Below are 72089 nucleotides of genomic sequence, written 5' to 3' on the forward strand. Positions count from 1 at the left end.
TGGAGAGAAGTTAGTGACAATAAAAACAGGGAATCCTGGTTTTCAGTACTAAAAGTTCCCAATGATCTTTCCTTTATCGTAACTGAAATCATAGCTTTTCACAAAATACACAGCTGAAGTTCATTTGGGAATGCTAGCCACACATACGTTTGTGAACTGAAAGAATACCCATGTTTTACTGCAGAGCATACTAAAAAGTGCCTCAATTTATAGTGCTCAATCAGCACAAGCTGAAGAAAGGAGGGTACTGTTTCAGTACAAAGACATGTTGCAGAGGTGATGCAGCTGTCTTGACCACAAAATATGCAATAGGAAGGAGAAGTACGACAACTTAAATGAAAGCATGCAGGTCAATTTAATTGACAACATTATGCATGCCTCGTCTTGTAGGGTACTCTGTCCAGTCGCGTAAATCTTCCATGCTTTTTATCCCACTAAAACCCACAAAGATACAAGTTAAAACACCACAAGAAATCCATGTCATTTATTTGAAGACTGTACAAAATACTTTATAAAACCGGTCATAAGATACATAGCACTGATAACGCGGTGTCCATCCCCTTTCACCTTACCCAACAGCAAAGAGCATTCAAACTCCATTTTACTCCTCTCAAGCTCCTGAGCTATACCTGAAGCAAAAGGTCAGTTCACATATACAAGTGACAGTTATATAGGCTTATTTACACTGTGCACTGCTCCCGCCCATTTGTAGTGCAAGCAGTTCTAACCTTTACATATATTATATATTTATTATCTCACATATTAACACTTTTACAAGGTAGAAAATTCAGATTTGCTGAAAAATAGCAAACACTGAGCACCATGTCCATGGAGGATTTGACCTTCACACCAACTGGGCTAAAAAAAAACTCTAGCAGTAGCAGTTGGAAGGGTTACACCATGACTCGAATGGCTCCTTTCATGGTAACTGATTGATGATGGTCCACATGCCCCCACTTGATTCCGGTCACTGGTAGTGTCATCGGCTGATATCCCGGTTGGAATCCCAGAGTTTTGTGGTTGGTTCAGTCTTTAAGGGGTCAAAGAAAGGGTGTTTCAGGCATTCTCCAAGCGTTGTGCGCTTGCCTGGCTCATACTCGAGCATGCTCTCAATCAGGTCAAAGAGTTGGTGATGTTCTTCAGCCTCAGACATCAGATACCGCTGTTAGGAGATAAACAGTATTAGAAAAGACAAAGCAGAAAGTCATGCTCGCTGGCTGATTCACTGGTGAACTGTGACAAATGACGACTGGCCGCAGTAAGTGGACAGTTTCAATTATTTTCCACAAGATAACTAATTAAAAGTTGTAAATCAATTATTCCTGCATATCCAGTTTTTATTTCTCCCTTCTGCTTTGTGTCCAGCCCAACCTGCATAGGGCATTGGATTTGGAAAACCTCTGTTTTGCCAGTCACTCCGGCATTCCAAACACTTAGTGGCAGTGGGAAAAACAGATGTTGTGTCCTCTCCTTTCTCCGCTGTCAGACGTCCCACCCTGGGACTTCCAGGGAAAAGGGGTGTGAGGCAGTGGTGAAGGGAATGGTAAATAATTGCCTAGAACCGCCCTGGCAGCACTGCACATGTGATGAAACATTTCAAGTATTGCACAGGACCTCTTATTTGTACCTCTAACTCTCTGCCAGCTGTGCGGTTACCAAATCTTAAGTTAAAAAAAAAAAATATTCCAAGGACTAAGACTTAACTTTTCAAAGTCCCAGCTCACACCTCAAAATAAGTTACTTTGTTCATAACATTGTTGATAAAACAGGTGTACACCAAATATGTCCTTAAGTTTAAAGGAACTTTCACCATTCCACTTGTGGTTTAGCAGCTATGGGAGATTTAACTTCACTGAGGTTAGTTAATACAAGCACAGCAGTCTAGAAACATTTTCATTGGCTTTGCTAGGTTGCAAAACATTCAAGCAGAGGCTTATCCCACTCCTCTAGCTTAAGTAATTCCGTGCACAATTAAACCGCTATGAAAGCGCTATTTTGTGTATTGCACAAATAAAAATTACTCTAGAAGGAAATAAAGCCCCACTTTTGCAACCGAAGAATAAAGACAGAATTTTAAAAGGTAATGTTAATTTGACATCGTTTAGACTAAGGTAGCTGGAAATTAACCCCTTGCATGCTCATGACAGAGCCGCTCCGTCATGAGCTGCGGTTGCGCTGTGCTCATGGCGAAGCGGTTCCGTCATGGCCCTGCCGCCGCGCCTGCGCGTTCTATTGAGCGGGCGGGGCCATAAAGGAACAGTTCCGTCATGAGCACAGCGCAACAGCGGCTTGTGACGGAGCGGCTCCATCACGAGCATGCGAGCGCCGCTCTGCCCCCCCCCAGCGCTGCGGTGGAATTGCCGCCGCAGCGAAGGGGTTAAGGGCTACTGGTGCATTTTACAAGTGTACAAACAGGATTAGCTAAATGCCTTCCTAAATGAATGAACCAAAAGGAATGTTTAAATTGCAGGGCAGTACCAATGACTAATTCAACACACACCTTCTCACGAACCAAACTAGGTGATTAACAATGCAACTACTTTTTATTCACATAGGTACAGACAAAAACAAATTCATGGCGCTCTTAAAGGGCAGTTAAACTCATTTGCAAGCTATTTATGCATTCCCTGGCCAAATGAAACTCGATTCAACCCCAACACAACAAGTAATGCTTAGAGCTTAATCTTACCCCAGTAACCTACTTGTGGTGGAGAATATGAGCAGATCTCTTCGAATAACGGCCTGACAGTGGGTAAAAAGTGTCAATGCTCAAATTTGGAAGCCATACAGTAACAACATTCTGAAATTATACATTCTAAAGACAGGAGTGTGCTCACAGGCAAAGGACTCGAGCCACACACATCAGGATGGGCCGAGCTCTGAGGCATGCACTGTTCAGTCCACAAATGTACATCAAGAGGGCAGACGGTTCACTATTGTTCCTTACCCGCAGTGGTTTACAGTTCTCCCTCACATATCGGCCGGCAGAGGAATTCTCTTCCCAGTCCAAACGGCCATGATAGAAATATTTCTGTTTTCTGTCATAAAAAAAGACAAACACATTAGAGAACTTAAATCAACTGGATAATCTAGCAAATTACTGCAGTAAATTTCAGTACAAGGCGAAAATCACCCACCTAAGACTCACAAAAAGGTTACATTTTCCATTCATGGGAAGTGTAGCTGCAGATACACATGCTGTGCATAGATTGCAAAGCAGTCCTCTAGAGCGGTGGCCAATATTAGCTTGTTGGCGAGCGAAGTTATTCACACAGGAATGTTTGATAAGAGCGAGTGGAGTAGACCACATAGCTTCTTTGCAGGTGTCCGCTATTAAAATGTTACCTAAGAAAGCCATTGAAGCCCCCTTTTTGAGTGTCGATTGGAACATGGGAGGGATAGGCAAAGGTCTTTTAGATTTGAGAAAAACTGGTCTGAATGCGTTTGACCAACCAGCATGCTATACCAGACCAGATTTACATGGGGAACACCCCTTGTGTGGTTTGGAATAAGATTACGAGCTGCTGTGTCAATGTAATACATGAGCGCATTTAACATCCAATGTGTGAAGAGCTTGTTCCGCCGATTGTGGACGTGCAAAGAAAACTGGGAGCTCTATGGTTTGATTAAGGAGAAAACTAGAGACCATCTTAGCCCAATCATTGTGAACTTGGTAAAAAGAAAAGAAAAAAAAGTATATCTGGGATAAGAGCCTGAAGCTCATTTAAAACACCAGAGGGAAGTTATTTTTCAGGAAAGAAACTATAAATGATAGGAGTGGAGCTGTACGAAAGTAGGCCCATAAGCCTTTTTAGAACACTGCCACGGTTCCACACGGTTGGGTGGGGCAGGTGGTGTTACTCGTGGTGATCTAAACCTTTTGAGCCCCTTCTTGAAGGCCCTGATAACAGGAACCCTGAAATGTGGAATGTGTTCTCCCTTTCGAAGGTAAGCAGCAACAATAGCTAATTAAAGTCTGACAGAAATCTAAGCAAGGCTGGACTTATGCAAGTGAAGCAGATAATGTTTTGAGAACTGCTGCTTTGAGATGGGCAATCTGTTTAGGAAGACAGCAGTGCACAAACAGTTCCCATTTGTCTACATAGCAGGCTTGCGTGCCTCCTTAAGGATGGCCATACAGATCCCAGTATGTACGGTATCAGAAATTAACTGATATCGTCCAATGCCAAATGTCCTGGGCTACTGCGGACAACTGCTGTGTGGGTGCCACCCGGTTTCTGTAGGTAGAACATGGCAGTTGATGGTCTGTGCAAACAAGGAGTAGTTTCTGTCCTGTAACTCCAGTTCTGTAGTAGGGGTATCTCTGTTATAGTCATAATCTAGTGAATAGTCCCGCCCATGTGCGTGGACCCCAGAGTAATCAAAAATAATCGCTTAAAGTGTCGAAAAAAATGCAGAACTGCACAGACACTTAAGAGAGAATTTAAAGACAGATAATGCAGCCTATAAACAGGCTACACTGTCCAGTACTTCAACTAGAAATTCCACCAAAAATCCACAAACAGCAAAGTCTGTCCAGATTTCCTTTGCCTTAGCAGCAAAAACCCTCTAGAATGATAGAGAGGAAGACATGGACAGACAAGCCCCATAGGCTGCCATTATGTGGCTCAAAACAGGATACTGTGCCTTTAAGAGAACTTTCCAGAACGTCACAGTATCCTAGAATGCACTGCAGGTCCCTTTTACTTTCAGTTCTTTTTGAGGGCGTAACACGCCAGACCTGTAGCATTCCTTACATGAATATCTATCCACCCGGGAGGAGGGCGGGCGCTTATGACTATAACAGAGATACCCCTACTACAGAACTGGAGTTACAGGACAGAAACTACTCCTTCTGTAGTAGGGGATCTCTGTGTATAGTCATAATCTAGTGAATAGAATGGCAAGCCCATCCCCACACCAAAGCGGCGGTGGAGAAAAGAAATCAACACCACTATTGTGCGAACAAATTCCTCAGCGAAGCCTGTCCAACCTGAGCATCTGCCCTGGCATCAGTGTCCAGACAGTAATGCTTAGCAAAGGTATGAACCGACTTCCAAGTGGCGGCCTTGCACATTTCTGCAATAGGAACATTACGGAGCAAAGCCGTCGTGGCAGCTTTGCCCCTGGTGGAATGAGCCTTAGGTTTACCTCCTAAGGTCTTATTAGCTTTCTGGTAACACAATTGTATGTAGGATACAATCCACCTAGAGATGGACTGCTTAGAGGTCGCAAGACCCGTCCTGACTGATCCATAATTGATGAACAATTGGTCTGACCTACGAATATCTTTGGTCTTATCCAGATAAAATTTCAATACCCTCCTAACATCCAGAAAAAACGTAGGCAAAGTTATAGTCTGGTTGACATGAAAATCAGAAATAACAGTGGGAAGAAATTTAGGGTGAGTACGCATAACAGCCTTAGCAGCATGAAATACAGTATAAGGTTCTTGGCAACACAACGCCTGAATTTCACTCACCCTGCCGGCTGATGTAATGCCGTCGGATCAAAGTTCTTGGACGCACACCAGATACAAAACCTCTTCCACTTGTAAGCATAGGATGTCCGAGTGGAAGGTCGCTTAGACTCCTCAAGTATGTCCATGCAATCTTCGGGCAGATTCAAGTGGCCAGATTGCACTCTCTCAGGAGCCATGCCGCCAAACTCAAAGACGAGAGGTTGGGGTGCAACATCTGCCCCCCGAACTTCATGAGAAGGTCTGGCCTGCACAGCAGCCGTATGTGCGGAAGGAGAGACCGGTGAAGCAGGTCCGTGAACCACCACTGCCTGGGCCATTCCGGGGCAATTAGGATCATCCGTGCCCTGGACTGGGACAGCTAGATTAGCACCGCTGGAATCAGGGGAATGGGTGGAAAAGCGTACACAAAGCTGTTCGACCAGTTGATCCATAGCGCATTCCCCAGCGTCCCTTGCTGGTAGTACCTGGAGGCGAAGTTTCAGCATTTGCTGTGTTCGGCGGTGGCGAACAGATCTACGTCTGGAGTCCCCCACCTTTCGAAGACTTCTCTTAGTACTTCGTCGTTTATGACCCATTCGTGGTTTTCCTGAATCAGCATGCTCAGTGCGTCTGCCTGAACATTCTGCACACCTGGTAGATGGGTAGCCATTATCGTCAATCCTCTGGCCAGAAGCCAGTGCCAGATCGTCTGCGCCTCCCGAGACAGGGTGCGCGATCTCGAGCCCCCCTGCTTGTTGAGGTAATACATTGTGGTCGTATTGTCAGTCTGTACAAGCAGAGATTTGGTCTGGAAGGACGGATGAAAGGCCTTCAGTGCCAAGTGAACAGCTCTGAGTTCCAGGAAATTGATGTGATACGTGGACTCCATTGGAGACCACTTCCCTTGAATCTGTAAGTCTCCCGAATGCGCTCCCCAGCCTTGGAGAGAGGCATCCTCACGATAGTCTGAGTAGGAATGTCCTTGTGGAAGGGAACACCACCACTTTAGAGACTGAAGAGCATGCAGAGACAGTCGTATCCGGTCGTCCCAAGATCCTTTCCTCTGGTCCCATTGGTCCTCCAAGCACTCCTGCAGAGGTCTCATGTGTAGTCGTGCATGAGGAGTGAGGAAGATACAAGAGGCCATCGATCCCAGTAGAGAAGACACCGTCCTCACTGTTGTAGATGGAGCGATCATAAGAGCCTGAGCCTTCCGAAGGATCGATCGCCGTCGCTCCTCCGAAGGAGACACGCTTGCTGACAGCGTATTGATGGTGGCTCCCAAGTACTGAATGCACTGGACCGGGACAGGGACAGACTTGGACATATTGATGTGCAACCCCAACTTGTTCAAGAGAACGCATGTCTTCTGGAAGTGCGCTTGAGCTTCAGAGAAGGAGGAGGCCTTGATCAACCAATCGTCCAGGTACGGGTAGACAAACACCTTGTTCTTCCTGAGGTGTGCTGCTACCACTGCCATGCACTTCGAGAATGTTCTGGGCGCAGACTTCAGCCCGAATGGCAGCACTGTGTACTGATAATGATTGGTGCCAACTTGAAATCGCGGAAACTTCCTGTGTTTGCACGCGATGGGCACATGGAAGTACGCATCCTGTAGGTCTATTGCACAAAGCCAGTCTCCCTGTTGCTACTGAGGATAAATCTGATGCAACGACAGCATGCGAAACTTCTCTGCGAATCCACTTGTTTGCTTGCTGCAAGTCCAGAATGAGCCTGAACTCGTTCTTGTCCTTCTTGCGATCCAGGTAGAACCAGGAGTACAGACCTCTTCCTCTTTGAGACAGAGCTACGTCTTCTATCGCCCTTTTCCTTAACAGGATATCGGCCTCCGCCTGGAGCTCGCGCAGTTGATACTGCGAGCTGACTGGAGGGAATCGCTGGAGGAGGGCTGATGAACCGAAGACTATCAATTGCAAACAATATTCAGCACCCACTTGTCCAGAGTAATTTTTCTCCACTCTGCCAGAAAAAATTGAACGCTTCCCCCCACCGGAGCTGGTAACGGATGAAGGGGAAGTAACCGCTCAGGGTCGAGACCCGGCCAGGCCCTTGTTCGGGGTAGAGGACTGCTGTACCCCTCTACTCTGTCGTTTCTGGAAGGGTCTCCAGAACTGCTGCTGTTGTTGCTGCTGCTGTCCCGAAGACTGCCCCCATCCTCTTCCTTGCGCGCCGTAGCGTCTTTGGAACGGCCGGTAAGACTTCTTCTCTTTGGGCTTCTCCAAGCCCACAGCCGTAAGGGTCTCCGCCTGCACCTTCATGCGGGCCATTTCATCATCTGCGTGCTTTCCGAATAAGGTATTCCCAGAAAAGGGCAGGTTGGCCACTCGCTGCTGGGCCTCCGGCTTGAGTGACGTGAGCCGGAGCCAGGCATGTCGCCGTTGATTGATTCCATGGCAGTAACCATGGGCAGCCAACAAGGAGGCATCCGCAGCCGCGCTGATGACCCGATTGGACACCAGCATCCCTTCCTTGAGGATCTCTTGGAAGTCCTCCCTCTTGTCTCTCGGTAGCAGTTCCACGAACTGTTGCAGGGAGTCCCACAGAGCCCGGTCATAACGTCCCAGCAGAGCTGTATCGCTGGACGCCTTCATGGCTGTGGAAGCGGTCCCACACGCCTTCCTTCCAGCCGAGTCAATCCATCGACTTTCTTTATCTGGCGGCACGGTGGATGACGGGGAGGTAGAGTAATTTCCTGGCCGCCGTCACTATCACAGAATCTGGTACCGGATCTACCCTCAGAAAGGCAGGGTCCGAATCCGGGGCCCTGTACTTCTTTGGAAGTCGGGAGGGAGCGGCCTTCACCACCGCTGGTGTGAGGAACAGCTCCTCTGCAGGTTCCTTCAATCCAGGTACTAGTGGTAGAAGAGGGCGAGACAAATGCTTCTTGTGAAGCGTCTCGAATATCACTGAAGTCGAAGGTGTAGGAGCAGTCACAGGGATACCCAACTTCGCAGCCCCCCTCAGGAGAACCTCCTGGAAAGTGGCAATGTCATCCACTGGGGAAACCCTGGTCCCAGGGGAGACCGATAAGGTCGGCGAGTAGGAACGGGTCCTGGAAGAGTCTGTGCGGGACCTAGACCCCCGCCTCGATCTGGTGGAGGATCTATGACGACTCTTCGATCTTCCTCTCCCTCCGGAGCGTGATCGGGACTTTCTCGGCCTTGGTCGATCCACCGGTTCCACAGGAGCGGACGACTTAGGTTTGGCCAGAGCCTTAGGAGTCCCCTTGGGCGGAGTCGGAAACCTAGGCAGTGACGTAGACCTCGGAGGAGGCTTGTCTGACAACTGAGGTACTGGCTGAGGTACTGGCTGAGGTGGTGGTAACGGAGGAGGAGTAGGGTTCCTCGGCGGGAGACCCCTCGGTAATGGAGGAGGTGGCGTAACCTGCTTCTGCGACGGGGTATAGACTTCGGAGTACACCGAGCCCGGTGAACTACCATCTCCACCAGCCTGGGATGATGGGGAGCCTCCCCTGGTGTCTGGCCTTCCTCCACCTTTCTTCGACGACGAAGAACGGCGACCTGACTGCCCCCTGACGTCGAGCGTCTTCTCCTCGGCGTCGAACGCCTCCGCCTCGACGGCAACCCCGACGGCGACCTTTTCCGCCTCGACCGCGACCTTCTCCGCCTCGACGGCAACCTGCTTGCAGGAGCCGGAAATAGGACCGAAAGTAAAAGGGACCTGCAGTGCATTCTGGGATACTGTGAAGTTCTGGAAAGTTCTCTTAAAGGCACAGTATCCTGTTTTGAGCCACATAATGGCAGCCTATGGGGCTTGTCTGTCCATGTCTTCCTCTCTATCATTTCAGAGGGTTTTTGCTGCTAAGGCAAGGGAAATCTGGACAGGATTTGCTGTTTGTGGATTTTTGGTGGAATTTCTAGTTGAAGTACTGGACAGTGTAGCCTGTTTATAGGCTGCATTATCTGTCTTTAAATTCTCTCTTAAGTGTCTGTGCAGTTCTGCATTTTTTCGACACTTTAAGAGATTATTTTTAATTGCTCCGGGGTCCACGCACATGGGCGGGACTATTCACTAGATTATGACTATAACAGAGATCCCCTACTACAGAACTAGATTTCTTCCAGCACTGAGGACTTTGAGGAATGTCGACTCTGTGACCAAGACTGACACATGAGTAGCCTTAGGAAGACCAGTTTATCGGATCAAATCTACAGCATCCTTGAGCATCTTCAGAATCCTGGATCCCTTGCATCAGGACCACTTCCAGAGGAATCCATTGCAAATAAGAAAGTGCCAGGAACTTCCTGGAAACTGCTTTCCCTGAAAAGGTAACAGATTCTGAGAAGCTTACTGTCCCCGACGACTGGCTTCCTACTAGAGTTGGCCACCTAAAGAAACTAAGTGACCACAACACAACTTGCGGAAGTTAGTGGTATGGCTGAATTCTAAGCATTGCAAACTTGAATATAATGAATCCGAATAGAGCAGGAGAATGAGATCCTTAGAATTCAGCTATGCCACTAAAATGTTCACTGTCCTAGTTGTTGCCTTTAGATGACAACCCAACTTTTCTGGATGTCCTGTCACAAAACTTTCACATCAAACTTGCCTCTTCGGGTAGTGCAGACTTCAATCTTAGTCATTATGGAGACACTGCAAACACATTCGCCTCTTAGACCTCTTGCAGTTGTTTCCTTGTTTTGTATAGCTAACATTCTTTGCCATTTAAATATCTTCATTCTTTTAAGGATTTCAGTCAAATTTACTAAGTTAGATGACCAACTCACACAAACTACTGGAGAGCTAATCTCATGTTTTCCAGTATGCGTGGGTGTAAAAGAACGTCAGGAGGATTCCATCACTGAGAGATGCACTAGTTATGTGGCTGGAAAGCAGGCCCAAATTACTACCTTTCCACTATGCTTGATGACTTGTATGAAGTGATAATGTTAGTTTTTCATGCAGGAGTGCTCCATTTCTCAAAGCAATTCGCACAAAACCAATACGTTTTCAGTATATTCCTAATAGAAGAATCGATAACTGTTTTGATTACCATAAAGACAGAGGCTTGTAGGTCTCTGGAAGTAGCTTTGGAATCTTTGCAGCATCAATGAGCAATACAAGGTCTGAAGTTCGGGGGAATGTCATGAATATCACCCCAGTATGCAGAAAGTGCTTCACTTGTTTTCTGACGTCAAAGGTTTTAAATTAATAATGATTATTATACTGGAGCGTGTTCACCAGGCATAAAATTGCACTATGCCTTAGAGCGAGATCTTGCACTGTATGATGTTATTTTTCTCATGTGTGTAAAATGGCCACTGCATTCTGCCATCACACTGCAAAATTCTGCACTAGAACTGTTTGATGTTAAGGCTAGCAAGGAGAAATTATGTTGATCAACCAAGATAAGATTCAGAATGAAAGGTGCCTCCATGTTCATACAAATACGTTAGAAAGGAGTTACACTAGCCCTTCCACAATTACGTCGGGCTAGAGACGGGAGATAGATGCTGGGGAATATGCTGGCACTCAGTACAAAACGCAGAAGACCATCAGTCTGAAGGGCGGCTCAACAAGGCAGCATAATAAAATGCTGCAAAACAAAAACTGCGTTTGACTAAAGATATGATGAACCATATTATCTAAACCAATAATATGCATCAGTTTCTGTAGTAATAATAATAATAAACCTTTTATCACTTAATATGTATTAAATTAGGGCATAATAAGCAGTTAATAAAATACCACGGTTGCATTCGCAATGCGTGGGGAAGGGGGCTTCTCAACTATATCCTTTAATTCCTTGACAACGACTACTGGTATTTTACCTTTGGTCCATACAAGGGAAAGCTATGTAGACACCTCTGGGGGCTATGGAGGTCTACCAGGAGTAACCCATACTTTTGGAGGGTGGAGGAGTAGGCACAGAAATCTGCAGACAGGCAGCCTTTTTGATCTTATGCAGTTCTAAATCTTTTCCAGTGTAAAACGATTGTTTGGCAATTTGCTTATAGACTCGTATTGTGTTAAAAAACCTGCATGCTCCTGATCAAACTGACAAATGTTTGATTTTATGTACAGGTTGTAAAGCATGCTGAAGATCAAGTAATGACCTACACTTGTTTTGCAATTGACTTCTTAAAGGACAGAAATATTGAGAGTGGAATTAATGAGAGTTGGTTTCTTTTCTTGCAATTAAAATTAACAGTATGCTGTCACATAAGGAAAATACTTGCCCTGTAAATATTTGTCTGTAGCATGTATCACTGTAGATTAACATACTATGTAAACTCAGGCCATCTAGCATTGGGCTCAGACATCTGCAACTTGTGTTTCTTCAAAGAAATGTTTTTCGTCAAAAGGTACACAGCGACTACTCCTTATGCTGGCATTGTGCATGGGCACGAACTTCATGCTAGACATTTTTTTTATTATGCAGACCATGTACATGTACAGCAACAAGTTACAAACAAGTAGCTACCTGTGATCAGGAACACATGAAAGTGAAATTTACTAATAAATAAAACTATCAAATCTAAAAGTAATTTTTCTGGACCAGAAATAACCACTAAATCGTTAGCAGGTACTAATTTCTACATATACTGCCTATAGTTTTAGGAGTGGTCCTCTGCTTCTAGCACGTGTATCGCTCTTAAATGTGCACAAAAATGATTCCAAAGTTAATCTTCTCTCAAATGAACTATTAAAGTTTCCAGATTCACTGGCATAAACCAACAAGAAATGACTCAATTTCCTGCTCTTCACCTGGTTTTGCGAGTCATCCGTGACGGCAGAGGACCCAAAATTCTTTCCATCATGGCCAGGTGCTCACGGTTGTCATGCGTCTGAAACAAAAGACAAAGGTTATACCTTAACACAAGACTCCAATGCTACATGCATCTTTAACTGCTATATGCAAATATTCCTAAGGAAATTCAACACAGAGCAGGGTATAGTGACACAGGAAGCAAACCTCTCTGCAAGGTCAGTTTTCTATGAGTTTACTGAGAATATTTCGGCAAGTACAGTAAGACAAAATTGGTCGCAACAGACACTAAGGGACAGCATAGCCGGATAACCTTTTCAAACCAGGTCACTAATAAACTAGATTATGCTCACTGGAGTCTCCTAGAAGGAAAGGATAGAATGAAACCTTGTACACAATCCCAATTATTTTTCATGTGCATCTCTTGCTAATTTATATCCGAATTCCATGACTCCGTTTGAGACCACGAAACGGTGTAAATAAAAACTTCTAGTTTCTGTAATGAATTCAGTTAAGAAAGCATACTCACCTAAAGAACATTAAAAAAAAATATATGTTAATTACTGGAGATAGCAAAAACCCATGACAAAGCCAATATCAAGTGTCAAAATCTCAAATAAAAGAAATTTGTCGAAACTAAGGAACATCAAAGTCTTAGAAGAGCGCTTTTTAAACTTTGGCTTCTTTGGACCCACCACAGAATCTTTAATGGAAGCCAAGGACCACAGGCTAAAACATTTCAACAACGGACCTCAAATAAATACATATAATAGAGTATATAAACAAAGTGCATACATTTTGAAATATTTTATTTAATTCTCAAACAAAAACATTCAAAAGTAGACCTTTTATTGGAAAAGTTGGAGGTTTTCAAAACAGGGCTTTAGTTTTAAAGGATGAAGTGATATGCTAGACTAGCATATTCCATTGCATTTTTGTTGCGAATGCAAATCTGCAAATATAGATTTTCTTTGAAAAAGTGATACCGGAATCCCAGACATGGGCAAGACTATTTTGTGTTTATGATTATAAATTGAGTCCCTAGAGAAGTGTGAGCAAGGGTGAAATGGAGGGGGTAGCAATGGAAAAATGGAGGGAGTGCATAAAGGACACATTAACCTAATTTGCTGAAGTTTGGATGGTTGTTGAAGCCAGTCTTCTACTGCTAAATAAAAATTCTTTTTTAGCTTTTCAGACATAATAAAATAGTTCACTGCTACCGACAATATGCCGGGCACTTTCAACTCCAAGGAGGGGAAGGATCCACTAATGGAAAAAATAATTTCTTAAATGAGAGTGGATCTCCCTCACATTGTAAGAAGCAGCTAAGAGCTTCTATATGGGTACATACGATTTTACAGGAGCCGTAAGGAGCTAGGAATGAAAAGCAGATAAAACAAAGCACTTCAAATTGAACAAACAGATTGTCAAAATTCACAGCAGTGCAACATTTTTTAACTCCTGAAAATGCATTCAGTACCTGAAACAGCGTAAATCCTGCATAATATTCAAATACAATGCTGCCAATGCTCCAGACATCACAGGGATGTGCCCAGCCCAGCTCTGTCACAAGAAGTGATGAAAATTAGACATATAAATGGAACTTGAGAAGATGCAAACTCTGGTATTTAGCCAACTAGCATTATAAACATTACCTAATATCACCTCGGGGGCTCTGTAATGTCTTGTGGAGACTATTGTGCTATGATGCTCATGGTCAAAGGTGGCACTACCGAAATCCACCACTTTGACTGCTGTGCTTTTCAAATTTCGCTCATCTCGCTTCTGGGAAATAAAGTAGATGGTAGTTGGTTTAAAGGATCTTAAAAATGCTTAAATAAGGTAAAAAAAAATTACCATACATTTGTGGCAAAACCAGTACACCAATATATTTCCACACTAGCAACTAGGTGAAGTTTTCAATCCCATATCCAAGACATTTCGTTGTAAAGCAGTCCTCAAAGACAGCACCTATTTTTCAAGCCTGTAAGACTGGCACTGAAGAGCTATCCTTACAAGCCGAGTGATGAGTTACTATGGTGGCAATGCAAGATGTTCGTTGAAGTCCACCACCATGCAATGACCTCTGAAAAAGGTTCCTCTTCAAAGTCCAGCACACTGCTTTAAAATGCATGCAGTTAGGCGCGCTCATCAGGGTGTTGCAAGTTGGTGACCACTCCATGGCTAAATGGGAACCTATAAAACATTCCAATACTATGGGATGCAACTCATTATTCATGATAGTTTATCTTCCTTAGCACCACCAGTTGTATATAGGTAATTGATGAATATATGTACCCAAGAGAAATACTGAATGCGAATCTGAAACAGTTGTACATTGTTCTGAGTAACTTGCAAAGGACGACTTCAAGCAACGCCTTATCTAGCCACAGATTCCTTACCTTTGAATTTATCAGGTGTCAGACTAGATCCAGAAGATTTTTCTTTGAGCAATACCCCTGGGCACTGGCAGGTGGTATTGGTGGGCTGCACAAAATGTAGTCTGTGCCAGAAGTGACGCCTGTATCAGCTAAACAGGCGCCATCTCAGCACGACAGAAACGCGGTGAAATGAAGTACCACTGACATTGGTGTGTTTGAAAATACTAGGGTCATGAAAGGGAACAACCTTGACCCTAGAAACCTGTCCACAATGCAGGAAGGATGGGTCGGTCAGGAATCTGCATCTAGATCATGTCTCTACCAGATAGGGTCTTACCGAGAGATAGAGACATGTAGTGGCAGAAACCTTACCTTTGAATAGATAGCCAAGCAATTGCATCCCTGGTGGAAGGCAGCGGACAAAGTCTAAACTAGGAAGTCCTGCAGGACAGAATGGGCGAGGTGCCTGCCCCTGCTGATCAGACTGTCCAGGCAGTAGTGTTTGGTGAAGGTGAACTATGATGCCCATGTCGCTGCCTGACGGATATCCATAACTGGGACTCCACGTGCTAGTGCAGTAGTCACAGCTTTAGCTCTGGTGGAAAGAGCTCTTAAAAATTCAAGAGACTGCTTTTTCGCCAAAGCACAGATCTTAATGCAGAGAACGACCCATAGAGAGATGGTCAGTTTCTGCACTGCCCGACTTTTCTTCGCACTAACACTCCACGAAGAGTTGGTGGCCCACCCTAAAACTATTGGTGCAGTCAAGGTAGAACAACAACGCTCTTTTTGGATCCAGATGGTCGAGTCGCTCCTCTTCCTTAGAGGGATGTGGAGGAGCGTATAAAGTGGGCAAAGTGACAGAATATCCCACATGAAAAGGTGTCACCACTTTCGGAATGAAATAGGCTCAAGTGTGAAGCACCAATTTGTCAGGGAATATCACCAAGAAGGGGGTTTGGACTATGGAGCCTGCAGTTTAGTCAGCCTCATGGCAGATGTAATGGCCACTGAAAAGGCAGTTTTAATGGTGAGGAGGAAATTGTGCAGGGGCTCAAAAGGAGCATACAAGGAAGGGGAGAACCAAATTAAGTGGAAATGTTTGTACAAGACCTTTTAAGAAGGTATTTACAATAGGTCATCAGGAGGTTGGCCTGGCAGCCTTAGGAATGCGGACAAATAACCTTTTAGAGTGCCCAGAGCAGAGCCCTGCGGGGTGAGTGTCAAAATAAAAAGCAAAACATCAGACAGGGAAGTTGAAAAGAGGATTGATAGACTTCTCTGCACAATATAATACAACTTTCTTCCACCGGCAGGCATATGCAGTTTTAGTTGAGGGACCCCTGCTTGCCAGAATAACATTGCACACTTCAGGAGGAAGGTCAAACTCTCTCAATTGCTGCCACTCAATCGCCAAGCAAATCGGTGTAGAGTTGGGAGGTTCATGTGGAGAACCCTCCCCTGCTGCTGCAACAGAAGATCCTCCCAAAGGGTCAGCCTGATCAGAGGATCTATGCTCATTTGCAGGAGCTAGAGTGTCTCCAAGTGAGAGTCGACTTGGAAACTCGAGCTCGCAAAACTGCTGACATTGTGCTTCTGCAGCAGAGGTGAACAGATCCAACCAAGGCTCTCCCCACTGCTAAAAGACAATGCTCCACCTCCAGATGGAGAGTCCATTGGATATCCGCTAGGCATAGACTACTGAGTTAGTCTGCTCTGGCGTTTACAGAACCATATAGCAGTGGTGTCCGTGAACACCTGCACTAGCCTTCCTCTGATGGAGGGTGGAAAGGCATTCAATGCTAGTCAGAAACCATGGAGATCCAGCAGGTTGATATTCTCTGATCTCCACCTCTACGAGATGGCTGCCCCATCTCAGGTGTGATGCATCGGTCACTACTGTGAGAACTGGTTGAGGAAGGGAGAGTGGTCTGCCTCTGATCCCGTTGTGGTTCTTCAGCCACCACTGCAGGTCTTGTGCAGTTCCCTCGGAGATCTGGACCATTACAGAGAGATTTACCTGAAGCTGCACCTATTGGAACTACAGGTCCCACTGCAGAGCCCGCATATGCCATCTGGCATGTGTCACTAACAGGATGCATGAGGCCCAGCAGCCTCAGTCATTCTCACCGAATCTAGAATAGAGGCTGAAACATCAGTATCATAGCATGAATACCCTCGAAGCTCGTGAGGATAGGCCTGAAACTGCACTGTGTCCAGAACTTGTTTCTGAAGAGAGCGCAAAGGTCCAGAGGTCCTGGTACTGGATATTAATTACTAAAAATTGCATGAGGAACTTTTGCTGGAGGCTCTGGACCCTTCCAACCTCCTATTAAGCCAGTAAAAGTAAAGGTGTAAGCAAGTGTTCCTCTCTTCCCAAGTGTTTTTTTATTAAACAGAAGGATCGACACTTGCACGGATTTACCCGGGGACTGATAGCGATCGGACACCATTTTGGCTGCACCAAACTTTGAATCAATCTGGAAAATAAGCAACCTCTGTTAAAATATGCATTTGATCATACATGATGTTTAGCCTTGAGAAAGCCCTGGCTACATTTGCCACATAGGGCGAAACACGTGTCGGTTGTTCCACTCAGAGGAACACTTGCTTACACCTTTACGTTTACTGTGTCCAGAACTGCTCAGATGAGATGGAGTGTTTGAGAGGATGTCCGGTGTGACTTCGGCACGCTGATGGTGAACCTGCAAATAAAGGAGGTTTGCCGCAGTCTGCAAGGGGGAAGAAGACACCCTGGGGCAAGCCCACATTCAACAGCCAGTCATTGAGATAAGACTGACACTCCTTATCTGCACCCATGAACAGAAGCCACCACCATCATTTTGGTTAACACCGAAGGGCGCTGGTGAGGCCAAAGGGGAGCACAGTGAAATGAAAATGCACATGACCTACTATACAGCGCAAGTAGCACCAATGGGCGGTCAGGTAGGATGGGAATGTGGAAATAGGTGTCCTGCAAGTCAAACGCTACCACCCAGTCTCCTGGATCCAGGGCTGACAGGCCCGAGCTAGTAGGAGCATCTTGAATTTCTCTTTTTTTAGGAAGTAGTTAAGGGCTCGTACGTCTAGAATAGGACGAAGAAGCCCCTGGTCCTTTTTCGGGACCATAAATTAGCAAGGTACCAACCACAGCAGACTTCTGGTACCAGAACACTTTCTATGGCTCCCTCGGCCAAGAGTCAGGCCTTCGTTCGGGAGTAAAATGAAAGGATCTTCAGACCGCCAGTCACAGAATGAAAGCACGATACCCTCCCTCCCCAAAGAGGAGAGAGTACCCGTTCGGACTAGCTGGAGGACCCACCTGTTTGATGTGATGGTAGGCCAGTGGTGGCGGCGATAGTTGATCCTGTCACCAACTGGCTACCCATGGTCTGGAAGGGTGAGACTAGGAGGGCTTGGAGGCTGATGCTGGTCTGACCTGACCCATGGCTGCCCGACCCATGTGGTCGAAACAAGCCACGGCCACACAGGGGTTGTTGAGCTTGTGCAGCACAGTGGCTGGGCCGTAGCCAGTGAGTCCTTAAAGCTCTTGAGCAACTTGTCTGCCCGGTCTCCGAAGAAACAGGTGCCATCAAAGGGCATGTTCATGAGCGAGGCCTCGACATCCACCAAGAAGCCAGACAGCCACTGCTGATAAAATTGCTCTGCTCAGCGAGTCAATCGTGTCGAGACTACATCAAATGACACTGCTTGGGAAAGGGCGGCCCGGCCTTCCCGGAGCTTTGGCAGCACATGTACAACTATTTCCCACACGAGTAACGACCCAATAAGCATGCAGTGTTCACAGACCACAACAAGGCTGGTGGAAGAAAATAATTTCCTGCCCAACTATCCAGCCTCTTGGATTCCATTTCAGGGGGAACGGAAGGGAACGTGCCCAGGGATGTAGAAGAAAAGAACTGGCACCAGCACGCAGAGGTGGCACCTATATAGGCGAGGCGGACGTCACACAGTGCCAACTGACGCCACCTACTGGGCCCAGGGGTATTGCTCTAAAAAATATCTTCTGGGTCCAGTCCGACGCCTGGGAAATTCAAAAGGTACAGAATATGCAGCTAGATGTCTATCACATTGGTCTCTTTACCTTCCTGCAAACAGTAGCAAGAGCTTCACAAAATATTAGCACCTTCTGAATGACACAGGCTAGTGATGTGTGTAAAATTAATTTCAATATTACAATTGCAGGTACTGAGATGTAACACTTCAATTCCTTAAGGATGTGCAGCTTCATTCTGAAACTTTAACTAGGTCTTTTTTTTTGCATGCCTATTATCAGTCAGTCAATCACTTTTATTCGATTTTTAAGAATCATAAAAAGACACAGGATACAGATCATGAAATAGACAATTAAATACAGCAGTGAAAATATCTACATAATATATCATAAATCAGACCAACAGATTTCATTAGTTCTTAAAAAATATATATACACAAGTTGTACATCATACTAAATTGGCCTGAATAAAAGATCAATTCATGTAAAAAATTTAAAACATCACAATATGTTAAAATATATAAAAATATTTCGTTTAAGATGTGTCCATGCCTATTATGTTTTTCACCAATGGAGGAACTTGTTAAGATCCATTAAGTCTTCAGGTCTAAAATGCAGCGATTTCAGATAAAATATATTAAATTTGGCAAACAGCTATATCAAAAATCTTGAGGAAAAACTAGACCTGCAATAGGCACTTTTTGAAGACCACCTTGCACAATTTGAACCTCATTAATACATAGGAATCAAAGTGTCATCTACAAAGCACTGGCTTTCTGTAGATGTCAGCTACTGAATACAAGTGAATTTCATTACTGCTCAAGGATTGAAATAGAAGCAACAACAGTCAATGAAAATTACATAATACAATTAAAGTGATTGCTGGGTTACCTTTTCAACGTTGTAAGTGAGCTCATAATCCGAAGAAACAAACAAGATGTTCTCTGGTTTCAAGTCTGTGTGCGTCAGCTTGTTGTCATGAAGAACTAAAGATAAAGAAGCAAGTGAATTCACATGAAGACCAAACACTCACAATAAGATCTATTCAACTGCGGCACACATTAACAGTTGGCAACAGCCCATTACATAAGGTGTCCAGAGAGTACAGACAGCAGCTTTAAAACGTTCTAAGGAAAAATATTCCTGGCCGCAACGTACGTGATGACGAGGAGGAGCGGCGGTGAAGTGAGGAGCGGCGGCTCAGGTAAGGCTCTGAGACACGGGACGGGAGGAAGCCGGTGCGGGAGGTTGGGCCGGAACAACTGCGGTAAGGCTCAGGGTCTGGGGGCAGCATTTCAGGCTTGCGAGGAGGAGCGGCGGGAAGTGAAAAGCTTGGGAGGGGCGGCGGCTCAGGTAAGGCTCTGGGACATGGGACGGGAGGGAGCCTGTGCGGGAGGTTGGGCCGGAACAACTGCGGTAAGGCTCAGGGTCTGGGGGCAGCATTTCAGGCTTGCGTGCACTCCCGCCCCACCCGCCACAACATTGTCTGGGACACAGACAATGTCGTGGCGGGCGGGAGTGCACGCAAGCCTGAAATGCTGCCCCAAGCAACGCTGGGGCGGGCTGCTAGTATATATGTATATTACACTCGCCTGAAATGCATACGCCGCCACTACTCTGCTGTGTTTCAGGAATAAAGCTTACCTGTTTGGAATCCCCTCTGGACCCCTGCCTGAATTCTTTGAAGGACGGTGTTATTTGAGATATATATATATATATATATATATATATAGATATATATATATATATATATATATAGAGAGAGAAAAAAATAAGAGTAAATTTGGCGCGCTTGGCGCACTGCAGTGTTTCTTTGTTTCCGTGCCACACCGCTGTTCTGATACTGGAAATTCCTTCCAGTGACGTGGTGTGGACCTATTGGCTCAGGGTCTTCTAGTGACGCCGGTGACCCTGAGCTAATCCTGGTCCTAGCAAAGCGTCACTATGGGCGTGCTAACACCTTCAGCCCCGCCCTGGGAACTTTAGCCCTTTATTTTAGACGCCTTCCTGTTCGGCATCTCCTGGACTCCGCCGCTCGGATTTGGTCTGCGCCAGCCCGCCGCCATTAAAAACTATCAATGTACGTGTACTTGTATGTGGCCTCGTTTCAAAATGCCTTGAAGCCGCTCCTGCCCATCCCAATTATGAAGCGGTCATTAGGAGAAGCCGCCAGGCAGTGCACAGGCCCCCTCCTGTGGACACAATCAATAGCACATTCACTGCTGCTACAGGGGGTTAAATCCGTGTGCCGACATGCGTTTTGCACATCCGCCAAACCGCCCTCCGCACATTTATATGTACTTTGTTCAAAAAGGCATGTTGACCCACTTGACGATCATGAATAAAGTGCATGTTTCTATGTACAGCGCACACATTACAATGGTTTAAGGAATTCCAGCTTGCACCTCAGTTTTTCTTCGGTTTACAAACTCTGCTGGTTGTAAAAAACATGTTAATTATCTATAGTAGTGTAACAAGCCAACTGGCAGTAAAAGGAAGAGTCGCCCCAGCACGTAGAGTTAACCTAGGGCGGTGTTTTCCAGAATGTTTGATCTTGTGCATGTTCCCAGACAGATGCGTGTTTTGCCTTTGCCAGTGGGTAAGCTCGCCACTGCCCACATTTTGCCGAGTCATGCTCACCAGCAGCATTGAGGGTCCCTGTTGCAACACATACACATGCAAATTAGCAATGCAGCGGCACACAACTGTCCTCCCAGAATCGAGGCTTTAACAATAAATCTAGCGCAACCAAACTTTTACGTTAGAGTATAAGCTACTGCGCTCTGCACAGATGAGTGGGTGAAAGGGACTCCATTTGTAGTTCAAGCTGTGTTGCTGTGGGTGTGCGTTTGATGCGGTTCGGTTTAAAGTGAGGTGACAGAAGAAAGTGCCTTTATTACAGAACCAGTCCTGAATATGAAATCCTTCATGCAGACTGTTTCAATTGAAAAACAACATGTATGCACCGGAATGCCATACACGCTTTCAAGTGTGCTGCCTAAACGCAGAAAATACACCGTCCTGTGGTATCCCACACTCACTGTCTGACCCAGTAGTTAGACGTGTTTCTGATTAACTTATTATGGGGTGGTCTTCATTTCATTAACAAACCAGAAAGAGCCTCAATGTCCGCAAAGTCTCTTGAAATGCACATGTGCTTGTACTACAATGAGAAAGTTTTCAGATGAATGTATTGTGTTGACCAATAACAACCGGGCGCTGGTGTGCATTGTCAATTTAAATAAATGCGGAAAAATACTAGCTGTAGCAACGTCTTTTGCTTGCGGCAAAAATAAATGTGGATAAATACAGAAAAAATGCCCAAAAAATAAATATGGATAAATACAGACGGAAATGGCAAAAAAATAAATACCATAAAACCGGGAGCCCTAATTATGAGCAAGTAGAAATGGAATTCCCCTATCTCTTCAGGATATGGAAGTGAACAGTATGAAGGCTTAGCGAGAAAAAAAATGTACAAACAATACAGAAATAAACAGGCGAAAGACAACGATTAGTATAGCAAGAGACTGGAGTCAGAAATTCAAAAACAAACCAAAGACAATAATTGACTTACATTTTACAGCTAGGCAGAGCTGGTAGGCCATGTGCCGGACCTGATGAATGGGATATGGAAGATAGTTGTTGTCCTTCAGGAAGTCAAATGTGCTGAGGCCCAAAAGTTCAAAAGAGATACACATATGGCCATGGTAATCAAACCAGTCAAGCATCTGCACACACAAACTGATGAGAGAAAGCAATATGGCAGTGAAAAGACAGCACACAATGTTCCAGTCATATTTCATTATAGTCGGATGCGGATTCAATTTGTCACCTACAAAGAGAAACAATACTGATTCACTGACGGATTAACAATGGCTGCTTGCCTAGATCACCACAAAACCAATTCAGAAAACTTTTATAATCGTGCACTCCCCACAACGTAACAGTAATATTTCACTTGCTCTAGTATTACAAACTTGTCTTTAAAAGTGGATTTCGTAATATCCAAAAACTGGAGTTTCATAGTCATTTACATTATACACAAAACTAATCCAAAATGTCACTTGTGTCGACATGAGATATTCCCTCGGGACTTATTGAGGACATGTACATCACACCAGCATCTCCAATTGTGTAAAGAAAAGGTAGCTTAATATGAAAACAAGTTACTTACCTGTAACTTTGGTTCCCCAGTATTGGTAACTTTCATAGATTCCCATGCTTTTGTGTCATTCCCCGTCGTCGGAATGGGAGTTTTTGTAACAAAACTAACATAGCAGTAGGCACAAAAGAGAAATAAAAAGGCCTAGACCTCATTCCCTTTTGTAGCCCATCACTCTCTTTGTGTAAAAGAGACCAAACTTAGGCATCAGCCAATCAGAAGAGCCTCACCCCTTAGAACCCTCCTGAAGGAGCCTCAGATTTTCGTAGCCGTTGTGTGTAGCCACCATTTCTGCTGAAGGCTGAGCTTTCCTCGGGGAGGTGGGCGGGCGCATGGGAATCTATGTAAGTTACCAATACTGGGGAACCAAAGTTACAGGTAAGTAACTTGTTTTCTTTCTCCAGTATTGGAACTTTCATAGATTCCCATGCTTTTGTATCAGAGTAGCAAGCAGTTAGCAATAAAAAACACATTTTGTGTAATAAATACATTGCAATAGCCAACATGACAAAGATACAAAATGTGCAAACAACGGAAGGTGGGATAGAAAGGAAAGCTCACCAATTATTGGAAGAGGTTCCTCAGGACAGTCTGTCCCACTGCCGCATCATCTCGCTGTAAGGACTCCAAGCAGTAATGCTTGGAAAGGTGTGGACGCTGCTCTAGGTAGCAGCTCTGCAAATGTCTTTAATCTGTATCCCCGCAAAGAGGGCCGTTGAAGACGCCACCGATCTTGTGGAATGTTCCCGAACCCTGCCAGTCAGTGGTTTACCTGCTGCAGAATGGCAATGTAGAATGGTACTGGTAATCCATCGTGCAATTCCCTGTTTTGACAGAGAGAGACCCTTTCTTGGACCACTAAAAGCTACAAACAATTGTGAGGATTTCCGAAATCCCTTGGTGCGATCCAAATAGAATTTCAAACATCACTGCACATCTAGAGAATGTAGCGATCTCTCCGCTGGTGTAGACGGGTGAAGGAAGAAATCCTTAAGAATAACCGGCTCTTTCAAGTGGAAGTCCGATGGTACTTTGGGTATGAACCTTGGGTTGGTTCTCAAGATAACCGTGTTTCTTTTGAATTGTAGAAAAGGCTCTTGGATCATGAGAGCCTGTAATTCTCCAACACGTGTTGCCGATTTGAGGGCAAGAAGGAGAGCCAATTTCCATGACAGGAACTTCATGTCTGAACGATGAATTGGTTCAAACTGACTCCTCATGAGCTGAGTAAGGACGAGATTCAGGTGCCAAGTAGGAGGCAGAGGTCTCACTGGTGGATAGACCCTAAACAAGCCTTTTAGAAACTGTTTTTTAATTCTGGAAGACCACAAAGAAGGTCCGGACTCCGACCGCCTGTATCTTGAAATTGCTGCCAAGTGTACCCTTATAGAAGAATGGGCCAGCCCAGACTTGGCCACGGTCAAGAGATAAGGCAGAAGCGGATGAGGTTTTGAAGAAAAGGGGTCAATCTTCTCTCTCCTGCACCAAATGCAAAATCTCTTCCACTTGAGGCGGTACGTCCTGTTTGTGGAAGGGGCTCTCGCTTGGGAGAGGACTTCAATTTCAGTTGAGATGGGGAGATTCATAAATTCTCGCTGCTCAGGAGCCATGCCGTCCGGTGCAATGACTGTGGATCTGGATGCCAAACCTGTCCTTCTGACATTGTGAGTTGGTCTGGAACAAGCTTCAAGGGAAGAGGCGGAGCTAGCGACAGCAGATGGAGCTCCGTGTACCAGAACTGTCTCGGCCAAGCAGGGGCTATCAGGATCATCTTGCACGGTTCCACTTTGATCTTCCTGATCAATCTCGGGATCAGTGGAATGGGGGGGGGGGGGGGGGGGGGGGGGGGGGGGAAGAAACGTAGACAAATGTTCTCGACCAGGCTATCGAAAGCGCATTCCCCAATGAACCGTGGTGGTGAAGCCTGCTTGCGTAAGACCGGCATTTCTTGCTGGTCGGTGTGGCAAAGATATCCATCGCTGGTGTGCCCCACTGGCGGAATACCTCTTCTAGAACTTGTTGGTTTAGCTCCCACTCGTGACCGACTGATGATAACCTGCTCAGTCTGTCGGCATTCTCGTTCAAAACCCCATGCAAGTGTTCTGCCTGAAGTGACATTCTGTGAAGGACAGCCCATTCCCAGATTTCCTGGGCTTCCTGTGACAACGGGAGAGATCTGGTTCCTCCCTCCTTGTTCACATAATGCATGGCCGTGGTGTTGTCCGTCCTGATGAGAACCTGTGAACCTCCTAGACGTGGGAGAAAAGCTTAAAGAGCCAGCTTTATTGCTCTGAGCTCCAGTAGATTGATGTGGAGCCATCGATCGCGAGGAGATTAATGACCACTGACGTGCAGGTCCTGCATCACTGCTCCCCAACCATCCAACAACGCATCAGTCGTCACTACTTGAGGAGATGGATCGTTTACTATGGATAGACCTTGGGACAAGTTGCCTTGGTCTGTCCACCACAGGGCCGCTCTCCGCATTGTCGGTGTGACAGACACCTTGTCGTCGAATGATCTGTGCACCTGTTTCCATTGGATGTCCAATTGTTCCTGAAGAGGCCGCATTCGCAGCCTGCAGTGAGGAATCAGGGGTATGCATGATGAAATTACCCCTAGCAGAGACTTGTAGCAGCGAACTGAAAGAGGCCTTCTTTTTCGTAGGTCCAGAGCCATGGTTTGAAGCTTCCTCCACCTTTCTAGGGTTGGAAAAGCCTTTGAGAGTTTTGAGTCCAGGATGGCTCCCAGGAACCGTGCATTCCTGGATGGAACCAGAGATGATTTGTCTTTAACGTGAGTCCCAGATTGCGAAATAGGTTTGTACAAGCCTGAACCGCATCTGCGCTTCTTCTCTGGACGGAGCCTTCAGCAACCAGTCGTCCAGGTAAGGAAAGACTTGAAAATGATGTCTTTGTAGGAATGCCGCTACCGGCGCCAGCACCTTTGTGAAAATCCTCGGGCTGAGCGAAGACTAAAGGGTAAAACCCTGAATTGAAAGTGGCACTTGGCTACTGTAAACCGTAGAAACCTTCTGTGTGCTGGGTGAATCGGTACATGAAAGTATGCATCCTCGAGATCGAGAAAGCCATGAAACAACAAACTGCAGGTGGTGCAGAACACCGCAGCACGGCTGGTGACCAACACCCCCCCCAGAACTCCGTCCCTTCCCCTCCTTAAGGCCCTTCATTGGCTTCCTATCCGGAAACGGATAGAATTTAAGATCAGCTGTGTGATACATAAATGTTTACACAATCTGGGACCACATTACTTGACAGACAAATTTGTTTTTCACCGTCCATCCCGTAGCCTCAGGTCCTCTAATCAACAGCTGCTTCAGGTTCCTAGACATTATAAGACCAGACAGGGAGGCCGTGCCCTATCCATCATGGGTCCTAGTCTATGGAACAGTCTCCCCCTTTCCCTCAGGGAATGCCAGAGCCACACAGCTTTCAGGAAACGTCTAAAGACTGTACTTTTCTAGGAGGAGCCTTCCGACCTGTTCATCTCACAGCACCGCGCGGAGATACACCTTCGGGTGTGATGCCGGCGCGTAACAAGCCTATAAATAAATAAAATAAATAAATAAATCCCCCGGATTGACCAACCTCAGGATGTCTTGAAGGGAAACCATCCGGAAAGATGGGGAGATGAGATAGGTGTTGAGCTCCCTGAGACCTAGAATGGGGCGCCATTTCTCTAACGTCTTCCTGACCAGGAAGAACCTGGAATAGAATCCCTGTCCTCTCTGGTCGTAGGGAACCGGCTCTATAGCCCCCTTGAGGAACATTTGATGAACTTAGAGCCTCAGAAGACGTAGGTGTTTCGATGGAACGGCTGCCGGGGGCTTTGTTGGTGGGATTTGGGTGAATTCCAAGGTATGGCCCTTTCGAATGATGTTGGGCACCCAACGGTCCGATGTTATCTTGGACCAATTCAGAAGGTATTTTGCTACCCTGCCTCCAACTGATGACTTCCTGGAGGAGGGCCCAGTAGGAAGAGCCAGGAGGCCGCTATTGGCGCTTGGACGCATCGTGTCCCAGGCGAGCCTGCTTTCCTCTGTTAGGCCTTGAGTAATTGGAGGATTGGCACTGCCTTTGTTGGTAAGGCTGGCGGTACTGCTGTAAGGTTGAACCATAGGAAGAGTATCTTTGCTGTTGGTAAGATCCTCTGTAGTTCGTACTCTTACCCCTGGATCCTTTAAAAGGTGTTTTACAGTACTGGAGCGTACCCAAGGATCTTGCAGTCTTAGTGTCTTTTTTGATCTCTTGGAGAGTGTCATCAATCAGTTTCCCGAAGAGTGCCTCTCCATCAAATGGAAGATCCAGGACTTTATTTTGAATCTCGGGTCGAAACCAGGTTGCCTTCAGTCACCCCTGGCGACGAAGGACCGCAGCTTCCACCAAAGAACGAAATGCCGTCGTGGCAATGTCCATGGCACAGTCGATGACCTCCATCGATGTCGCTTCCCCCTCTTGCAAGACCTTCCTTGCTTCCGCTTCTGGAGTTAGTTGGTCCAGGAACGGTGCGACATCACACCAAAGCTGACAGTCATATCTGCCCAATATTGCCAGGGCATTAGCTGCTCGCACAAGAAGACTCGCCATGGACGAGAATCGCTTTCCGGCATTATCCAACCTCCTTCCCTCCTTGTCAGGAAGAGTTGTTAAGGAGCAGTGTTGCGTGACTTCCTCTGTGTCGCCTGGGAAAAGCACAGAGTCTGGTTTCGGGTGACCTGTCAAGGCAGCTGGACCATCATCAGGCGCCTTGTACTTCTTATCGAGACGCGGTATCACAGGGACCACCGTCGCTGGATTTTTCATAGCCTTAAGGCCCTCATGCCAGAGATGTTGCACTATTGGAATGGATCTTGTGGTTTTCCTGTAAGGTTCCTTGAAATCGTACTAGAAACACTCAGAGGACACCTTAGGCATTGTCAGTTTGAATCTTCCCGTCGCTCTTTCCATCAGCTGATGAAAACCTCCAATATCAGCTGGTGGAGAATCCACATGATCCGGACTTGGAGATGGAGGGTCCGGAATGACGTAATCATACCACTCAGAGTCCTGATCTCTACCCTCCGAATCATGATCCTCATCCGAGGAATCATCATGGGTGACAGCAGGTCTGGAAGGCTCCTGTGGAGTCGATGTCAGTGGTTGAAGAGACCCCTGAGGTGGTGATACAGAACAGCCGTTGAGGCCGGTGACATGACAGGTCTGCCATGCGCTACAGGAGCTGGAGCAGAACGTGTAGCCTTAGACTTATAATCTTGCAGCATATTATGTAGGTCCTGTAGCAAAGATGATGGTACAGTAACCATCTCTTGACCAGAGTATTGCTGTGGTTGGGCAGCATGACATTTATAGCTCCCCTCTTGATCATATCCTCCATCCGAGTCAGTTTCCTGGCATTTAACCAGCAATTGAGAGGGGCTGTTGGCATAGCCATATGAGTCCTGATCCTCTTCTCCGGACTCATCCTCGAACAGTAGAGCTGGAGGAAGAGGGGTTACCCTTCTGGGAGATGCCATGTCCGGGGTAATCCTGGTCATGGAAATCGTGATCCTCTTTTCCGATGACAAAATAGTTGACGATTCCGCCGACGATGGAATCGAGAATGCAGTCGTCGTCGGCCTCGACGGAGTATGTGCCGTCGACACAAAAACACTCGACAACGAGATGGGCGTTGTCGATGCCGCCGACAAGACTGTCGACATCCCAGCCGCCGTCGTCAATGTTGCTGTCGTCGAAGCTCTCGTCGACAACACTGTCGTCGTCACCATAGTAGACGCCTTAGTCGACGATGCAGTCGTCGGCGAGTCCCTCGTCGATGCTTCCGTATCAGTCGTAGACGATCCAGTCAACTGTCCCGTCGACGAGCCCACCGACGGAACCAGTTTCAGCTTCTGCTTCAATTTCTTAGTCGACGGAGCCTCAGTCGACGCCGCCTTCTTAGTCGACGACTTGGAGCTTCTGTCAGAAGAATGTGAAGAGGGCTTCTTGAATGCTGGATCAGTCTTCAACCCTTCAGAAGGCGTAGATGGTCCTACCCTCTCCTTTTCACCTCGTGAGATTTGCCTGGACCCTGGCTCTCAGACTCACTGGGGGTCTTTTTTGAGGCCTTTGAATGACGCTCTACAGAAGGAGAAAGGGAACCCCCTACCCCTTTTTACTGACATTCTTGAGGAAGATGCCGATGCAGAATCCTCAATGTCACGGGAGACAGTATCCTTCCTGGATTTCAACTTCTGGAGCCATGTCAGAAGCCTAGCCTCACGGTCCCGGAGGGTCTTGGTTGAAAAGGTGCGACAGATCTTACAGTCCGCAGCCTTGTGGTCAGGATAGAGACAATAGATGCAGTCTTAATGCTTATCCTCCATGAAAAGCCTTTGCTTGCCACAGGTGGAACGTGACTTGAAAAGGGCCTTCTTCTCCTTATCAGACATCCTGGAGAATCAGCTAACAATCTGAAGTGAATCTGAAAAGAATCTGAAGAAAAAACCTTGAAGAAACTCTCTGAAGAGTTGAAGTTGAGCAGAGCTCAAAGGAGACTCCCCAAGCACAACGTGCAGTAGAAAATCTGAGGCTCTGAGGTTCCTTCAGGAGGGTTCTAAGGGGTGAGGCTCTTCTGATTGTGTAAAAGAGACCAAACTTAGACATCAGCCAAAGAGAGTGATGGGCTACAAAAGGGAATGCGGCCTAGGCCTTTTTCTTTCTTTTTTGTGCCTACTGCTATGTTATTTTTGTTACCGAGACTCCCATTCCGACGACGGGGAATGACACAAAAGCATGGGAATCTATGAAAGTTCCAATACTGGGGCAAACCTCAATTCAATGTGCAGTGTTCAGTCTCCTGAGTATCAAATATATATACAGAATACTGGTCTTCCATGGTACAGTGCAATGGTTGTTAGGTCGTCACTAAATTATCACTCCATGTCTATACCTTCAAATAAATGCACGTGTTGTGCTACCATTACCAAAAGTGTAACTAGTCACACCTCCGCATCCCTGGAGCGGCAAGTCACTTATAGAGAATGACAAATTAAGGACTACTCAAGAGTGTACTGTGGAAGAAGAGTCCTGTACATAAAGTAAATTAAACTCATTGTCAAGCCAATGATTAAAGAGGATTTTGTAACACTGGTTCAAAAAAACTATTTTTGTACTACTGGGAGGACTGCAAGCCTTTTAATGTTTTATGTGACTATGATTGTTCTAACATATGTAGGAAGGCTAGGATAATGGGTTCCAATTATTCTCTAGCACCCAAGTTGATATGAGCTGTAATAATATCGATATTGGATGGGATTTATAAAGAGTGGATTTCTAATACCAATGTTACTCAATTGATAAAGGATTCTTACAAAACCAATTCCGTTTGCGGGTTGTGGGGAAAAGCAGATTGAAACACAGTAGGAGCACAAGGATCACCAAAATATTGTGAGGCATATGAGAATAATTTAAAAAATGGATTATTTCATTAACTACTGACAAAGAAGGAGTCTGCTGACTTTAAGCATCAGGTGAAAAAATTTCAGAATTCAAGCCATTTATATGTAGCACTATCACTGCAAAGGAAAAGTATTAATACAAGGCACAAGAGGACAAACCAGGCCTTAAGTCCCCGGAACGCAAATAACAGGGCCCGCCGCAAAATTAAATCCATACTACATGGAGCTATTTTTCTAGACAAATAGTTAACAGCTCAAACGAAAGATGCATTTCAAGATCTACAAATGCTGGAGAAAACATCTGGAAGTGCCTTACTGTTTGTTTTCCGGGTCTCGCTCATTTATTTTGTCCAACACATTTATTTCCAGTCGTGCTGCCTCCTTATACTTCTCCACATTCTTGATCACTTTTAAAGCTATACGTGCTCCACCTCTGAAAATTTAAACACAATGTAATATGAAGAGCATATTCTCATGGACAATTTAATATAAAGTAAAAGCGGTTATGTTTTCATTGTTCGCCACAAGTTTATTTGCCAATTGTTCTATATCACGTTTATATTACATTTGTTTTAGTGAAACAAATTTAAATCAATAACTTCCAAGTAGGTTTTGTGCAACATCTGAAGTTTGTTCAGTTATTCAATTCAAGGTTTTAAGTGTTTGAACTGGTCAAATAGTGCGGTGCAGCAGGATTACTACATACAAGTATATAATAGACCATGATGTAGAGGGAACCATTTCAGCACCACAATCCTCTTCAGGATTTATTTTTCATTACAAGCGGTGAAGCTACAGAATTTCTGAGAAACACAGCAAAGGCTAGCTTTCAAATATCACAATGATTACTTAAGAAGCACCCTTTGATACGAACAAGGGGCTAGGGAAACAATATAATTGCAAAACAGAATGTCACCTGGACAGATATACATTATATTTCATAATACGAGTCCAATAGATCATAAGTATTAAACCGGGGAGGGCATATTTGGGTAATCACAGTATTTATTGTCCAAAGAGTAGATTACAAAAATAATTAGAAAAGCTGTATACAAAACAAGTACATATATAAATGACAAAAAATATCTTAAAGTCCGCAAACAAAGCAGTATTATTCTCTTCATAATGTTTAAAGGGAAAAATAATGGGTGAAACTCCCCAATAATGCTTAACAATTTCTGCATTATTACGGTTGCATTTCAGTCCCTTATCAAAATTGATACAGGCCCATCATCAAAACGAGGAGAGGGACATGATCAGTAAAAAAAAATATATTTTTTTTTAATGTACCCCAAATTGTTCTTTGTTTTTAAAAAACTAAACCGTTATATTCTTGATTATGGAGGATAACTTTTGCTTATCCTGTCAATGTGACTGCCTCTTCCTGTTCTGTTTTTTGTCTATTTGTACCTAATATATGAATTGCTTTGTCTTAGTTTTCATGGGTGGAGTCAATTTCAAGGTTGTGGATTTTGTATGCAATTTCTAGAATTCTTTTTGTAATGGAGCCAAAGTACGTGTGGCAGACCAAAATAGACCCCCAAAAAATGCATGGACCAAAACTTGGTCTGCAAAGTTATGCTGGCCCACATGGAGCACTGCACTGCCATAATTAAAATTCTGTAGTTCATGCATACAGATTGGCAAACTCACCTACGGTGGTCGACGCATTCCACAACTCTACCAAAGGTTCCTTCACCTAGGGTACTGACAATTTCATCTGAAAATGAAAAGACAAGAACAACAAATGAGATTCAGATCCCTGGAATAGAGTGCAGCTTTTAATAAAACAAGACCTGGCAGAGAGGACTAACCATGGCGAACGCTTAAATAAAAAAAAGCACTCGCCGGCGCAAAACTAATTATTATAAAGATGTCACATCAGCAATGGGGCGGTAATGTCTGAAGCAGAAGGCATAAACCAACTGCACAAGTAGCTTGCTTTAAAAAAATGTTTCCTGTACTGCATGTAATAAATCAAACAGTATAGAAGGGAGTATTTAAAATAAAGAAGGGATTGGGAGTAAGGAAGGAAAGGTGTAAATGAAATAAAAAGTAAAAAGAAAAATATAAAAGATAGGAAGACAGGTCTGCAACTTTTTGGGGTATCTTAACTAGAGAGCTAAATTATGTTACGATTTGGCTGTACATCTTTCTTGTAGCCAGTCGCCGATGTGATAGATCAGGTGGCCTTCAACGTCGTCTTCCACACTCTTGCCCCTTCTTGTGCTTTGTCGGCTCCGCTGTTACATGTCAATCCAGGCAAATTCGTCATTCACCAGCCAATCAGATTTTTCAAACCAGCGCAGTAGCCAGCGTCACATTGGTTGGTTTGGACATTCACAATGTTGTTTGAGGAGTAGGAGGAGGGGTGCAGTAGATTCCAGGCCAATTCATACGGCACATAGGAATATATAACGATAGGGATATTGCAAGGGAACATGTCAAGATACAATACACTAACTCAGAAATCAAAAAAAGAAAAAAACATTCTGCGTTGTTGCAAAGAAAAAATAAAACCTAAAGACCCACCCCGACCCACTGCAGCAGAACGCAAGAACAGCTGGCCCATGGGAAAACACTCCCCATACCCTGGGACAAATGCTAAAATGACAACAGTACCAGGCTTTCATTGTACAGTTCAGAGCTGACAGAAAGGCTACATTTCTTCCATTGTGATAGGAAATGACCAGAAACCATAGATAGTTTTCAATGAAAACCAAGGTTGAGAATAACTATTGTGACTGAAGAAACTATTGCTATGAGATAAACTGATCAATTTCGCTCTAAAAAAATAAAAATAAAATAAAAAAAGTATTAGGTCCATGTATAAAATTCACCCATCAAATTGGCCAATGTGGATAGAAGAACTGAAAGAAATACAGCCTTTCTGACAGCACCATACTTGCTGTACAATGGGTTAGATTCCAGCAGCCTAAATGAAAGGGTTAAGGGACCGAAAAGGTTGGTGGACAGTACTGTGAAGAACCACAGGCTTCATTATTAGTTACTCTGAGTAACTGATGAGGCTTAAAAGCTGCTTAGAAGCAGTGAGAAACAGAAGGATAATACAAGGAATCCAGGCCCCAAACAAAAAATAAAACATTACAAAAGTTGCGAACAAATGGTGAACATTCCACACAACCTTTAAGCGTTCCCCACCAACACTGACCTAGCACAAATTAAAGCCAAGTAGGACCTCTTTGTCAAGATCAACCTTCGGAAAAGCCTTAAGAGCAACTAGAAAATGCACGGGAGGACAAATTATATGTAATGTGTGCTTCATGTTTATACTCTGAATAAGCCAGTAATGCCTCAGTCTACTTCTAAGCAGAACCACCACGACGTAGTCATCAGTTGTCCTATTTAGTGTTACTAGACCAGAAATCATAAAGGGTTAACATGGGCAGGCTCTTCAGGGCTACTGGGAGAAAGGGATTTATTTGCAAACTGTTTTACACAGCAACCTGCCAGTCAGACCTCACAAACATCTCTGACACTGGTTCAGCACAATTAAGTCGTTCCCTATACTATTTAAGCATACTATACCATTTTGGGAAGCCACCTCTTTAGGTTACAGTGAGGACGATCTGTAAGGCCTACATGAAAACCGTGGTTAAAGGGCACTATGCCTCTGAGGAGCCAATTACTTTTTCTGCTTTTATCAGGTAAACACCATAGGAAACAGAGAAGGTCTTTGATGCTGCGGTCTTTAACTGGGGCTCCTCTTATCGAGTATAAAAGGCACCCAACTGAAACACCTGCCGGAAACACAGCACCACCACCAAGCAGGCACCTTATGTATTTTATGAGATCGGCAATAAAAATACCGAGATTTAATCTAGCATGAATTTGAAACGTGCAGGGCAGCACCTACTAACTTAAAGGTGGACTCAGGAAATTAGTGTTTCGAGAACTGGTCTTAAATTGGCATTTTCAATTCCAAAGTTTATGTGATGTATGTATTTATTTTATAGTATGGTTGCTAAAAGCTAAAGAGCCAAGAACAAATGGGATCACACCACAGAAAGAATAAGACCCTCTCCTAGAGAATGGCAGATAAATTACACTACACCTAGGGAGGGACAAGAGTTTGTTCATGGCAAAGAGTCCTTGGAGGCCCTCTGGATGATGCTTATGTGTCAGCCTGAACCATTAATTGCACTAAATCAAACTCAACACTATGCTACAAAAAACACCTTCCTTGACATGCACAACCCTAAATATAAATAAAATAATTTTTCAACTTACCAAATCTTCATGAACCTTTAAAAAAGAACAAACTTTATTGTGTGGGCTTACCACTATTTAAAAAATGGTAGCGTACTCACCGACGAAGACTGGCTACGTGACCTGGTTCGGCGCCTTCTCCGCATTTGCTTACGCCGGCTGCTTTTGCAGCTCCTGTAGCTTTCGTCGCGGTCACGTGAACGGCGGTAGTCGTAGGAGCGTCGGTAGTTTGATTCACAGTAGGCTTTGCCGCGGTCTCTGCTGTACTCACATCTTCTGTGGTGGTCGCAGTACCTTCGATCACAGGGTCTTCGATCAGACGAACGGCCATCATAGCTAACACAAAATCAAAGTCATTACCCTTGCATTCCTCAAATACTATTCCAAATGTGGCTCATTCTGGTCCTTCTCTGCAGGTCATTGTGCAGCCAGGCCCGAAGACTAAGAACAAGGATAAGACCCACCCCAAAAAATAAAGAGAGAAAACCAGAACTGAAGAAACAAAAGCACATCTGTGGAATTGGAACAAGACTGTCCTTGTCAAAATGAGGGCACCCGAGCATTTATGCACTAAGGATTACATAGTAATAATGATACTCTACCCTCACAAGGACATCTAAAGCACCTTGCAAACATCAATTTCTTCATCTGCAATTAAATGTTGGTACAAAGGAAAAGGGCAATAAAATACACCGAATTTAAGAAAGCAAACCACCCGCACGAACCAGAATACTAAAGAATATTCATCCATCACTGGGAAATCATGAACAAAACAAAGTTGTTAAAAGACTCTACAAAATATACACTGAACTGCATTACTACAGATTGGTCTACTAATTTTATCCCTGGAAAGAATAAATCAATAGCAACAATAACTAAAATGAACAGCTTAAGTAGGCTGCCTCCATCACGCCTAACAACTTAACAAGCATGAAGTACAGAGGTCTGAGGAACATTGCACGATCCATTTCGCGGCACCCACTAGAAAACCATGAACATGGGAGCTATAATACGGGCAACTATTTTTCCAATATTCTCTCTCCCACTAGGTGCCTAAATGTTTTGGATTAACTTGCATTAAAAAGATAAACATTAATTATTTTCCACGCTCACCTCCTGGAACGCACATAGCTGTCTTCGCGGCGATGCCGCCGGTCCCGCTCACTGCTGCTTGAACGGGATCTGCTCCTCCTCCTCTTGTGCTTTCGGCTCCTGTAACGCTCACGATAGCTGCCTCTGCTTCCACGCTCCGAAGAACGGTACCTTCTTGAATGTGGCATCTGTAAACGAAGATTACTCAGTCAAAGGGTAGATAACGGAAAAGCCAATATCTGCTCATAGCCACAGAAAACATCAAACATGTGAACGTGTTCCTAGCAGAACGCCTCAACCAAATTCTCCAAGCATTGAAACTATCTAGTGCCCCAGAGCAAGAGAACAACCTAATAGCAGGTTTGCACAGTGATAGTATGTCTGCCCAATCACAAATACACTGCCTCACATGACACTACGTTTAGAAGGTAAGTACCAGCTAAAAAACGATCCAAGAACAGAACTGGGTAGACTGATAGGGGTGAATAAAGACAGTTGTACATATTTTATAGAAGCTATACTGAACAGTAAGCTAAATGTGATTAATCACAGCTTACAATGATTGGGATTCCAACAGCAATTTTTCCAAGAGAATGTTCGAGTATAGTCTGCCATCATGGATATTTCCCCAAACTAACTGATTAATAGTTTTCAATGTAGTACCAATACTTTTATAAGCAGTTTTCAGTCACTAGAACGGTTCAGGTCATGCTTCAGAGTTCAAGATAAGACTAATAGGGACATGGACAAGAGGGTGGGGAAGGAGGAGCAGCCAACGATTCAAACCTTATAAAGAGCAAGTAAAAAGCTTTTTGTTCTGCCACAAATCAATCCACAAAAATACAGAAACAAGTACACAAACATACAATTAATGATCTATTTTAATTGAAACAAAATGGAGAAAAAAATATCGAACTTAATTAGAATTTAAAATCTTTTTTAAATGTCGTTTCATTTCTATAGGACAAAGCATTACACTAGACTATCATACCAAATTTTAAAAAAAAATGTTTTGCTGCTATTGTCTGATCCTTTGTGTCCGTCTATACCAGTGCTTTAATTCAGGTTACTAATGCTACGCACTATATTGTTTGCATTGCTTGCAACCCTCTGCCAAATCAAGGTAAGGGCACAATCCAATTTTAGATTCCCACACATTTACAGTAAGTTTTTAATGTTTGAATCTGCTAATATTTCGATTTTAGGTCTCGCCTAGCGTTGCAGTGCATGCGCTCATCACTCAGAGACCTCTTGTAATCGAGGAGATTTTGGCAGTGGAAGCTCCGCCCATCCTTCCTATTGGGCGGTGTCATCCTTTTTGGTAAACGCTGGTCTCCGATTGAAAGTGAGGCTTTTTGGTAACTGCCCTATTTCCTTTAGTTAGCCACCGCCCATTCAGACTTGATCGTGTACTGGCAGCGTTAGACGGTCTCCTTTAATTACTGGGTAAGCACTTGGTTTCTTCTTCCCTCGGTCTCTCTGAGCAGATGGAGATCTGCAGAGACACAGCTACTAGCGCCACCTTTATGCACTACATGCTTCTAATTACTTTCAACATCCTGCACTTACTTAAAGCAGATTTGTAATCCCAATCCAACCCTGTCCATGCCCCTTTTACTCTCGCCATCTCCTACCACTCTGTCTCTTCTGCTCCCACTCCCCTCCTCCCCGGACTACTCCTGGCTCCGGAAAATGAAACTGAAAGAGAAGGCGTGTCTCTCCTCCCTCCCCGGCTCTGCCTGCCATGGGTTTCCCCTTCAGCCATCAAACACCGCAAAGCCCAGGAGCTGGTGAGCAGAGGTGCTGTAGATGCCCCGGGACAGGAGCTAGTGAGCTGCGAGGCACTGTGCATACCACAGGGTAGACTCTGCCTCTACCCTTTATACCCTGGGGGTTCATAGTGCACTGTCACTTACGTGCTCTCTGCTCACCGTCCGTGTTCGCCCCCCCACTGTACTCCGTACCTCTTCTACCCTTTGGGTCTCTTCCAACCCTCCTCTCTGCCCTGCGGTTCGCTGTCTCTACCATTTATACCCTCTGTGTTCCCTGTGCACTGTCCCTTCACGTGCTCTCTGCCTCCCGCACTTTCCGTCACATTCACCTTCATGCTGCCCTAGGTTTCTGCTTATTTTCCTTCCTGCTTTCTGCCCGACCCCTCTCTGGCACCAGCGGCACGGTGCGCATTTTTCTCATCCTCGGAGTTTGACCCTCAGCAATAGAGAGAACAAACACTTGATGCAATAGGTCTCAAATTTATGAGAGTTTGAGCTATTGACATTTCAAATGAAAATTCCTTTTATTTAGGTTTTAAAAATGAAAAAAATAAAAGGCATTGTCATTTGCAATGTCAATAGCTCAAACTTGCATAAATGCCAGACCTATTGCATTGCAAATGCTGGTTTTAAAAAGTCACAGGTCATGCTTTTCAAGCCAGCAACCCTTCAAGGTCTATAGTTTTATTTTATAGGCGTTTGCTGCCACGTCTCAAGAATGTTTGTTTGCTAATAGGCCAGATTGCTCACAGCCCTAGCAACTTTTCACAAGCCAGTAAGAAAGTCACATGCAATAAAATATGAATAAAATATTAATTTAGTTTTCAGCAAACAAAAAGTATACAAGTACTGAAAAAGTTAAATGCACTAACTATTAAAATTGCACACAAATAATCTAATTCAGCTTGTTCCCTATAGGGATTGCTTTATTTCTTTGCAAATGAAAATTCAACTGCAAGAACCAGGTATTCAAGGGCTGGCTCCTAACTTCCATGCCTGCAGAATTTCAAGAATGGTAAAGAGCCACCAACCATGGCCAGAACTAAGGAAGGAACGCAATCTGTTAACCTTCAGAAAAAAGTTAAAAACTGTTTTGTTTAAGCAAGCATGGAGCAGCCACTAGGTGCACCGCCAAGATCAAGTAACATGCTGAGCCCCACTAGGTAATTTGGACAATCAGCGCTTAGAGACCCCGGTGGTTATAACGCGCTATACAAATTAAATAAATAAATAAATAAATAAATAAATGTCAAATTCTTTGCTTACCACCTGAGCAAGTAAAAAGGTCAAATGGAGGAGGGGGGGGGGGTGGGGGGGGGGGGGGGGGAAGGACGGACACTTAAGGGCTCCTGATCTGAACCCATGTACAATTATCCTGCAGATGGCAGCGCAACCATCTTCCTGCCCGGAAACGTAGACACCTCTCCCGGCATCGCTACAGTGCTTTGTCAGTGCTCCGAATGCTGGGCCGCAGGCTACGATCAACTGAGAACTCTGCGGCCTGAGGAGCACCTACCATCCCTGGGCCCCAGTAAGAGGGAGAGCACTTGCGAGCACAGTGAAGCAGGGTCTCTGCCCGCCTTTTACACTGCTCACCCGGCTGCTTGCTGGGCACCCTGACCAATAGAAGCTGCGGTTTTTAGGCGTGAGAGCGGGGTTTACATTATTGATTACGGGTAAGAAATACACCCCACTCTATTTAAACACTAGTGTGGATTGCAGTGGTGGTTGGTGCTTTCACTTCTCACCCAATCACTGCTCCAGATGCTCACCCCGTTGTCAGATGTTTGAATGCTTTTACCCCCTTATTGTTTTGTCCCCTAACCGAATACAGAAGGGAACAACCTGATGGTGACACTGTGGGTCATTTGCTTGGTCTCTTCTGGCTTACTACGATGAGGCCAGTATATGGTTGTTACACATCGTTTGCTGAGCGCTATTTTTTTTTTTGCCTCTCAACACCAGAAGGGGTCAAAGAAGGGCAGAATTCTCATACTACTCCTCAGTACATAGGCTCCACACTTTGAAGACCTCATAGGGTATCAAGCAAATGCTGACCAAGGAGATATTTTAATGGGTTAACTAAAATGTGAAGAAATTTTAATGCTTAAAAATTCAGTGAGTATCCTCATTTAATCCTGGTCTCAATTGAAGTTAGAAAAACTACAACCTCTATCAAAATAATTAAAAATATATATTTTTGTGAACTACAGTATTTCATCATGTGTATTTTTTGATGAGAACTTGTTTCTATATTTTTTGTGTATTGTTTGTGTATTGTTTTGTAGTTCAAATCGCTTTCAGTATTGACTCAGTGGGGGTCCCGTATTCCAATAACGATTTAGTGGAGGTCCCAAGTTCCAGCAATGATTAGGTGGGGGTCCACAGAAGTCAAAAGGTTAAGATCCACTGGGACAGACTGTAGGGAGTATGTCACACATCAACACACAGAAGGGTATAGAACAGTATGGCCCTTCGCACAGAGACATCAAGAACCCCCTTTGGGGCAATAAAATCACCATCAGGCGAGATAACCACCCAAGCCGCCATTAATGAGGTATTTGTGATAGTACGCCACACTATATGCCCCACAGACACAATTGATGCTACCTTGCGCTCCAATGTAGACAAGACTCACATTCCGAGATTAGACCCCTGCTGAGGTTCACCCTGGACAAGCCCCTTATGATAGGGGCTGTGCGAGCAACAATGCATCAGATGATGCACAGTAAAACCCCAGGCGCTGATTAGCTCCTAACAGAGTTCTATAAGACATTGAGCACAACTGCCTCCCAAGCTACCTCAAATATATGAAGAGGTCAGAGAGACGGGAATCTAACCCCAGGCTCTAAGAGAAACGCGGATAACTGAACTTTCTAAATCTGTTCGGGATCTCCTAAATGTGAGCTTCTATTTTTCACGCTCGTTATTAAACACTGATTGCAAAATACTCAGGAATGTGCTAGCTAATGATTTACCCAGATAATCGGCACCCGAGTCACCCAGACCAAAAGGATTGGTACAGGGAAGGAATACACCCTTCAACATCAGGCGGCTCTCCTCTATAACGGAAGCTGCTCCACGGGATGGCACACCACTGGAGGCTATGTCCCTAGACATAGAGAAAGCCTTAGACTATGTTGGTTGGCCATACCTGATGGGGGTACTAGAGAGAATGGGATTTGGCCCAGGGATTACACAGTGGAGTAGACTCCTGTACACAGTGACCAGAATGGATATTTGATACTTTTAAATACACCACACTGACTAAGTCTAATTCTGGGGAACCCGACTAAAGAGGTGGACAGCACCAGGCAGAAAAGTGGTCACACTACTGTAAAATGTGCTGCTGGGCGGCCGAGTTAATGGGTACTCTGCCACGAGGAATAAGTGGAACATATTAGGGGGTGGGGACCTAACAGACAAGCAGAGAGCAGGTTAAGACGGTGTCCAAAAACAAGACTTAAGTACACACACTTTAACTACATGCACAAAGTATACCTAAACCGGCCTGAACTAGTTGTATGTTCTTGGATGCCAGGCCATGCCCCAGGTGCAACTCTTTGGAAGCTGACTTTCCGCATACGGTTTTGGCCTGTCCGGAGGTCGCGTGCTTTTGGGAGGCTATAGTGGCGACCTTGGATGAGCTGTGATCATTTACAAGCCAACATTGTAAGCTCAAAAAATGCTTTCCCGTCAAACAGCATTTATACCTCTAATCACATATGGTTTATTCTATTCCTAATATAGACTACTTATGTCCAAACGAATCCTATATCTGGCATGTTATACTAAGTTCCACATCTGATCAAACATTAAAGGTGTCATTTGGTTCATGATCTCACAGTAGGCTTCGCACTCAAGGAGACACAGAGAAACACTATAGAATACCTACTGTGGGCGATTGTGATGTGTAGCACTGGATTTTTCTCCACACTTGATGTCCCTTCAACATACACATGCACACATATACACAGGCCTGCCTATAATTTACCTATTATAGTCTAGTTGTGACATCTCTAAGCACCTATAACGAAATGCCGCAGATGCTCAACTGTAATCATTTATCAGAGTTGAGACATACCGGCTGCTAGGCCAGAAAACAAGGTGAAAGGCATGTCATACAACATAAATATAGCTACACTTTAAAGTACAAAAATAAGAAGTGGGTTTTCAGTTTACTAATCTGTTTAAAAAAAACAAAGCGATCAGCCCAAATCATATTTATGGCAACATGTTTCATGTTAGAGCACTTGAGGAAATGTGGAATCTGTGCATATTTCGATATATGAGGTACAGCATTTTTTTTTTATTATTAAGATTTGACTTTCGTTTAACTGGTATCGGTATTGTTTTGCAACATAATGCAACTAAATGCCTTGTGGAGTTTAATTTTGCATACGACTTGGGGGTGTCGAGAAGAGGGAGCAACATGCAATGGCCATACATAATAGAGAGTAACGAATGGTGCCTTCGGCTGAACTATCCGCAGTTAATGGCACCTATAGAAGGCACTTGGATTGTCACGTTCAGAGCTGGAATGTTAATCAGAATGATGGCCCTCACAGGCTATAACTTCTGTTGTAGACTTGGCAGTGAGAATCCCATGCCTGCCAGGTATCAGGCAGTCCCTAAAATTTGCCCGATATTCTGGATAGGAGCAAGCTGATGAACGCTCCCTCGAACACTGTATCCAACGACAGTAAAAAGCGACTCCCAATTGCGAGCTACTTTTAGCAAATACAAGTCCCTTCTGGCAAGTGAACTTTAGCTGGAAAGGAACAGATGTTTTGTTCCTTCAGAAAGCGAATGAGCAATAAATATGCCATTAAATCGTTGTGGATCCGAGTGGGGTAGATTGATTCATTGAAAATAAACATTTGTAGAGCCGGCAAATCACTCATGAGGGTGTCGAGGAGCTGGAGAGGTTGACTGCTTATTGGTGGGTTGTTAATTTGAACAGTTCTCTACTGAATTGTTGGAGCGACTTTGCTGCTCCGAGGTGTATGGGAAAGGTTGTTCCATGCCTAGGCTGGAAGGTGCAAGAAGGAGCATCCTCCACTGTTGGTTTGGTGGATCCGTCGGGTGACTGAAAGGGAAACAGATCGAAAGTGCCTGGTCAGTTGGTTGAAGGTGAGGCATTTGCTCATGTAAAATGGTCAATCGTGGGACAGGGCCATGCAAGCGTGGGTTAGCATCTTGAACAGGGAGCCAGTGTCGTTTCTTGAGGTGTGGTGTGAGGAGAGTACTTCTGAGGAGGTCGGGGAGGAGTCTTGCTGCTGAGTTTTGTATTGTCTGGAGTCTCTTCAGGAGGTGTACCGTGATTCCTATGTAGAGGATTTCCGTAATCCAGTCTTCTGGTGAAGAGGGCCTGCATGATGGTCTTTCTGGTGTCGACTAGAGCCACCAGAAGAGCTTACAGAGCATGCAAAGGGTGATGCAGAGGTTTGGGGCATGGTCTATTGGGGAGGGCAGAGTTCTGCAGGCCACCATGCATTGTTCCAAGTTGAGGTGTTCCCAAAAAATAAAAAGACTTCTGTCTTGTCCATGTTGAGTTTGAGGCAGTTGTCCTTTATCCATTCAGCGACGTTCATCATGCATCTGCAGACGCTGGCACTGCTGGTGGATTGGTCTACGGACTGAGAGCGGAGGAGCTGGGTGCCAGTGTAGATGTAGAATCCGTGCAATAGGGCTGAGGGAGCTCGATGGGCCACGCCAAGATGATATTCTTGAACCCTGAGGGAGACTGATCCTCTGAGTTCTACCAGTGAGGTATGAAGCAATCCATTTGAGGGCGTCTTCCCTGGATCTCAATGAGGTGGAGGCTGTTATCAGGGTGTGATGGGAGACTGTCAAACATGACTGACCGGTCCAAGAGTATGAGTGATGCGGTTGCTAAGCAACGTTGGCAGTCATATAGAGTGCTAGTCTTGCTTGTTAAAAGCATGCTGATTGAAAGCACACTGATACCTGCGGGTAAAGTTTGCGCCACATAAAAGTGAAAACTAATACAGGCCAACCTTCGCACCTGATCTCCTTTTCATCGCCCCCACCTCCCCTCTGCTGCTATTGATGTTGCGTTGAGCACTGTGGCACCTCGGCCCCCATTCTGACGCGCGCCACTGTCCCGCCATACGCCGCCTCATCCCGTACTTATTTTACCGAAACCTTTGTTATCCTTAATTGCGAGCCCCCCTCCCCTCCCGCATCAGGACAAAGACGGAAGTGGATCTGTTCCATTGTCAGCTACGCAATGTCCTTTTGCCCGAGTGAGCCAAGAGACCTCCAGCCCTCAGCCAGCGCCGCCATACCAGCTACAAGACCCTGCATTCCTCGCATGCCCCCCACCCCCCCTTGCACCTATACTGCCCCGAACACAAACAACTACATTGTTAACAATTTTCTAGTTATAAACACAGCATTCTCATTCTACTTTAACAGGCTAGAACTGAAAGTACTGTTTGGTGTTAGTTGTGCTTCTTAAACGGATAGGGTGCCTCCTTCGGTTACATATTCACTGCACAGATGAATACATTAAAGCACAAAACAGGACTCGGTAGGTGGCCCAGGACTTTTTCTAAACAATGAATGATGTTAACGACCTCCAACAAATGGGATTTTGAAACTAAATACTATCATGGAAAAGCTTTCCACATGGCGAGACTTTCTTCGAGGGTGGTCTGCCTCCAAACCAATTCTGCACAGTTTTTAAAGAATTCCAGACACCGTTTGCAGGATTTATAACCACACTCCTCGTCTACAATGGGTTGCTACAAACAGGAAGAAAGGAACAAAGCTAATATCCCTTTAAATAAGGTTCAGATTATGAAAATAAGCAGCGGTTTAACTGAAGTACAGTGCCCATCACTATCCGTTGAAATCTTAGTAAGTTAATAACCAATGTTAAAAAGTGAACGTAGAAGTTAATACTGAAACTAGCTAGTCGACAATATCTTGCCTAGGTTTTCCGGTTATGCACTACTGTCTCATTAATAGGCAGAACAGTAAAGCCAACTGAGAAGAAAATAAAGTGCGAGCATGGCAACAGCATTCTTTGCACTTCAAGCAGACAAACGCGCAAAGTGCTTCTACGGTGGTCGATACTGAATGTTAAACACGAATGCAGCTCAATGGAGCAGCCTTAAATGGGACACGCGCATGTGTTCTCTCGTTCTACACAGCACTACACAGAAGCAGCAGCTATCTCAAACCGTGTATTTTTCCGTGGAACGTGCTAATCGAATAATTGTCAATAGCCGTGCTCTTCAATGCACCCTAAACAACGCAGAGGGGTGTGTAAAACAGGGATGTAAACGACATCTTATGAGTCGCTGTGTAAATAAGAGCAGATAAGAGCCACCAAATGCATAGAAATAGACATATAAAGCTCGTCGCAAACCCATACAGGAACAAGGCGCTGGAGCACAGGAAGTCCAGCGAGGGCCAGCAGTCCAGGAGCAGCGGCCTACGGCCAGGCACGAGCGCAGCAGCCGCCGGAGACGGCGAGCGTCCACTGGCGTCACCATCATCATGGGGCTGTGGCGTGCGGCAGAGACGTCGCTGTGAGCGTGCACATCGGCAGCTTCGACACAGACTCACGCGCCCGACCCAATCCCATGCGCGTCTCTCCCTCTCCCATTGACGATGCTGGGCGCGTGGCCAGCTCTTGTCTCCACTCATTGTCAGCTGAGCCGACAGCTATAGTCCTCGCAGCAAGAGAGCGCTTTCGCTAATGCGAGACCTAAAAAGCCAAGACTAGAATCTAGGCAACAGTACTTATAGGTGTGGGTCATGCAGTCACAATGCAGTATAACATTTTTTCCCTACAGCCATCCATGAAGTTCAGACAAGGGCGGCATTTTGCATGTATTAAAATGCCAAAAGGGAAAACTGGTCAACTAACAAAACAAGATTACAGACAGGTCATTACTGGTGGGTGTAGTCACAGGGCGTAGAATTGAATCTAACAGTTGAGTGACTGGCACACTTAGTTTGAACAACCGGGTTCATTGGAAGGCGCCTTTAAGTCGCACAAATCAACGGTTAAAAAGTGTCCAGTCTGAGCTTTTACGTCAGACCATTCTTCATTCATAAATACTTTATTTCGGCCAAAGGCCATAAAAAGTTTCACAACAAAACAAAATATTCAATTGTCTATACTCTTCTATGCTGGAAACGTGTTGAACAACCAGTTAATATAGTCTAAAAATTCATTAATCAGTGTACATGATCTTCAACAAAATAATCATTGGTCTCAATACATTGCTTAAGGTGGAAACAGACGTAAGCTGGTCACTAAGTACTCCAATACATCTCTCTAATGTATTAAAATCAGTTAAAACTATGTATATACAAATAAAAATTACAGCTAAAATGAATATAGTTCAAGGTGCATATTTCAGGTAGAGTTGCAAAGTCACAGCTTTAGCCCCATTTTACCTCTTAAAAACATCTAGATATGGCAAAAATGACATACGGTGCAGTACTAACTGTCAGCACCCTTAAAGCATCTTGATGCTTCCTGAATCCCAATGTATTGCACAACTGACGAATCCATTTCCTCCTTGCCTTAACATATGCTGGACAGAGAAAAGGATGTGCAATGTGTTTTCAATGGACCTTAAAAGTACATAAAGAGCAAGTACGATCTCCCTGCGTCCCCCAATTTGCAGCATAACTCTAAATCTGCAGCATACCCTAGTTTTAAGTAAAAGATTCTTGCCAAGTGAGGATGCACATGGTCAAGAAATTCTTCGAAATTTGGTTTAGGTTTTACATTGAGGAATTTAGTTGTAACCCTCCCAAATTCGGGTCACAATGGAATGCATTGAAGATATGCATCCTGTTCCTTTCAATACATCTTTGCAACTTGGTGTTAAGTTATGTGGCTCAATCCAATATGAGCGAAAACCTAGTTCTATAAACCATTTCTCGACAAATCTAAGCCAAGGAAAAGTGAAACATCGGTCAATGGCTAGGAATTCTTTTACACCTTCTCTGTATACCGCTAATTCCGGTGTTCTCCATAGTCGTATCCAGTATAACAGCAGTCGCAGTTTGCAGGGAGTTGATAGAGGTAGCCCCATCAGCTTCCTCGCAAACTTGTTTTCCCCATTTGTTAGTTGTTTCGTTTCACCAATACCCCAAAATTCTGGTCCATACAAAGCTGCTGCCTGCGCCTTACATTTATATAACTCTAGGGCTGGTGTCAAGTGTTTGCTTGAGGACAAACTATACTTTTTGAGGGTAGCCCCTGCGCAAGCACTAGTTTACCTGCGGTTTCCATGTTAGCTTCGAATCAAGTAGTATACCCAAGTAGGTGAAGTTTGGGACAAGTTCTAATTTTTGATTGTTCACCTTCAAGTTATTTCTAAAACCCTTGTGGGGATTTATGGCCATGTAGTTAGTTTTGCCAACATTTATTCCCAGGCCTTTTTAATCGCAAAATGTATTGAAATCATCCATTAAGTTTTGCAAGCCCCTGGGGAGTCTGTGAAATTAGGATGGTTTTGTCTGCAAATAACACTGGAACCAAGTTCCCACTCAACTTAGGGGGGTCATTTTCAGATTACTGTAAGTATCAGACGTAGAGCGAGAACAGGGTGGGAGGAAGTACGCATCCCTGTCTCACTACTCTATTGGGACTGGTTCCGTGAGCTCTACATTCGTGCCCCAAACAACTAGTTGTCACACTGACGCACAAAAGCCGAAGCACATGGCACAAAGCCCATACTTTATGGGAAATAAATGTATACACTTCATATTTTGCAGACCGGATTAGAAGGGAAATTAATTGATACACTTCATAATCTGCAAACAGGATTAGAAGATTGAAGAAAAGGCATGCGGTTGGTATTATCAGCATACAGAATATAAATCTCCCAAAGCTGGGGGGTTCCAAGAATGAAATTGAATCAGTAGTTCATGGCATTTGACAATTACCACAATGAAATCAATGCGGTCAAATTCGGACCAGAAAGAAAATAAGTAAGGTTTATTGCTCTAACAAAAAGCCAAGACAAGAATCTAGACAACAGTACTTATAGGTGTGGGTCATGCAGTCACAATGCAATAGAACATTTTTTCCCTACAGCCATCTATGAAGTTCAGACAAGTGCGGTATTTTGCATGTATCGAAATGCCAAAAGGTAAAACTAGTCAACTAACAAAACAAGATTACAGACAGAATACTGTGACTTTAACATTCAACATGCTAGAGACACAAGGCAATTACTGGTGAGTGTAGTCACAGGGTGTAGAATTTAATCTAACAGTTGAGTCACTGGCCCACTTAGTTGAAACAACCGGGTTCATTGGAAGGCACTTTTAAGTAGCATAAATCAACATTTAAAAGGCGTCTAGTCTGAGGCTTTAACCTCAGACCACTTAACCCTAAGGCCATACACCTTATACAAAGTGTCAAGCGTGACATTCAACCCTAGAAGTGAATTTATTTATTTATTTTGAAGCTTGTAGAGCGCACAGCTACCTCCGAAGGAAGTGTCCCGGCGCTAAGATTACTGAATTGTCCCCAGGGCAAGAAAACAGAGACAGATCTCATATAGGGTTCTGACCCAGCCAGGTCCTACTGCTTAGTGAACAGCCAAGTCTTGAGTTTACGGCGAAAAACAGGCTCAGCTTCGCAGAACCTGAGGTCAAGAGGGAGGCTGTTCCAGAGCTTGGCGGCAGTGATGGTAAAAGATCTGCCGCCAGTCCGAGAGAGCTTAAATCTGGGCACTATCAACAGGCGCAGGTTGTTAGATCTAAGATGTTTGGCTGATACCGAGATTTTAAGACGCTTTTTCAGATATGACGGGCCAGTATCATGGATAGCCCGGAATGTCAAAGTCAAAATCTTGAATTCAATGCGTCGTAATATTGGAAGCCAATGAAGTTTTTCTCGAAAGGCTCTGACTGAGGTGCGGGCAGGAATATTGCCAATGAGCCGAGCGGCTGCATTTTGCACAATTTGCAGGCGGTCAACAAGGAAAAGTGGGGCACCTGAGTAAAGACTGTTGGCGTAGTCCAAGTGGGAGGTAATGAGAGCATGGACCACAGTTTTACGTGCTGATTGAGGGAGAAAAGGGAGGATTTTCTTTATCATGCGTAGTTTGGAAAAGCAAGCTCCGACCACTTTATTAACTTGAGCCTTACCAGACAGGGCATTATCAAAAGTGTAGCCCAAATTACGGGCTGCCTGTACTGGGGGAGGGTTCAAAATAGTAGGCCACCATAAGATAGATGGGGGGGGGGATTTTTTGCTGAAGAAAAGGACCTCCGTTTTATCGGTGTTCAGGGCAAGATGATTGGTGGACATCCAGGAGCAGATGTTGCCAAGGCAATTCCTAAAGTTTGCGAAAAGGGAGTCAGAGTGGTCTCGAAAGGAAAAGATAAGCTGAGTATCATCAGCATACGAGACCACCCTGACACCCCAAGACTCGATTACCTTGGCTAGGGGGGCCACATAAGCGTTAAACAATAGAGGGCTTAGGGCGGAGCCCTGGGGAACTCCGCACAAGAGGGGTTTGTCCTCAGATTCAAAAGGGTGCATGGTGACCCTTTGGAGGCGACTGGTAAGAAAAGAAGTGATCCAGGCAAGCACTGTCCCACCAATCCCCAGCTGTTGTAGGCGGGTGATAAGTATTTTGTGGGAGACAGTATCAAAAGCAGCGGATAGGTCGAGGAGGACCAACATGGCCTCCTCGCCCCTATCCACTGATTCCCTGATGATTTCAGAGACCTCAATCAGCGCAGTCTCAGTGCTATATCCGGTCCTAAAGCCGGACTGAGAATCGTGTAGCAACTGGTTCGACTCTAAGTAAAGTGCCATTTGTTTTTGTACCACTTTCTCCAAAATCTTGGCAGGCTTTGGCAAAAGTGAAATAGGTCGGTAATTACAAAAAAGTGAAGGGTCGGCACCAGGTTTCTTCAATAAAGGGACAAGCCTAGCCTGCTTCCAAACTGAGGGGAATTGGCCGCCTGACAGGGAGGCATTCCAGATGGAAAGGTAAGGATTCAGTAGGATTGGGGCAAGCGTGCCCATAACTTTGGCCGGGACTGGGTCCAGGGGGGAGCCAGACTTGACATTGCGTAGTAAGGCTAACGCAAGGTCTGAAGTCAGCTCACTAAAAGAGTCAAAAGAACAGTGGGGGGGACCAAGGTGATCATCAGCATGATCAGATGTAGATACTGCAAAGGAGGAAGACAGTTTGATTATCTTCTCTTGAAAGAAGTCAGATAATCCGTTGCAGAGATCTTGAGTGGGAGTGGAAAGGGTTTTAGAAGCAGGGGGATGTACAAAATCTTTTACAATAGAAAAAAGAGTTTTTGAGGAGTTCTGTGCCTGCTGAATAAGATTGGAAAAGTGGGCTTTCATTGAGGCGCGTTTGAGTTTGTGGAATTTATTCAGGGCCGATTTGTAGGCTAATTTGGCTGAGGGGTTGTAGTTCAGTCTCCATTTGCGTTCTAGCTGCTTACACCTACTCTTCTCCTCTCGCAACCGTGGAGAGAACCAGGGAGCAGAGGGACGGGATCTGTGGGAAGTGACAGGAGCCATGGGGGAGACCAAGTCAAGCGCCTCAGAGAGCGAGGTGTTAAGTCTCACCGTTTCAGAATTAAGGTCATATTGCGGATTGAGGTGAAAATGAAAAAGATCTACCATAGAGTCACAGGTAATTTTGGTCCATTTACGTCCTTTAGCTGGCATGAGGGGGCTAGGGGAGGGGTGAGAGGGAACAGAAAAAGAAAAAGGGATAAGAAAATGATCGGTCCACGTCAGAGGGGTAGGGGGGAGAGTGGAGAGGGAGGGGAGATTTGAGAAAATAAGGTCAAGTGTATGGCCTGCTAAATGGGTTGGGCCTATCACTAATTGGGGCAGGGTGAGTCCTTGAAGGGTTTCAAGCAGAGAGGAAGCCAGTGTACAGGAGGGCTTATCAATATGGATATTAAAATCGCCTAGAACTGTAAAGTGGGGATGTTTGAGAGAGAAGTCAGCGATAGTATGCAGCAAGGTAGTAAGGGAGGAAGCGGTCACATTCGGGGGGTTATAGACTAATATGCCTGCGCAGATGGTACCAGCAGGATCCATAATAGTGAAATGGGCGGCTTCAATAGGGCCCAGATTGGAAATTTTCGTAAGACTAGTTTTGAGATGCGCTTTAGCAATAATCGCAATCCCTCCACCGGTCTTAAAGTTTTCACGGTTAATGGCAGTGAGGCTGTAACCGGGGGGAGTGGCTAAAGTAATGTCTGGTTTAGAGGAGTCTTTTAACCAGGTTTCAGTGAGAAACAACAGGTCCCACTTGTAAGTATCAAGTGACAACCAGACGTCATGGGCATGAGCAGGAAGAGATCTGCAGTTGACTAGAGCGGCATTAAAAATGGTGAGTGGCTGATCAATAATGGTTGGGCGAAGGAGCGGAGTTTTAGATACCATCGGTAAAGAAAAATTGCAGTAAGGGCAGGAGTAAGCCGTAGCATCAAGATTCGTGGTATTGCAGCAAGAGACAGAGACGCAAATAGCAGGGCGAAGGTTCAACAGTTGATCCGAGGACCAGCGGATAATTGGGGTACCTGGAGCAGGGGTTCTGGCGCTAGGCGCGAGTCCGGCGCGGACGGGCGCAGACGGGCTTGCCTTAGGCGCGCCTTCGGCGCGCCCGCTGCGCCCGCCCGCTGCGCGGACGGGAAGGACCCTTCCTTATATCCATAACTGGCAGAGGGTGGGAGGAGGGTGGGAGGCGTCCAGGAGCTGGAACGCTACCCTGCCTCCCCCCAAGATGGCGGCTCCGTTTTACCCAGCCGGCGAGAGCGCTGTGCTCGGCTGCACCGGTAAGGGGAAAGAAGATCGGGACCCCTGTGACGACTCGATCTCGTCAAAGCAAGCAGGTGGTCAGTGTCCACTAATAAAATCTAGCGGTTAAAATATGTACAGTTTTTAAGAGCAGCCGGTCAGCGTGACTGCATGCGGTATTAAAATCACCAAACACACAATTATAGGCATAAAGTTCATACACTCTCACACAGAATAAGTTCAGGTTTTAAGCACAGATAAATGCCCCCGGCTTCCGCCTCAGGGGAAAACAAGTAATCTAAGGAGAAGGGTTACCAAGACTCCTTATGTAGTGAGGGAGGGCGGGAGGCGTCCAGGAGCTGGAACGCTACCCTGCCTCCCCCCAAGATGGCGGCTCCGTTTTACCCAGCCGGCGAGAGCGCTGTGCTCGGCTGCACCGGTAAGGGGAAAGAAGATCGGGACCCCTGTGACGACTCGATCTCGTCAAAGCAAGCAGGTGGTCAGTGTCCACTAATAAAATCTAGCGGTTAAAATATGTACAGTTTTTAAGAGCAGCCGGTCAGCGTGACTGCATGCGGTATTAAAATCACCAAACACACAATTATAGGCATAAAGTTCATACACTCTCACACAGAATGGCAAGAGCATCTTCATAGTCTCTGTGCTGACAGGGTAAGTGAAGCTGGATTCCTCCAGGTCGGTGGCCGTGATCGCTGGAGCAAAAAGAAAGGCCACGATATATTACTGCAGAAATTAGGTCACTCAACTAAAACTTCACAGACTGCTTTCTGCGATCCACCACTAAGGAGATACCAGCAAAACTAGGCTTATCAAAGGTGTCCAGTGTAACAGTAGTTTCTGATTCCTCAAAAAGGTGGCAATTGCCTCTTTTTGGGGAAGAGCAGGCATGGGGTCAAAGGTTAAGCAAAATCCAGGCATAGCACCATAGGTTTCCACTGTAGAAGAGGTGGTTAATCCGTCAAACATGTCTGGAGTAGAACAGGGAATGGTTTCTAACCATGTGCGATTTTCCCAGAGACTATTTTGTTGTCAGAAACAGTAAGATTTGTAAGACAAAATTCTGTCCTGCGTTCATTTCCAGCTGCACGGTGTAGCATCATTTTTTTCTGTGCATGCTCTGTACCCAGTTCTAGCATCCTTCAAACTGCCTTCCAGGCCCCACAATTCGGTTGGAGTGCTGGATTGGACATGGATAGAGGTCATGTGCAGGTTCCAGCTAAATAGATTTTTTCATACATTTTAGAGAAGTTTCTGTCCCAATTAAACATGTATTTAAGATTAGCAATGGTCAGATGTCTAGAAGCGCATTTTCAAACCTATGGAGATCAGACATATGGTCTGATCTCTCATTAGGTTTGAAATTGCAAGTCGTGCACTCACGCAAGTCTTGAACTGTTTTGTATCTTTATAGGGGCCATATCTATTTTTTATTTGACGAGTTTTATAATGCACGGGCATGACCAATCTGGGTATCAGAGCACCGAACAAATAGACAAGTTATACATATAAAGTAAGAGGCAATCAGTTATAAGAAAAGAAAAAAATGCAGACAAGCCATCAGGCAGGGGGATTCTTGATCCAATATTGTCAACATGAGAGTCATCCAGAAGCATTGATTGGGGTTGTTAATGGAGATTTGTTCATCAGAAACCTTTTCATTTCTATTTTGAAGGCAGTTGAGGGTTTAGTTCAGATTGTGGGTGACAGTGGGTTCCATATTATAGGGGCTAAGCCAGAGAATGATTAGTGGTATTGTCTTTTTGTTGCGCTTCTGCAGTTTCAGCAATGAGGAATTGGCGCTTAGAAATGACTGCACCCTGACTTTTCCAGATTATTGGCCAGGTAAATGTGGTTAAGGGCCTTATGGGTCATGCAAACTATTTTAGGCTCGTATTTGAAGCCGGAGGCGGATCTGGTTCTCCCGCGGCAGCTTCTTACACTCCTTCCCACCGGCTTCCCTATGGACCCCCGAGACATCTATACGGTCTTTACCTCGTGCTGGACTTGGATCAGATTGCGCAGACTTTTGGGGCTAGATCTTTTGGGGCTAGATCTTTTGTATTCCCCAGCCTTACCCTTGCCTGACTCCTCCCTTCTTCCGATCACAGGGAAAACCTTGGTCGAGCGCACTTTGGTGAAATTCAACATACGCACCCCTCTGTGACTTGTTCCCAGACAGACATGTATTCTCACTGACAAAGGAGGCTCGATTTGGTGAACGCTCCTTTATGGACACAGTCAGCCTCACCCGTATACGCTCTGCTTTGAGAGCCAGGTTTCCTTCCTTTCCTGTGGTCCCGGTTGAGACCCCTCCCCTCACTTTGTTGATTCAGAACCCAGATGGTGCACACCTGATTTCCAAATTGTATAAACAGTGTGGGACACTTTAGACCAATAGATGACTCAAAACTTTGTACTGCTTGGGACTTGGGAGGACCGATCTCAGTGGGAACATTGCTGTAGGGCCACGAATGACGTCTCTTTGAACAGTCGACATAAGTTACTTCAGTTTAAATTCCTTCGCCGGATGTATTTCACTCTGGACCACGCACACAGAATTGACAATTCCAGGCCACACCACTGTCGGAAATGTTTGGCCCCCTTTGCTGATTTTGCGCACTTAACCTGGACCTGCCCTAAAATACACCAGTATTGGCTGGAAGTCCACTCCACCTTGGGAGATATATTCTCCATGCTACTCCTTCTTACACCAGAGATTGCATTACTGGGTTATGTGGTGAACTTTCCTAAGAAGGTTCGCAGGTTGGCTGCACTTGGCTTCCTTTAGGCCAAACGGGAGATTGCATCGCTGTGGGGCAGTAAATACGCCCCTACGCTTCGCTCCTGGTTAAATAGCCTAGCGTTCTGTAATGTGAACTGCGAGGAATTTGGTACTTTACTCCCCAACTCTCCCAGACCAATCGACATTTGGGGCCCATATAGGGATTACATCTCCCGGCGCCAGTTAGCGTGCGATTCTCAGGTACAAGCCGGCCTTACCCCTACCGGCGTGGGATAGATTTCTACAGACGCCAGACATGAGATGTGGAGGAATGGATTATAACATATAGGCACTGTCTTTTGTATTTGTCCCTGGTTGTGTATATTGTCCTAGGCTACGTCACAAGATTTCTATATTTATTTTGTGTATCACATTATTTTTGTCAGTAATTATGTATCGCATTGCCTTTGATCAGTATGTTATGTATTTCTGTTTAATTTCTTGTGTTACTCAGACCTTCCACGAATGTTAAGTCATATCATTACATAGTATTTTTATTCTGATTTCTTCTCTTGGGAAATAAAGTTTTTTTTAAAAAAAACTATTTTCAGCTGGATCCTTGCTTCAAGCAGGAGTCAGTTTAATAGTTTTAGGCCTGGACTGATATGATCAAATTTTCTAGATCCTGTGATTAGTCTAGCTGCTGAGTTCAGCAAGCGTCTTAATGGTGCTAGCCAAAGAAGGTGACGTTGAAAACAATAGCCGAGAAAAGAGTCCTCTCCTTGGGTATTTCAATCTTCATCCTTATTTATAGGCATCCTTAGAGGATTTCCAGATTGATTTCCTGACTCAAATCTGAACAAGCATTGGTAATGCATCGGTTTCGCCTACGTAATGAATAAAGAGTTATTTTCATCAATCATCGTCCAGGAGAAGGAAAGAGCTCACTGACATAACAGTCACTGGAGTGGAGAGTGTGGTGCAGCGGCCAGAGCTGCTGACGCTAGAGCTGGGGATCCCAGTTGGAGTCTCGACAGTGCCACGAAACATCCTGCGATTCTATGCAAACCACTTACTCTCGCTGCGTGATAAATTGTTATATAAATATGCCCAAGTAAAAGGCAAAACTTTATGGAAAATATAGCTAAACCAAAGCAGATGTTAACAGTACTTCGGCGGCGGGAAACTGATAAGAGAAACAGACTAAGACAAGCACTGTAAGTGCAGTAAAATATTCTACAGCCAATAGAAATCGAGGAAAGGTAAGTGACACGCACAGGAACAAATGAGAAGCCAGTAAAGCGAGGAGGCGGGACGCAAGTCCCTTTTAAGTCTATATTAAAAACAATAGATTTCTCAAGCACAGCACAAGCACTGGGCAGGCGAAACCTAAAAACGACAGAAGCCGTTCAGCAGCAGAGATGATGAACAGCAACGGTAGTAAGGTCATGTCACACAAATAACTAATTTTTTCTACAAGTAGTGATTTCAGTTAAGCCAGGTTATCTGGTGTTTTTCCAAATGCAGTACCGAATTTAACACATCTTTCCAACTGCACCTTCGTGAGATTAAACGGCTTCAAACATAATAAAACATGTTAACTTTACAATGCGATTTACCTTTACCAACGTATTTTCATGATGCATGCGACACATTTTCTAGTTTATGTACAAAAGCAAGAAACGTGGAAAACGAATGTAGAACATTTTTAAAGAGGAATTTTTGTTTACTGGACAGAAGCTCCAGGAAAGCAAATCAGTCGATTCATAAAACTCTAAGTCACTTGCACAGCGTTAATATTCTTCAAATTGATAGCTAACTTCAAAGTAAGCCTAGGAAATGCAAAAGATTTGATTTCTGAGTAGAGAAATTTTAAGCAAATGTTAATGCCCCTGACTAACTTGTTCTTAGCACACACACTTGTTATCTAAATTAAGAATGTGAAAAACTAAAACGTACAGTTTAATCTGTCTCGCGGTAATGTAGACATTTTAGAACTATCGATTCTCTAACAAGATCGGAGTGTCTGATTGTGTGCCTATATTAAATAGTCAACTTTTCGTCAATATTTTGTATCACCTTCGGTTCTAGTAAACTGAAGAAAAAGTTAAATCTTGTAACGCTCATGAGCTTGATGCTCAGACACTGTGGGGAACATATAAAAAGACTAACATCAGAACTTTCCGAGGGGAGAGGGCCGGATGCCATTATTGAAAATAATCAATTTACGTATTTATGGTTCAAAGCCTGTAGAGACTTGTAAATACCATTGCTCAACGTCAAATTTAAGTTGCGATGGTCAGCTTTTGCGTTTTAAAGGAGAACACCTCCGATATGACAAGCTAAGTATTGACCATTTCATTTTTTTATGGTCACATTTCAAAGTTGCAATTCATTAGAGGTTTGTGAGTACGTTCATATAAATGGTTGACTGAATGGTCATCTCCGGTGAAGTCCTATTTTAGAAGACTTCTGGATAATTCAAAAGTAATGGTGATGCGAGTTAGCACGAACCAGATTGGATATAATAGTAAAAATAAATGAAGCTTCTAAATCATTTGTGTACAGTTGACAAATGTATGTCAATAAACATGAAAGGCGTGATGTAATTTGACAGAGGACCACTCTGCTGGTTACAGATTCGTTTTACCATGCATAGATACCATGTTTGACGTACGAAACATCAAGAAAAGATTGAACTTATTTTTCGTTCTCAGTGTAGGCTTATATATCATTAATCAATCGACCTCTCCCTAATATATTTTCTCCCCATTCTACCATTATAGGTCGCGTTCTCCGACTATTAATTTTAGTAGTGATAGCGGTTGCTTTGACCTATGATGTACCTACTTAAGCCAATACTGTCCTCTCACATAGCTGCAAAATCATTCCCCCATTTAACAGTACTGCACTTGATTTGTTTATCTTCCCGCCATTCCACTGCACTAATGTCAACAATCTTAAGCCATTATTAGAAGATCCCGCCTTTCCGCTCTGTATCGCCACATAGCATTAACAGATTACCATCTCTCCTATATCATGGTCTAGCATTCCCCCCAAGCAGTTCTCCATCCCTCCGGTTTCCTCCTCTGCACTAAGACACTCTACATTCGTTCATCCTTCAACGTCTCTCTGCCTTCTCCCGTCCGCCATTTTGTCTGCGCGCGGCCTCTCCTGGACTTACCGTCTTCGCAGCGAGCCCGGTCCGCTTATCCCAAAGGAAGTCCGTCTTGGCGGATGCGTCAGCGGAGCCGAGACCCCGTGGAGCGGTCCGTCCGCTGAATCTGCCTGTAACTCGCCTCCTGATACCGCTGGGACGCGCAAACTCCCAACCTGCCTGCCGATACCGTCGACAGTCTCTGAGTATAACGTGCGCGCTCCCGTCTCCCAGGCACCACAGTACTAACCCTGCGTCATTACGTGAAACAATCAACAACGGCCCTATGCGTTCCCGACGTCGTGCACGTCAAGGCTCACCAGCAGGGGTTCATCGATGCATGAAACTGAGCCTGGCCGTGCGCGTTCCCAAATTGACGTCTTCAAAACATAATTCATACGTCGAATGTCTTGGGGCGGCCATCTTGGAGTCGGGCGTTATAATACTGGTTTATTCAACATTTTCTGTTACAGTTCTGCGCTTTTCAATTTAGTACGTTAGCATACATGCCATCAATTAAGAACTGTAAAGTGGGAGATTTCAAAATACAAATCCGGAAAATGTATTTCCCCCAACGACTTCTTTCGAAGCAGATGCAATAATAAGCAGCCATTTTTGGCTTTAAAAATCAGGAGTCTCCAGGCTGAGTGGGCGTGTGTGATTTAGAGAGCTTTATTCCTGACTGATATTCTACATGCACTATGACTTGTTTTAAGTCAATACATAGGAAGTTTGTAGTATCCTGCATTTATATTGTAAGGTATTGTACCACCCCTGCTCAGCCATTGCCTGTGCTCTGACTCATTAGAATGTTGGAGTCTGATGATGCCTCAGAATGCTGGGACTGAGAGAGGTGAAGTGACAGTTGGTCATGGGCTGAGCAGCTGACAGGCAGCTCCTGGTGGGGCTCTGAAGTACTACATACCTACTTGATGTTCTGAACTTTACTACATGTTATCCTCATGAATAAAACATCCTGAATTACAACCTTCCTCGGTGGACCTTCATCACTACAAAGTTACATAAGTCAATGAAGGTTTCCCAGCTCTGCCAATTTCACCATGTACGAAGATGTGAGAATTGTTCTTAGTGTGCCTATGTTTGACCTTTCATTATCTTGTGCGTGATACTGTGAGTGACACATTATCGGAACTGGGACAAAGTATTTAGATCAGAAGTGACAAGCTATATCTTAAAAATGATCTAATTTTGTGCAATGTATTACCCTGAAATTGCCCCAAAATATCAGTGATGTTTTAATTGTTATTTATTTATAACGTTTTATATAGCGCAAACAAGATCCCGAAGGATATCAGAGCGCTTTACAAAAGGATGGAAGGAAAGTAATAAATGCAATATTGACATCAAGTAGGAATAACAAACAAGAATATTTTGAAAGTTTTATATAGCGCGAACAAGATCTTTGCAGATAACAGAGCGCTTTACAAAGGCAAGGGGTAAGTGATAGAATAATCACATGATTACAAGACAAAGGGGTCAAAGGCGAGTAATACAATCAACATGCACTAAGCGGGCTAAGAGGGGGCACACAATACTTATTGGCGCATTCCTTTATCCTCTTCTTTTTTTGTTTGCAAAATCCCCTCACTGACATGTTGAAACAAACATGCATGAATATCTACTGTGTGCGCTACTGCCATGAGCGCCAGGTACCAATGGTTCGGTTAAAAGTGAATGTGTTAGCATATGGAAAAGGCGATATGGTATGTAGATTGGGAAATGCAGTGTAGTAGCGTGAACAGGGAGTAGCACACAACGATTTACCCGTAAATGCCTTCTGGAAAAACATATATACCTCACTGTATATTGTAAATCTACCTCTGTAACACATTGTTGATTTGCACAGTGTTCTTATTGTGTTGTTTTGTAAATATCTGGATTATGTCTCAGATACTCCTGTATTTTTATGCAATACATGAAAAGGAAAAATAAGAAAAGACCAATAAAGATATTTAAACAAAAAAATATAGTATCTCAAGGGAAACAGTGTTGAAAGCGTCACTTCAATCAAGAAGGATTAAGGCCGTAGAGTTTCCCTCATCAAGACTGTTACGAATTTCCTCCATAACTGCCAATAAGGCAGATTTGATGCTGTGGCGAGATCTAAAGCCGTTTTGAGAAGGGTCCAGAATTTCAGTATATTCGATAAACTCTGCGAGGATAGTATTTACATGCCACTCCACCGCCTTGGCCAGGAATGGAAGTTGTGATATGGGAAGGTAATTACCCGGCTCAGAAGGCTCCAGAGACGGCTTCTTCAGAAGAGGTATTACTTTGGCATGCTTCCAAGCGGAAGGTAAGGATGCTGAGGTCAGATATAAATTGATCAATTTCCTACCCACTGGTGAAATGAGGGTATGAAACTGGCAAAATTGATCAGGTTTCAGCGGATGTGCTGGAGAGCCTGATTTAAATTTCTGACAGAGAGACTCGAACTCAACAGGAGACAGTGGAGGAAAAGAGGACAATATTTATTCCGCAGTGAGTCCACTATCCCAATGCTTTTCTACATGGACAGTGTTGGCAATCACCAGAGGGAGACTGTTATAAATATTTGTCACACTGATTGTTAGAAGTGACAGAAGAATCGGCCTTCCGACTGGAACTCTTCATGGTCTTAAGAAGGGTAAAAATTGTTTTGGAGGGATTGTTACTCTCCGAGATTTTATCAGCAATATACTCAGCTTTTTGTGGTATGACTTGACAGATGCACAGTATATGTTTTAGCTTCACCATCGTAGGTACGCCTCCAGGCTCGCTCAAGTTGTTTACAATGTTTTTTTGCTTCAATCAAGGATTCATGTAACCAAGGATTGGACTGCCCACATTTTTTGCACTCAGTTTAGAAGGGATGCAACTATCCAAGACTTGAGTCAGCCAATCCCGGAAGAGCGTATTGGGGCATCTATAGTGGGTGGTAACTGAGGCTTGTGCCTTAGCAATAGATCAAAAAAATGATTTGTATCTCATTTATGCCAAGGCCGTTTTAAAACTGGCGACGGGCAGTTCTGTACTAGCTTTCACTGACAATGCAGGGAAACCGAAATAAGAAAATGATCTGTCCAGGCCATGGGAGTCGGGATAACACCTTAATCTCACCTAGGTTGGAAAATATGGGATCTGACAGATGGCAGGCTACATGTGTGCTGTTCGAAACACATCGGACGAGCTGACAGACCTCTAAATCTGCAAGAAAACTCTAAATGTTGGCCTTGCCGTACACTTCCAGGTGTAAATTAAGGTCGCATAAGATGTTAATATTTGCTGTTTTGCTGGCATGAAGCATTACCTTGTTCAATAGTTCTTCCCTAAAAACTAAAGATGACCCGGGTGGTTGCCTGATGCCACATATTCACATTACACCAGGAAGAACATGCTTGTGTTGTTAGAAAGAAGTGAGCTGGTTAGGAAAACTGATTAGGCCGCAATCAGCTTGGCATGGCTTGATTAGGTAGGACATGATTTTATAGAATGCTTTAGTAAAAGAGATGCACTATTTAACATGTGTGCACTCCCTCAACACAGATGGGAGATTCTGTTCTTATTACAGGAAAATGTTATATTATGTGTATTTTTATACAAACTAACGTGAAGGTATTCTGGCGTGTAGCACGTGAGTGAGGATAGCCTCGAAGGGATTTAGTCAATGTTGTTTGTTGTTCTTATGCAAGTTTTCTAACCTACTTTGCTTTCTGACAAAGAGGGCCTGGAACATTTAGAGCAATATATTAAACAATATAAAGCGGCCCAAGCCACTTTTTAGGTTTTGCCTAGACAGCGCATGCACTCATACATGCCAACATTTTAGAAGAGCAAAGTGGGAGATTTAAAAAAAGATAATCAGGAGAATGTATTTCTCCCAATTACTTATATTGTATAAGATGCAATTTCAGGTGGGAGACAGACAAAGCCATTTTGGCTTAAAAAAGTCTCCCTCGCCTGACTCAGGTCTTTTGCCATGTATGTGCGCAGTCTCTGCAAGACATGTTTACTTACAGTGTGCGGCAATAGATTATCATTTGTTACCTTCATTGTCGCTCTCCTTTCCTTCGTCCCCGTTTGTCTTGCCATGCAGTCATAATTTCCTCTTCTTGTGTTTGGCCCTTCCTGGGTGCATGGACAAAGTACTTGTGTCCATCCACTGCTCCCGTTTTTGGAGCTACTTTTTAATTTGTGTTCAAGCACTCTATGAGTGCGTGTGTTTTCAGTCCGTCTCCCATTTCCCTGCCCATGTAGCTTTTATTCTCTCCCACCTCTCCCCATTCCATGCTGCTTGTTTTCCTTCCCACCTCCCTGCCTTGTACTCTATGCCACTTCACTCTACTCTGCAACACTCTATGCTACTTTGCTCTACAGCATTCTACTGTACACCACTGCACTGTACGCCACACTGCTCTAAGCCACTGCACTCTACACCACTGCACTCTGCGCCACTGCACTTTATGCAGCACCACCCTACTCTAGGTCACTGTACTTGACGCAACTGCACTCTACGCCACTCTGCACCACTCTACGCCACTCTCTTCTACACCACTTTACTGTACTCCACTGCATTGTACCCTATGCCACTGCACTCTGCTCTGCACAACTGTGCTCTATCCCCACTGCACTTTACCCCAATTCACTCTGTCACTGCACTCTATGCTACTCAACTTTACTCTACCCAAAACTCCTACAAACATTTTGCCAATCAACATCACTGTACTCTATGCCACTCTGATCTTTTCCTCACCACTCTACTTTACACCACTGCACTATGTGCCACTCTACACCATTGCACTTTATGCTACTGTACTCTAAACCATGCTGCTCTATGCCACTGCACTCTGCACCACTGAACTTTACACAATTGCACACTATGCCACTGCACTCTACTCTGCCCCACTGTATTCTACACCAGTGTACTCTATTCCACTGCAGTCTACACCACTCTACTTGCCATCACTGCACTCTATACCACTGCACTTTAAGCTACTCTACATAACTCTAATCTACTCAACACCACTCTACTCTAAACCACTTTACTCTATGCTACTCTACTCTACATCACCCTACTCTGCACCACTGCACTCTACACCACAACTATCGACTCTGCACTACGCTACGCCATTGCATTCTACTCTGCACCACTCTACGCCACTGCCCTCTACTCAGCAACACACTACTCTACACCACTGCACTCTACACTCCTGTACTTTACTCTGCATCAATCTACTGCACTTTACACCACTGCACTCTACACTACAGCAATGTTCTCTACGCCTTTCTACTTTGCATGATTCTACCCTACACCACTGCATTCTACAATATACTCTGTACCGCTCTTCTCTACACCACTGCACTTTGCGCCAAAGCACTCTACGCCATTCCACTCTATGCCACTGCACTCTACTCCATTGCACTCTACCCCAGTACACTACACATCACTCAACACCACTGTACTTTACACTACTCTACTCTACTCTGCTCCACTATACTTTACGCTACTGCACTCTACTCTGCACGACTCGACTCTGCGCCACTGCACTGTATGCCAGCCCACTCTATTCTAGGTCACTTCTCTCTATGCCACTTCACTCTAAGCCACTCCACTCTACTCTATGCCACACCACTCCGCTCCACACAGTGCCAGTCTATCCCACTTCTATTCCACTCCACTCCACACAATGCCACTCCATTTTATGTCACTCTCCTCTACTCCACTTCTCTACTCCACTCTATACCACCACACACCACTCCATGTCACTCCATTCTATGACACTCTACCCCAATCCACTCTATACCACTACACTCAACACAAATCCACTCTAAACCACTGCACTCTACTGTACTCTATGCCACTTTACCCTAGGCCAGTCCACTCTACTCTAGGCCACTCCACTCTATGATGCTCCACTCTACACCACTCCAGTCCACTATATGCCACTTCACTCTACCCTATGCCACTGTATGCCACTCCAAGTTACTGTATTTCACTCTGCGTTGTACACCCTATGCCACTGTACGCCATGCCACTTCACTCTAGTCTACTCTACTCCATTCCAAGCTGCTACACAACATGCAAGACATTGGCAAAGCCAATTAATATTGGGTTAGCTAATGCTTTTTTTTATCTGTGAGGAAATGTCAGGAGCCAACTGGAATGTAGTCAACAACTGGTTCCAGATGACTTCCTTGCACCCTTACACATTCTTGAAATGATGAGCTGTGCAGAAGTGGCTGAAGCCACAGGGCCTCACGTACAAAGATTACAAGTAAAAAGCCATAAATTGTGACTAATAATTATTCACAATTTGTGATTTCTTATGTGGAATGCACTAAATGGATTCCATAAAAGTGGTTACAATAGCGCATCGACTGCTATTGAATGCATTATGCAAAAAAACCTATGAACTAATAGGTCAGTTCTCAAAATACTGAATTGTACTGGGTCGCAATTAGACCTACCTCCTTATTATGCATGAGGTAGGTCGCAAATTGCAGTCCACTACATTTGGCCACAATCAGTAAGATGGTGTTCTACTGGGGTCAGCAAACCACAAGTTGTGAATCCTTTTAAATGAAGGAATTTATTTTTAATGCATCCCATTTTGCTTAAAGGAAAACACAATGTTGTTAAAAAAAATTAAAAGTTACACAAACCTGTTTTTAGGAGAAGGCAGTGTTCTTGTGCACTCCTAAAAACATTTTTGTCAATCTTCACAAAGTGATCCCTCTGTGATCCATTCCTGTTAGTGGATGGCTTACCACCTCCTATGAGTTGGTGGTAACATATAGACGTTTTGCAACTGGATTTCAGCCGTAAAATATTAATACATACCATAGGAATCAGTATTTCGAAGAGACACTTTAAACACGCTCTTTCAAAATACCAATTCCTTATTGTTTGCTTTACTCATTTAACAATTTGGAAGACCATTTCCCAAATTGTTAATTTAGTTTAGTACATTCCAAAAAGTGTTTTAGGAGTTGCAAATCCTCAGATTTACTAAATCCGAGTGTTTGTGACTGGTAATAAACTGTACATGAAGCCCAGAGTTACTAAATAATAACTTGTTTTTTTTTGTACAGTGCTTCCTACCGCAATTCTGCTGTTACTGGTATTACTATTATTTAATTTAATTTAATGGTACTCAAGTGACCAAACTTTAGAAGGCTGAATGGAAGAAGTGAAAACATACTGCCGCCTTTATCTCTTTGAAAAAACATTTATTACTAGTGCATGTTTTGGTTATACAGGATTGATTTTCATGTGCTCTAGGATAGTGAGTGAGGATGAAGTAGCAGCTTCAATGACCCTATGAGCCAATCATGATGGGTCTCTGTCTTATCTCCAACCTAATCATGATGGGGCTGTCCAAAAAACCATCCAGCACAAATCACTTTCTAATCTTCCCTTCTCCCCTCCCCCAAAGGTCACTCTCACTGTCAGTTCCCAGCACCATGTAGTGACTCTGTAGCTTTCTGGCACAACTATGCTTATCAGTCACGTTAATATGTACTAAGGGGCTCACAGTCCCTACCTCATCCAGCTAACTTCTGGGCAGTGCCTTTGAAGCAGAAACAAATATACAGCAGTGACTGCAGAATCACTAACACATTGCTTGCACTAACAGCTCTCTCTGAGTTCAATAGATCTCTACTTGTTGCCCGCCAAACCCTCCATTTTCCCCTCCCTCCAGTTAAACTTTCAGAGCTTTTGATTTTGTGTTACCCTGTAAAAGACACACATTTGATGGACGGAATGCAGTACAAATCAAAACATTAACCCCCAGTCAAGAGATCTGTGTTAAATCCATCATTCTTTTGCTCACCATTCCACTCCAGTTTAGACCTGGCCATATGCAAATCAGTCTTGACCCTGTGCCCCATGGGAACAGTCCAGCCCGAACTGCCTAGCCAGGTCCTCCCTGGACCGTAAACAAGCATCCTAGGACCGGTTTCGGGGTTTCACCCCTCTTCAGCCAGGATAGCTTGATTCCAGTGGCACAGTGAGCCCAGGACCCACATCTGGGCATACCTGGCGCACTTAGGGCAAGAAAGCAAAATACACACAATTGATGGAATGAATGCAGAACAAATCAAAACATTCAACCCCAGTCAAGAGATCTGGGTTAAATCCATCATTCTTTTGCTCAGCATGCCACTCCAGTGTAGACTTTTTTTTTCCAGGGGCCCAGTGAGCCCAGGACAGCCCCCACCTGGACCCCCATGCAGCAGCTAAACACTGGCAAATAGGCTGCACACAGTTAATTTAAGCCATCAGGGGTGCATACTGACCTGCAGCATGATTGATGTCGATGAGGCTGAGCTCTGAGAGTGAAGCTTACTTAGCAAGACAATTGAGATAAGTATGGAGATGTGGGGACAGAATATGCATTCATTTAATACCCAATGAGTGACACTTAGCATGGCTTGTTACAAAGTATTAGAGTCACATACCATCCAGACTGGAGGCATTATATGTTAAGAAAGATAGGTCTGGAAATTATAAGACCAGTTTTCACCATCCCCCAAGTTGTTAAAGAACAGTGTCTTTGAGTTTATTTAATCGGTCCTAGGATGCCTGATTCCGGTCCAGGGAAGACATGGCTTGGCAGTTCGGGCTGGACTGTTCCCATGAGGCACAGGGTCAAGACTGAGTTACATATGGCCATGTCTGAACTGGAGTGGTGTGGTGAGCAAAATAACTATGAATTAAACGCAGATCTGTGAATGGGGGTGAACGTTTTGCCAATGTGCTACATTCCGTCCATCATCTTGTGTGTTTTGTTGTTCGCTCTATGTGGGAAGGGTATGCCCAGACGTGGGTCCCGTGCTCACTACGCCACTGGAGTCAAGCTATCCTGGCTGATGACGGCTGATAGCCAGAAACCAGTCCTAGGATGCTTGATTCCGGTCCAGGGAAGACATGGCGTGGCAGTTCGGGCTGGACTGTTCCCATGAGGCACAGGGTCAAGACTGATTTGCATATGGCCATGTCTGAACTGGGGTGGCGTGGTGAGCAAAATAACAATGAATTAAACCCAGATCTGTGACTGGGGGTGAATGTTTTGCCAATGTGCTACATTTTGTCCATCATCTTGTGTGTTTTGCTGTTCGCCCTATGTGGGAAGGGTATGCCCAGACGTGGGTCCCGTGCTCACTATGCCACTGGAGTCAAGCTATCCTGGCTGATAGCCAGAAACCGGTCCTAGGATGCCTGATTCCGGTCCAGGGAAGACATGGCTTGGCAGTTCGGGCTGGACTATTCCCATGAGGCACAGGGACTGATTTGCATATGGCCATGTCTGAACTGGAGTGGCATGGTGAGCAAAATAACGATGGATTAAACCCAGATCTGTGACTGGGGGGGAATGTTTTGCCAATGTGCTACATTCCGTCCATCATCTTGTGTGTTTTGCTGCTCGCCCTATGTGGGAAGGGTATGCCCAGACGTGGGTCCCGTGCTCACTATGCCACTGGAGTCAAGCTATCCTGGCTGATAATGGCTGATAGCCAGAAACCGGTCCTAGGATGCCTGATTCCGGTCCAGGGAAGACATGGCTTGGCAGTTCGGGCTGGACTGTTCCCATGAGGCACAGGGTCAAGACTGATTTGCATATGGCCATGTCTGGACTGGAGTGGCTTGGTGAGCAAAATAACAATGTATTAAACCCAGAGCTGTGACTGGGGGTGAATGTTTTGCCAATGTGCTACATTCCGTCCATTATCTTGTGTGTTTAAATGATAGTAACAACACAACTACTAACCATCACCCTCCTACAGGTGTACAATTCAGACTATTTCAGGCCCCCAAAGCTGTATGAATGGTTTGGGTGTCAGGTAATAATCATTTTAATGTATATAGCATGAATAATTAACTGTTGTTGTGGTCATCTCTAAATTAGCCAGATAGCACCACCTTGTGGCAGACTGTGACAAGCACCAGTGTTGCCCATTAAGTGCTAGTGCCAAGCACCGGAACCCGCCGGTTCAAATTGAGCACTGCATATGACTACTGTACATGTCCTGGGTTGATCAAATCAAGTGCTGGTGGTAGCTTGCGGAGTTCTGTGAATCATTAGTTATGACCAGATCTTTTTTGTATGCCAAAGTTGAGTGTAGCCTACTAATCCCACTTGTGCGAAGTTCAGCTTTTGTGGGACCACAGAGACTTACACTGGAATGCCACGTACATGTTGAGTCTGTGTTTGTGCAGTAGATGTGTACTACTTATGTGGTAGTAAGACTCTGTTTTGTGAGTACCCTACTCTGACCTATGGGTTTCACTTTGGTTTAGCATGTTACAATATGGAGGACGGTTACTGCTTCACCCAGACAGTGGAAGTGTATTGATAGCATTCTTGTGTCAGGAGGGGGGAGACCAAGACACTGAAGATTGGGAGGCTGGAGACCAGGCAAGCTGTAGACATTTAATGAGGTCCTTGTTAACAAAAGTCTGCTGATTATGTCTTCCTGAGCACGGCCGTTTGGAAAATGGTTGGGGCGAGACAACAGACTTTGTGGGATTTTGGCAAGGTGGTGTTAGTGTAGGGCCTGCCCTTTTATCTATCCTTGATTACTACTTCTGATGATCGCTAGGTGGTGACACCTCAATTCATTGTGCCCTTGGTGTGGATATTCCTGTTTGGAGACAGCATAATTGCTACCTGCAGGGAGAGGCATTACCATCCACAAAGGCTGCACAAGATACAGACAAAAGTACATGTAGAAGATAATCAACTCAAACTGGTTTTGAAGGCTTAAAGAGAGGATCTACAGCCACTATCTTGAAAATGAATATAAAAGTGGTACCCAAACCACCACACTTGGTCCACTTCCAAGTTCATTTTGACCATGGAGGGTGTGCTCCACAGTGAACCTGAAGGGCTGCAGTGTGACCAGGACTGATGTCTCCAAGACTGCCGGTGTCTCTCAGTTGAGGGGATATCACCTGAAGTCGGCACCTCCAGGTGGGGGAGATGAGGGTACATCTAGCACCTAGAAGCCGCCTACCTCCTATGGGAGGGAAGAAGTGTGCTTGCCCCTCCCGGGATGGAGACTGTCTAAGTGGAGAAACCCAGCATTTACCGGCATCAGGAACCCAAGAAGCTGACTGCTGATGGAGGTGAGCTTCGAGCAACCCATGTTGTTTTGGATCTCAAGCCCCCCAGCAGTTTCCTTTGTGAACTGCGCCAAACAATTCAAGTAAGAAGAACCATTGGGTTGGCCAGCGCCCTGCCATGCGCCTGAAAGACTGGTGTTGCTGAATCGCACACTGTCCAGAAGAACTGCCATTATTGATGATCCAGATGCCCTGATCAGACCCAAGGACCACAACCACCAAATACAACCACTTGCTGAAGACCCTGCCAGGAGGCTGCAACTACTATGATGAAGCCCCTGTCTGAAACCAGCTTGGGAGGCTGCACCTGTAGAAGACAAAGGATCCACTGCAGATCCCTTCCCAGTGGCTGTTCATCGAGTTAGGATACCACCAAGGCTCTGCATTACTGAACCTCTTACTGCAGATGCAGGTTTGCTAAGCCAAAGCTCCACCAAGCAGGTAAAGCAGATCGGAACTGTGAAGAGACTATGGGACTGAGTGCCCAGAGAAATCTGCTGTGTGAACAACAGACGTTTTGCTTGTATGAGCCATTGAACTGATCTACGCATTAGGTAGTAGGGCAATCCCAAGTGAACTGCACTAGCACTTGATTAATGCCACTACAACATACTAAGGAACATAAATATTAGAACTCCTAGAAAGGGAAGAAGGAAGCAGGAACAGCTATAGAGCCTTACTGGGGAATCATAGATTGCCTCAATTGAATTGTATGATATTTATTTTTGCTGTGAGACTAAAAAACCTTTTTTCAACTAAAGGTAAGAACTGAGCAGGACATTATTGTGCCTGTTGGTTGGCTGTTGAGTTCTGAGCTTTAGTTCCCAACACAACCTTCCTAAGAAGCATTTGACTGCTCACCCTCGCTATCCTGGAAATCAAGTGCGAAAATGGCATATTTGGCCCAGCTTGTACACCTATTAGTATGGTGTGCAGGTCTGTACAGTTCCATAGCTCTCAACAGTCCCATAGGTAATTTATGTAACTCATGGATTGTAAACACTTTACAAAGTTTTATTTTCACTGCAGTATATAAATCAAATGTATTTTAATAACATATTTATGAGGTTGAAGTTAACGTCTGATCCTAACAAACCATTCCAATTGTTTTTCATTCAATCAATTTGGATTTGTAAAGCACCTGTGAGGGTATTCTAGTGCTGAGGCTCAGGCGAACATCAAGGTCTTGAGTCCTTTTCTGAACTTCAGTAGGGAGGGTGTGGTCCGTAGGTAAAGAGGGAGGTTGTTTCAGGACTTCGCCAAAAGGTAGAAGGAACATCTTCCATTGTTGCTGAAGTGGTTGCAGGGGGTGTGGGCGAGACCGAGGAAGGTGGAAAGCAGGTGTGTGGAGGGATGGTGGAATTTCAGTCAGTGGTTATTGTATGTTGGTCCCTGGTAGTGGAGGGCACTGAAGGCATGGGTCAGCATCTTAAACTGGTATCTCTTCTGAATGGGGAGCCAGTGGAGTTTCTTGAGGTGGGGAGTGATGTGGGTCTGCTTGGAGAGGTCTAGGACGAGTCTGGCTGATGTGTTCTGTATCATCTCTTGAGTAGGTGCGAGGTGATTCCCCGGTCTGCATTGGCATAGTCCAGCTGGCTGGTGATCAGGGCTTGTGTGACGGTGCACATGGTGTCAATGGGGAGCCATCCGAAAATCTTGCAAAGCATGCGGAGGGTGAGGAAGCATGCGGATGAGACTGCATTGATCTCTTTTTTCATGATGAGTGTGCTGTCCCGAATGATGCTGAGGTTGCGGGCGTGGTCGGTCGGCGTGGGTGCGAGTCCTAATTTAGGGGAGGCCACCAGGCATCATTCCATGGGGAGGTGTTTCCAAAGATCAGATCTTCCATCTTGTCTGTGTTGAGTTGTAGGCATTATTCCTCATCCAGTTGGCGATGATCGCCATGCATCTCTAGAATTTTGGCAGCTTTGCGGAGGCAGTCTTCTGATAAGAAGAAAATGAGCTGGGTGTCGTCGACGTAGGATATGATGTTGAGTCCATGTGATCTTATGACGTTAGCCAAGGGAGTCATGTAGGTTTTTCTTTTAATTTACAGCCTAAAGTCTTACTAGAATGTAGTTTCTTTCCTTGTAGCCCCTGGCTGCCTACCTCTAATGCTATACAAAGTGAACATTTCCCTTTTGTTGTTTGATTCCTAAGTCTTTTTTTAAATATTAGCAGCTGTTTTGTGCCAAAGGAAGAATAACCAAAGTTTCCTAAACTGATGTAGAATTGAGTAGAAGGATGGGAGGGGAGGACTCAGGAGGGGACATCATCAAGCTTTGGCATGTATTGTTATTCTGTTTTTGCCAGGACTGCATAAGTTGTTTTTTAGAGAAACACTTGACATGGCCAGTACATCCAGTTTATCTGAAAGTCACACTATCTTCTCAAAATAGGTAAAAAAGGATTACCTTCCCTTCTTTAAAATGGAAGTGCTCACTCACTACAAAAGACAAATTGGAAAAAGCAATAGGTTTGACTTTAATGTGCTAATACAAGCAAAGGTATGCAAAGATGCAACCACCATGCCTTAGCATATTATAGAGAGACCAACCAGCTTTGCTAAATTTTCCTAATTGTTTCCTCTTGATGTTCATGATCATTTAGGGAAAGGGAGACATTGTCGAGGTTCACATGTGCACAGGTTTAACTTTTCATTGCTTTCGAATTACTTTCATATATTTGGAGTTTTTGAACAATTACAAAACATGCAGCATTCACCCATGACGACTGAACACTTGCGCTTTGGCATCTGTCTCAAAAACAGGTAGACAAACGTTCATCAAACGCGGGGAAAGAGTTACATTTGCAGACAACTCTCCGGAGACCAGATCTGGTTCCCCATAGGCTACTTGCTTTGCATGCCCATCTGCTTAGCCCAGGACTACTGACCGTGCATAGGACTGACTGCGGCTGCCCTGAAGGGTTTATGCTGCTCAGCCCATGGGTCAAGATGGCAAGCTTAGAGTATGGAGGAAGGAGTTCAGTAGTGCACAGTATCAGAAACACCATATCCATCAAAGGCAGGAAGTCAAACATTTGATCTCACTTCCTGTTTCTGCCATATAAGGACAATGCAATTTCCCTGTGGCAAAAAAAGCGTGGTTCGATTTATATCCATTACTAATCAAGGTGGATGTCTTTCCAGTTAGTACTGTCAGAACTTCTTTCTCAAAGATTGTGTTTGATCATTTTCCCATGAAGATGTCACATATAAGGGAGCATGGATCTGAGAAGGATGTGTAGAAATCTTATTGATTTCCAATTTTGTTACATGATAAATCTCCCACTTTGTGGACTTTTTGTCCCCGACTTTGCTCAGTTTTTCATCAGCCTACAAGATTATGCTAGACTCTCTGAACTCTGACTCAGGATAGTTTTGGCGTTTAGATCCCCAGCTCTTGTATAGCTACTCATCTTCTATCAAGAATTATCCATAGTGCCAAAAAGTTTTTTTCTGTCCTTTTTGACTTTTATCCTCTTATCTGGGGCTCTACTAAGGGAACACATGAAACCTTTTGCTCGTATGTTAAGGGCAGGGTGTGACCATCACTACTGTGAGGAGTTGGCCTTTCTGTGGGTAATTGCAAAGAAAACAAGAGAATGTCCCAGTGTCAGTCCTAGACAGAAACACACAGAAAAGATGCTGGGCCATTAAAGTTTCATGAACTTTCCGAGAGCGCTTTCAGACTTCTGAAGTGGGAAGCTTGTTTGAACAATGCTACTGTTAAACTGCACGCCTTTTAACTGTTTTATTCACATACAATTGTCACACACATTGAAACCAGTAAAATAAGTTTAAACTGAGACTGAAGGGCACAAAGCCAGGGCAAAGGTGCTCGAAGTAGAGGAGAACACTATCAGACTGCAAGAGTCCTTAATTAAGTAACCAATTGTCCTGACATACTTTTGGCACACTACTTTCCTTAAAAGGTGTAAGGCTTAG

General features: G+C 44.6%; 1 protein-coding gene across 1 annotated transcript; it reads right to left on the reverse strand.

Annotated features, from left to right (window-relative positions):
- Positions 1-468: 468 nt before the first annotated feature.
- On the reverse strand, positions 469-57372 carry CLK2 (CDC like kinase 2). Its single transcript, XM_086947397.1, has 13 exons — positions 57040-57372; positions 35573-35739; positions 34561-34795; positions 32379-32472; positions 31883-31949; positions 30546-30662; positions 22186-22352; positions 19500-19594; positions 13868-13997; positions 13693-13775; positions 12212-12291; positions 2948-3038; positions 469-1162 (listed from the first exon to the last, which is right to left on the reverse strand). The coding sequence occupies exons 2-13, from the start codon at positions 35737-35739 to the stop codon at positions 980-982; spliced, it is 1509 nt and encodes a 502-aa protein (XP_086803523.1). The 5' UTR covers positions 57040-57372; the 3' UTR covers positions 469-979.
- Positions 57373-72089: the final 14717 nt, after the last annotated feature.

Source organism: Lissotriton vulgaris, chromosome 12 (genome assembly GCF_964263255.1).
Source record: "Lissotriton vulgaris chromosome 12, aLisVul1.2, whole genome shotgun sequence".
NCBI classification, from domain to species: Eukaryota; Metazoa; Chordata; class Amphibia; order Caudata; family Salamandridae; genus Lissotriton; species Lissotriton vulgaris.

Excerpts from the sequence above, each read along its gene's own strand:
- CLK2 (XM_086947397.1), bottom strand. The coding sequence starts at position 35,739 with ATGCCACATTCAAGAAGGTACCGTTCTTCGGAGCGTGGAAGCAGAGGC. Across the intron at positions 30,663-31,882 it reads GAATGCGTCGACCACCGTAG|AGGTGGAGCACGTATAGCTT; the intron begins GTGAGTTTGCCA and ends TTAAATTTTCAG. Across the intron at positions 22,353-30,545 it reads CGAGACCCGGAAAACAAACA|TTTGTGTGTGCAGATGCTTG; the intron begins GTAAGGCACTTC and ends TTCTCTCATCAG.